This window comes from Papaver somniferum, chromosome 11 (genome assembly GCF_003573695.1).
Source record: "Papaver somniferum cultivar HN1 chromosome 11, ASM357369v1, whole genome shotgun sequence".
Taxonomy (NCBI): domain Eukaryota; kingdom Viridiplantae; phylum Streptophyta; class Magnoliopsida; order Ranunculales; family Papaveraceae; genus Papaver; species Papaver somniferum.
This window is the reverse complement of record NC_039368.1, coordinates 76,068,007-76,140,095: the sequence shown is the minus strand read 5'-3', so window position 1 is coordinate 76,140,095 and position 72,089 is coordinate 76,068,007. Positions and strand designations below refer to the sequence as shown.

Below are 72,089 nucleotides of genomic sequence, written 5' to 3'. Positions count from 1 at the left end.
ATCCATCTTTTGATCTAGATTTTTCTGACTTTGCATCAAACTCTGGAACATTTCCTCTAGGGTGGATAATCTCTTGTCGGTATTGTGTTGAGGATATGATTGTTGTTGAGAGTTTGATTGTTGTTGAGGGTTTCTCGGGTGTTGATAACCTTGATTGTTCTGATATCCCTGATTGTTTTGATAGCTCTGATTGGGTTGAGATGGTCCTCCTTGAGTGGGTCCTTTTGACCATGAAAAGTTAGGGTGGTTTCTCCATCCTGGATTGTAGGTCTGTGAATAAGGGTTATGCTCTGGTTTTTGAAACATGGCATGTGCCTGTTCAAGCCTAGACTCCTGGACTGCAAGCAAATCTGGACAATTTTGGAATTGATGGTTGGGGTCGTTACAAGCAGCACAAACAGACGAAGCGACATGTTCTCGGAGAGTAGTGGTGGAAGGTTTTGAATTTTTATGTAGTTCTAACTCTTCTAATCTCCTAACTTGATGCCATGTTTGCTTCCCTCAAAATCCGCTTCAATCCTAAAAGCCTTTGCTTCGGATGTAGTCTTTCTGGTTTCACGGATGGATTCCACTTGCGTCTTTTCAGCTACTTTCATCAAGAAGTCCCAGACGCGTCAGCAGTTCTACGAATAGACCATTACACATCGACTCAACCGTTGTTCGGGTGGACACATCTAGACCTTCATACAAAATTTGCACAAGTCTCCATTTTTCAAAACCAGATGGGGACATTGGAGCAATAATTCATTGAATCTCTCCAGGTATCTAGCTAAGGTCTCACCTTCTAATTGCACAAAGCTATTCAGACTTTGACGAATTGTCGCAGTCTTGTGGTTCGGGAAAAACTTTTTGAAAAACTCCTTTATGAGGTCATCCCATGTCATGATGGATTGAGGCTGTAAAGCATAGAGCCAGGCCTTTGCCTTATCTTTCAGGGAGAAAGGAAAAAGCCTTAACTTCAGGGTTTCGTCGGTCATTTGAGTGAAACGCAGAGTTCCACAAATTTCCTCGAATTCTCTCACGTGGTGGTACGGGTTTTCATTCTCAACACCTCTAAAAATAGGAAGCATCTGTATTGTGCTTGATTTCAGCTCATAATGGCCATTAGCCTCGGCAGCAAAATACAAGAAGGTTGACTGGCTCTAGTTGGGTACATATAATCCTTGAGGGTACGGGGTTCTCCCATTGTTTCTGGTTGATCTGGACTGTCTCCCTCAGAACTTAGAATTTCGATAGGTTCGTCTGGGTTAATTCTAACAAGTCTGTTTGTCTGGTCTCTGTAGGTCACAATCATGTCCTAGTAGGTACCTTAACATGTTAACAGAGCAATCGGAAACAATTTGGCCCACAAGGGTTATGAAGATTTGGTTTTGAATGGGTTTTGGTTTAAAGGGATTTTGTTTTTGGTTTAAAAAATTTGGGCTTTGGAAAAAAAATTTTGAACTAAACCTAGCATAAATTAGCACAACTCATAAAAGAAAATAAAACAATAATAATAATTAAACAAGCCCATAAAAGAAAAAAAAGAAAAATAAAAGAAAAAAAAAAAAAAAAAAAAAAATAATTACAGTCCCAAATAAAAAAAAAAGAAAAAGAAAAAGAAAATAAATAAAAATTATTACAATCCCAAATAAATAATTAAATTAATTATTACAAGCCCGAATTTGAATTTAAATGAGGCCCAAGTGGGTTAACTCATGGGTTAGGCTTACTTGTTTTTTTGGAGGGAAGCCCAAAAATAGGCTTTTAGTCCCCTTTTAGTTGCAAAGCCCAGTTGGGCTTTATGATCGTCCTAAGCAGCTCATGTTCAAGCCCAGCAGCAACAGGTGGAGCAGAGCCCAGCAGCAGCAGCAACGAAGCCCAGCTCACAGAAGACCACGAGCCCAGCAACAAAAGGAGGCAGAGCCCAGCAACACTTGGTGAAGCCCAATTCAGAAAAGTACAAGCCCACTAGAAGAGGGCAGAGCCCAGCAGCTTCACTTCAGTTGGCATCCCAGCAGCTTCACTTGGCAGCAGCAGTTGCTTTGGTTCACCAGCAGCAGCAACAGCAACAGCAGCAGCAACAGCAGCAGCAGGCTTTGCAGCAAGCTTGGCAGCAACAACAAATAATGCACAGCTCCAGCAGCAGTTAGCAAGTGAACAAGATAGCAATGAACACACACAACTATGCAAGCACAACAAGGCCACAACAGCTATGAAAACTTCAAAAATATGGCAGCCAGCTCCCCGGCAGCGGCGCCAAAAACTTGGTGTGACAAGCAAAGACACACAAAAGCTTGCAAGTATACAAGGTCAAGATTTATAATATAGTGATGAGTGGGGGTTTGTCCACAGGGAGAGGAGCATACAAGAAGTCTTCCTAGCTAAGTTCACAGTGAGCTAATGGAAGTGACTATAGTGACAGTGACAAGTTTCTAGAGTAGAAGTGAAACAAAGGCAGCAGCCTAAGGCAAGGGTATTGAGTAATAGTGACTGACAAAGAGAAAAATGCAGAATTGTGTGAAGTAACTAAGGCAATTGAATCCACCTTGTGCCCTAATCAAGCAATGCAATCTAGGTTTAGTTGGAGTTCCTATGCATACATCTAGAATGAGATGAAAATCAGCTTGCTCACTGATATGCCCCTAGAATTGATTGTCTTTTGACAGCACAATCAATCACAGGCATGCCAGAGCACTGAGTACTTCTCATTGCTCAAGCAAACAGGCAATAAGAATACTATCCTAACCATGCATCATCCAACAGTGCACTAGGCTTCATCAGAGCCCTAGTTGCAGTGAATTAGCTCATGCTAGACATGAGTATAACCAAAGCATTCATCCAACAGACTAAATTCAAATGCAACATACATACAAGAAACCCACATTCAACTGTTGCTAAACATAAATTGGGAAATTGAGAATTGATTCAATAAATTGTTCACTGGCTAGCCCAGAGATAGTTTATAACACAACCCAACAGTACATATTTATACCCACAGATTAAAATTAGGGTTCTTCCCCCTTTTCCCAAAAATCAGAAATTAGGGTTACCTAATTTGTTGAAAATTGAGCCTTGAAATCGAGCACCCATGCTTTGAATCGTCCTTATGCTCCCTCCTGAATCTTCTGCTACCATTAATTTCCCTAAATCGAGATGTTTTATCAACCTCACCTAGGACAGTTGGTGAGAGAGGATAAAACAGCTAGGTTTAGGGGGATTGTTTGGGGGTTTGTTCTGTCGGGTGATGGTGGAGGTTATGGTGATGGTTGAATGATTTGGGGAAAGGATGGTGGAGTGATTTGGGGGAGAAGATGGTGGAGTGATTTGGGGGAAGGGTCACTGTTGCAGGAGAGGGGAAGAAGAAGAAAGAAAGAGGAGAAGAATGGGTCGATAGTTTAGGGTATAGGTATAGGTTGCTAGGGTGTTGAGCAGGTGTAGAGGATTTTGATGTTTCGCGAAGCTGGACCGATGGATGGGAAGATGGCAGAACAATCTGACGGCGAGATGGAGTGAAGCTTGTAGCGACCGCTGGATTATATAATACAACAAAATCAACGACGCCAGATGGAGTTAGGTGTTGTAGTGTTAGGCGGAGATATCAAACTTCGATGTACACCAAGGGAGCGACCGTCGGATGCTTCTGAGAACTGATCTGACGGCTGAAGACGCAAGCGGGTATGGATTTGGGTTTTAGGATTTTGGGTATAGAATATGGGTTTGGGAAATGAGTTTGGGCTTGGAAAACCTTGAGCCTACTTCTTCTTTAAGAACAACTTTCTTCTTCTTGAGCCCATTTCCAGCTTTTTGGACGTGCGCTCCATTCTTTGCAGCCTCCTTGCGTAATTTCTCCCGGCTTTTCACCACTTTTCTGCTCTTTTTGCTCCGCAACTCATCCAATCTTTATTTATTACCTAAAAATGCAAAAATTAAGTAAGAAAAATATTTATTCTTGAAAACAATGAAAATACAGAATATGGGATAAAATGTAGAATTAATGCATAAAAGATGAGTTAAAATGCCAACAAAAAGGGATAAATATATACATTATTTGGCACTCATCAACATTCTTTATAAAAAGCCTGCAGCTGTGGATCTCGACAGTGATGAGGACAAGGACAAAGCAGAAGATGAACAAGAGAAAAGGTGGATAGATGATTGAAGACTTAAGTCTAGTATGAATCCTTATGGAAATTTACGTGAATATAAATTGAAAGCTGATATACCTAACTTTCATGGCGGTTTACAAATTGAAGATTTGTTGGATTGGTTCTATGAAGTAGAATCGTTTTTCAACTTCATGGAAGTACCAGATTCTTCTAAAGCGAAACTGGTAGCGTATAAACTAAAAGGTGTAGCTGCAGCTTGGTGGGAAAAATTCTGTGAAGATCGATTTAAGTATCAAAAACCTCATATACGTACTTGAAAAAGAATGCGAGACTTATTAAGAGATAAGTTTTTACCTAGAGATTATAGACAAGAACTATTTATTAAACTTCAAAATTGTAGACAAGGAGCTAGATTTGTTGAAGAATTATATGTAGCTGAATTTTACAGTTTAGGAGCACGAAACCAGTCGAATGAAACTGAAGAACAGTTAGTTGCACATTGTATAGAAAGGTTAAACAGACTTATTCAGCAAGGAATGACTCAAACAATATATACGATGGTTGAGGTTATTCAACAAGATATCAAGATACAGAGGCGTGTACTTAACAGTTTCAGTCAAGCATCACCACGACAAAATCATTACAAAAGTTATAACAGGGCAGCAAAACCATATAACTTTTCTTATGGTAATCAAGATGGTAATAATTATCCCCAAGAAAGGAGTTATAGCCGACCCATTCAACAACCACAGGAAACCAAGTTTACTTCCAACCAAACACCTCTTCCTGCAGATAATTATCACTAATGAATATTCCATCTGCTAAACCACCTCGAGTTTCACAACAAAGAGATGTTTCTCCAAATGCTAGAGATAATAAATATCAGCAACAATTTCCTCCATTACCTAAACCTCCTAATCCTTATTCCAAGTTTAGCGGAGAAAAGTGTAATAAATGCAACCAAACTGGCCATATTTCTAGTAATTTCCGAAAGTTTCATGTTTATATTAATGAAACTCAAGAAGAAACACGAGAACAGGATACACTGGAAGATGATGAACTTAATTATCTACATGATCATGAGTCTTATGATGTAGATTTTCTTGGTGTAATTCGACCAATATTAATCACTGAACCATGTCTTACACAAAGACTTAATATTTTCAAGTATCATTGTGTTATTGAAGAGAAGTTTTGTAGCATGATCATTGACAGTGGGTGTACGAAAAATTATGTATCTGCAAGGTTAGTTGATAAACTTGGTTTACTTGTTAATCTTCATCCAAATCCACACTCAATTGGTTGGATAAACATTTCTTCAACTCAGCAAATCACTCATCAATGTTTAGTGAAATTTTCTTTCCCTGGATATGAAGATTATGCTCCATGTGATGTTATTAACATGAATGCTGCAAGCTTATATTTGGGAAGACCATGGAAATGTGACGTTCGTGATGTTCATAACTGCTATGAGAATACTTATACTTTTGTTCATGAAGGTTTTACTAAAGTTTTGTGGCCTCTACAATCTTCTACTTCAGTCAAAGAGACAACAGATAAGAAGACAACTACCTTAGTTGCCACCATTGTTCATTCTTTAAAACAAATTCTTTCTCTGATTTCTCATGAACTTGCTAAGCCTATGGTGAAGATTCCATACAAGATACAACCTTTATTATCTTCTTTTAGTGAATTATTTCCTGATGAGTTACCCAATACCTTACCTCCACTGAGAGATTTACAACATCAGATAGACTTTATACCTGGAACATCTATTTCTAATTGAAAAAGCGGGGGTCTAACAACCACACCCAATATTTCGCTTAACAATCTGTATGGACTAAATACCGGTATGCGTACAAGGTTCCCGTACTTTCACCAAACCAACCAGTACGCATACGAGTATGCATACCATGGTTCCCGGACTTGGACTACATATATGAAAGTACACATACTATGCTTATATCCAATTGTTCTAAACTCCCATTTCAACCATTGAAACATTCTTGGAAGACGACAATAGATGTCTCACACAAACTATTAACTTCAAAGCAATTTTCAAGTGATCGAATGATCAATACGAAACATTCCGAGTCTACATCAAATGACTGTCTCACACAAATCAGATGTTACAAGGCGATTTTCACATGATCATATTTTGACTTTCGTCAAGAATATAAGATGAACTTGGTTAAAGCGAAATATTACCAACATATATTTCAAGAAATATGTAAGCGAGTTAAACTCAACTCAAACAAATGTGCATAATTGAAGTCTATATAGCTATACGACTTTTGTCTCAAATAGGAGATGGAGTAGATAGAATTTTGAGTGATATATGAGTTCAAGTCTCCACATACCTTTTGTTGATGAAGTTCCACAAGCTTCCCTTAGTAGTTCTTGGTCTTCAATCGATGAACGTCATGAAGTCTAGTGCTCAACTACACTTTCTATCCCAATTCAAGACTTAGCTATAAGTAGACTAGAAATCAAGACTTATAGTTTTGGCAACTAAACTTGACAAACAAGCTTGAGATAGAAACGCTTGCGAGTTTGACCGAGCATTGCTCTAACAATCTCCCCCTTTGTCAATTTTAATGACAAAACTATCAATACATATGGATTACGAAATAAATAAACTTTGTAGCTCCTCATCCAAATGATTGATTTCCTTGGTTCTTCAACATTACTCGAAATCTTCGTCACTTCCAAGTACTCAAGTGATTCTGAACGTGTTCAACTCAGCATCATAGTTGTTGAAGATCCATGCTATAACAATGAGAAAACAGTTGCTCCCAACCATTGTTATACAGTGTCATAGTATTATTACACAACATCAAAGTCTAATTGTATCACACCTTTGACAACAATACTATGGTGATATGTATCACTCCCCCTATTAAATACTTCATATCTCATGAAAACCACTCCCCCTTACATAATGATCCGTAAACCATATGTATTTATAGTGTGAACTACACATTAGTTCTCCCCCTGATACGAAAACTAGTGGGATCCTAATGAAATTTCCATAGAGATACTTCATGACCAAAAGAGAACATATCAACTTTGTTTAGATGATTTCACATAGCTGAAACTAGTGTATTCATCAAGGAGTTTATAAAGATACAAGAAAACTCCCACAATATTCCACAGCCGCACTCCCCACAAAGATTGGCAATTAAGCACAAGTTCAAATAACAACTCTCCCCCATAAAATGTCATTCCCGAAAGAACAACAAGAGCGACTTTACTTTCACAAGAAAATAATGATTTCTTTGGACATTAATAAATCACATGAAACATGAATTTGTATCCAAAATACTCAACTAAATTAACCACAAGAGAGCCCATGATTAATTTAATCGGAAATGCTCACATAATAAAACTTATGGAGCCGCACAGTACTTACACAAGGATGTGGATCAGGGAAAGACCAATGCTGTGGAATATTCAAAAATTCATTCTATTTTTCATCAATATTTGCATAGAGACATGTAATAGACTTAATATTTGTATACAAAAGTTCATCCTATCTTCCATCAATATCTGCATAATGATATAATAGTCTTAACTTTTGTTATCAAAAGTTCATTCTATCTTTTATCAAAAAGACATACGATATACTTAACTTTTGTTGTCAAAAGTTCATTATATCCTTTACCAAAAAGACATATGATAGACTTAACTTTTGAGCAATTATGGGAAACTCATAGTTCACGGACGCAAACACTCATATCCCATAAGAAGTTGCAATATATAAAACCATAAAGATTAATACTTCAAAATCATCTTCTAAATAAACTTTAGAATTTAAATAAATAAATCTAAAAACATTGCAAGATGAAAATCGTTGGAAATATCTATGTATAATCACAATAATTGCTATTCCAAACCCTAGTTATCCTTCTTAAAACACAAGAATAAATTCTCGTAAAAAGATTACTCGAAAAAATAAAGACAATCAAGCAAAAATCAAAAAACTCCTAAACCAGCAAAACCGATCACGAACGGAATTCAAGGATCACATCTGGAACCTCCACGAGTCTTGAGACCTTCGAGCTTGTGATTGACAGGACATTGCTTCTTCAGAGAAGATGTCCTCATTGAGAAGATCTTTAACATGTGTCTTCATGAGAACAAGGTCTGAATTAACCTTTTTCAACTTAGTTCTTAACACATCAAGACCCTTCATAGTATCAACGAGTTGCAGTTTTGCTTCCTCAAAGTATTTAAGAAAATCATGAAATACTTCAGCAGAGACCATATCCTCATTCTCAACATCCTGATGTGTATAGACATAGTAGCATGAGGCATCAGGATTTTGATCATCATCTTCTACTAGGGTTCTTTTCTTCCTCCCTTTAGACTCGAAACCGATACCTTTATCAAGAAAACCTCTTGCAAAACCACCAGTGTTAGAAGGTGAACACATTCTTGACAAAAAATAACCTAGAGTATGCGTACGTAACCCAATAGGTTTGGTGATTAAATGGTTTCTTAGGGATGGTAACTTTTAGGGTTTTCATAGTTGGTTCGTGACAAGGAACACGGGTACTTGTACGCAGACAAGCTTAACCCATAGGCTTGCAAATAAAAACAACAGGGACTGCAAATCAAGAAAAAACTGTTTGCACGATAAAATTTTGTTGAGTGAATATTTTCACGAGTCTTAGCTCAATAAATTTTATATGGAAGAAAAATCTAGAGCATAAGAGTAACATTATTTTGTCTCAAAAACAAAAAAAACAAAAACTGACACGACTAACACAGATACTTATGCAAGAATGTTTGTGAATGATAACCCAGCTAAGAATGTGTTGATGGTGGATTTTAGCTTAGGGTTAAAATTGTAAAACTTTACATCTGATGTGACATCACTCTGTAAGGAAACGGAGCCATGAGTGTTAACCTCTCCACTGGCATATTTATTGAGCCATTCAATATATTTACATGAAACTTATCCAGACTGGCGCATGTAACAACCATCCCAGGTGTTCTGTAAATTTCGGCGCCTTGCCTATATTCGCTTAATATAAGTTTCTTTGAATGTTTTCTATGCTATATTCCCCGGCTGAACCCTTAATATTCATATGGCATGACAATTTGTGTTCACTCGCAGCAGAGTAGCACGAATTTCCAAATATCAAGGATAAGATATTTGCATAAGGTATTCAATCAGAAAGCATGCTTCTCTCTAGCAATGAACTTAAAGAACTCTGTGTCAACACATAGAATTCAATCAATTACTTTTGCGCCTTGCGCAGTATACCAGACCTTGCTTGTCTAAAGTAAGCCTAGGCAAACTGGGAAATTAATCCGTCATGGATTAGTAGGTGCAAAACCTTGCCCAAAATCAGAAAACAGGGAGCCGCAGCAGCAAAGGGAGGCGTGGCCATGCCTTAGGACAGCTGGCGCCACTTTCCATTGGCTACCCCCATCCTAAACCGGCCCTATTTCCCTCGACCAATCAGGTCGCCTCAAACTATCCACGCACACATAAGTTGTGGATGGACCCTTACTTGCCGGCCCCACTTCCCATCGACCAATCAGGTTGCTCTAAAGCCGCCACACTCACACCAGAAGTGTGGTCACGCCCATGCTTGGCCGGCCACTCTCCTTCCTACCGACCAATCAGGTCACTTTAAATGCGCCACGAGCACTAAAGGTGTATCCGCGCCTTATGTTTGGCCGACCCCTTTTCTTGACCAATCAAGTCGCTCTAAACTCGCCACTATAAATTAAAGGACAAACGCACCCTGCCGCGCCACCATACTAACTGGCAACCCAAACGCGCTCTGCCACAATAACATTGGCATGCCAACATGCCACCCTGCCGCAGTAACATGACAACATGCCACTCTGCCGCAGTAACATTCCAATATGCCACAAATGACGCCACTTCGTGCTAATCTACTTTCTGTTCGTGGCCAATGCCATAACGGACTCCAATTAGGATTTCATGATCAAAACAGGACTTTTGCTTTAGTAGCATTAGCCGAAACCCTAATTTTGGTCATAGTCCACAACATACCACGAGCCAATTTAGCCTTGGACACGCTTCCAAGCCCTAACTTTGGCCACGACGCCAAATCCTATCCTTCGCCACGCCGCCAAGCCCTAACTTTGGCCACGACGCCAAATCCTAGCCTTGGCCACGCCTCCAAGCCCTAACTTTGGCCACGATGCCAAATCCTAGCCTTGGCCACGCTGCCAAGCCCTAACTTTGGCCATGACGCCAAATCCTAGCCTTGGCCACGCCGCCAAGCCCTAACTTTGTCCACGGCGCCAAATCGTAGCCTTGGCCACGCCGCCAAGCCCTAAATTTGGCCACGATGCCAAATCCTAGCCTTTGCCACGCCGCCAAGCCCTAACTTTGGCCACGGTGTCAAATCCTAGCCTTGGCCACGCCGCCAAGCCCTAACTTTGGCCACGGCGCCAAATCGTAGCCTTGGCCACGCCGCCAAGCCCTAACTTTGGCCACGCCGCCAAGCCCTAACTTTGGCCACGGCGCCAAATCGTAGCCTTGGCCACTCCGCCAAGCCCTAACTTTGGCCACGACGCCAAATCCCAGCCTTTGCCACGCCGCCAAGCCCTAACTTTGGCCACGGTGTCAAATCCTAGCCTTGGCCACGCCGCCAAGCCCCAACTTTGGCCACGACGCCAAATCCTAGCCTTGGACACGCCGCCAAGCCCTAACTTTGGCCACGACGCCAAATCCTAGCCTTGGCCACGCTGCCAAGACCTAACTTTGGCCACTGCGCTATGCCGCAGTCATGTCGCACGTGCTAAATAGAGTTGCGATGCGCCAAACCTTAATTTAGCTAAAAGTTGCCATGCCAACTGAGTCCAGTGACTCTCCTAAGGCCTCAAGATTAACTTAGAAATAGGGACAATGTTTCCGGAGCCATATTAGGGTCTAACACCAATATGCCAAAACAGCTGCCACGGCTACGCCACTGGCATGCCGCTATACCATGTCTCCGCCAGGCACCACTTCGCTATCAATGGCCATACCTTGACTTTGACTTGCCACACGTAGCAAAGTGCTACATGTTTTCCATGAAAACACCCAAGACATCAAACATGTCACAACCTGGGGGATGCTCATCAGGGTATTGGTCTGGCGGTTTACAACATGCGGCGTGCAATGCGCCCGTTACAATAAAGTGTCATGAAGCGGGAAAATTAGTGGTGGTCAAAAGTAACGGTGTAAACGAATTCACTTCTTTCATCATGGAAGCATAATGTCTGACGGTTACACGTTACTCTATTTTTCCACCACTCAATCGTTTCCACTTCCTATGAGACCAGGATACGTTTCAATATGACTTGTATAAATAGGCTTCACCTATTTCCACCAAAGAACAAGTTTTGGTCGGCAACAACACAGTTTCTAGAAATCACCTGGTAGATTTCCATTCTGCTAGCCAGTTCTACTTTCAGACACAAGTCATAAACAACCACACCTTCAGAATCAACGATTTTGGTCTCAACACTCTCTTCGCTTCCCTCCCTAAGACCAACCATTCTCCTTCACTTTTTGACCGAAGAAAGCCTGGAACGGCCATTTCTTGGTTTAGGCCAGGATTGTATAGATTGATCTTTCGAATCAAAAGTACTCCCGTGCAGTACATTGTTTAGGGTCTAGACTCGTTTCTCATCCACACACACGAATTTACCAAAACCGGCAGAAGCAGTTTTCACCCACAAACAATTGGCGACCACAGTGGGAGATTAATTTCTCGGTTTCAATATCAATTTCCAATTTCAATTTATTTTCAACCTCGATCTTAAGATGGTAGAACTCAGGTCTGGATCAGCAACAAAACCTGAGAACACTAGCACTGAAATCATCCCCGGTACTAACGTTCCTTCCAGTGGCATTAATATGCCACCAGCCAACACCAGCGACACAGAAAATGTTCCTTCAGGTGTTACACCGCCAATCAACAGAGCCATAGCCGTTGCCGCCACTCCCAACGTTTCTTCAAGTGTGACATATCCAACCGTCACCAGAGCCGCTGCTACTCCACCATCAGGACGAGAGACTGGAGGATCCATAAGAAGCAGATCTCCTCTTACCACTGTTGATTTGATGGAAAGATAAAAGGTTTTCGTAAGGCTCAGACAGACATGGGTACAACTCAGAAAGAGATACTTATTTTCCTCAAGACACTAACGGAGCGGCTACTACAAGAGTCACATCAACCCCAGATGGAGCTGACAAGGAATACTTTTAACATCCGGCGCAGGCACTTCAGCAGAACGCGCGTTTATAGATGAAGAGGCTCGTGTTACTCTTGAATTCCCAGTAGAAAGGAATCATCAATCCAATTTCATCACACGTGAAGATCAGGAACGACTTCTCCAAAATCGAGGCAGAGAAAATCAGCAACCCTCCTGAGTTCACAGAGACACTCTTCCCGTCAGGAGCTGCATGATTTCTGGGGACTTCACCCACAAAATCGTGCAGTCTATGATGAAACATTTATGTGAGTTTCTGTATTTCTCCAATGCGCATCGTCAAGACATATTTGTAGCCCTCAATCGCACTGCATCAGGAAAGCAGTTGTTTCCAGCCAAGGAAGCCGTTCCCAAACCCCAACCTCTCCTGGAAAGCACGATTAATAGATGGAACTGGAGACTCCTAACCACTGTTCAATTGAACGATGTCGAGTTTGACAGCATGCTGATTGATGCGGCTTCCGAATTCAACATTGTAACCGTCAAGGCTCTGAGAGTTGCAAGGGAAAATCAAACAGAAGAAGCATATTCTTTCCCATGAGGATAAAAACACGACTTGCCGACCAGCACTATTTGTGACGTCTTCCCATATGCCATATTGTATCAAGTCTTTTTTCGAAGTCAAGGGTTAATAGAACCCTCACTGGAGTTTTCTCCAGGAGCCGCTTCGATGTTTCTCTCCAGGAGCCGCTTCAATGTTCTCTCTAGAAGTCGCTCCGCTTCAACGTTCTCCAGCAGCGGCTCCGCTTCAATGTTCGCTCCAGCATCCGCTCCGCTTCAGCATTCTATCCATAAGCTGCTCTAGGATCGGAAGCCGAAGCTTCAGCGTTTTTCTCCATAAGCTTCAACGTCCTCTCCAAGAGCTGAAGCCGTTTCAACGCCTCCTTCCTGCCAAGGATCATGTCGTATTCGCCACTTCTTCCTGCCAAAGATCGTGATGTATCCGTCACACTCCTTCCTTCCAAGGTTCGTTCTTATATCCACCACACTCCTCCCTGTCAAGTATCATAATTACAACAAGCCAAGGATCGTGTTTGTGGCCATTTTTGATCCATATATCCAAACCTCGTGGTCGTGGAAAGTTTACTCGCTTATGCATCCAGCCGATCCCTTTGCTTCCATAGACGCCCATGAAATTCCATCTATCCTATTTTGGTTCCTACTACGATGTAGTCTATTCTGATCACATCTTCTTCCAAGAACTGTTGCTTCTCGTTTGTCGATACCATCCATAGCTTTACTATATCAACAACCACTACAAAGTTTCACGTGGAAGAAGTAATAGAGTCACCAGTGCGGATGCAAGATGATGTCTTTATCGTGGTCAACTCACCGACCATACAAGTTAGAAACATGTAAACCACACTTGGAGACTGCGGCTCTACACGGGATCCCTTCACTGTCAAAGCTCAGAAGACACGGTCCACCAAAATGTCATAGACACGAAAAGGTCATCCACCCTTCAAAGGTGTAGCGTAAGAATATCATCACCTCTTTGTCTAGAAGGCAACTGAAGCACTTTACGAGGCCGCGGCGGATCCCAAGCCTACTCAGAGAAAATAACTTCAGTAACCAAAGAGAAGTGTCACTGGGGACTGCTCATCACAGTCCATCCCCGACAATAATCAAGCATTCATGAGATAACTCCAGAGACGCGGCTGAAACATTTTTCTTGAAGAGACAGAGGGAGCCATGATTAACGACATAACTCTCTCACTTCTACCACTTCGTTATCCAGAATGTTTCATCCATGTGATATTCCAAGCATTCAAGCATCACATCCAGGAGAGTATGATAAGATTGTATCAAATCCCATAGGCGTGGATTCAAGGCGGTGCAATTAAAGTAGGCTACACCTGGGGACTGAACCCTCCTTCATGTTTAAAAGCTTAAACGCAGTCACCACCTTACCAGTGAATGCAGCAGAAGCACATCCTCCACGAGAAAATAGGCCCAGGATAAATACACATGGGGACTACCAGAATGGGATGCCTTCACTGCCCTTAACCAGGTTATTCCCGATTTCAACATCATCAGTATCAAAGATTTACGAGCCGCGAGAATTTCTCAACATGAAGCCGTACGCGTGCATCAAAGACTCTGAAAGCACGCCACAGAGATACATTCACATATCCGACCACACCATCGGATCTAACAGAAGTATAACTGGGGACTGCTCACCGCATCCCATTCCATGCAATAGCCCAAGATTCAAAATATGGTTCAAAGGATGTCATTTGGAACGAAGTCCTTGAAGACTTGATAGAAGCACATCGGCAACGGAACGTCTCTCAACTCATCTATTTCACCCAATGGATCTGGAAGATTTCGACCACACAAGCATCCACAACATATCGTCATCGCAATCAGAAAGTCTAGGTACCAAATAGCCTAAAGTCAAGGATGAACCAACAACGCAACCACATTCTCCAAGATTAGCCATGACATTATTTCATCCATCCATCCCAAGAGTGCAATGGAGTTTGGTAAATTTTTAAATCCACTGGAGAGGTCAGATACTCATTCTTCTGGACCTTATTACACATTCTGGAGAAGATCGGTGGTACTGTTGGGTGGATACATGCGAGAGCACCTACTTTGAGTTCTCTTGGCTCGCTTTGCTGCTGATTATAACTATTGGAGGTTCCTTTGTTTCCATTAATGCTCGTTCTACCACCGCTAACAAATGCCGAAGAGGAACCAGATACTGCTGATGAAAGCACAGAGCCGGATGAACAACAAAAAACAGAAGAGGGTCGATACCCCTTTTCATACGAACGCAGTTTCTAGAGTTTGAAGAGAATAAGGATTCCTTATTTCTCCACGAACGGGAATAGATGACTGGGCGCACCACACTCATGCTCCATAGCCGAACAAGTAGTGTGCCAATACCCCCGCTCCATGAACGAACCAGCAGCGCGCCATAACGAGGAACACCAGTCACTCAACCTGCAACGCTCCATGGCTCCAGAACTCCATGGTCAAGCCAACTCTCCATGGCTCCAGCACTCCGTGGTCAAGCCAACTCTTCATGGCTCTAGCACTCTGTGGTTAAGTTAGCACCAACGCTTCAGCATTCTGTGATCCAGCCAGCAAGCCTTCCAAGTGCCATTTTCACCATTCCGCGGACTGAAGCCATTTTTCACCATTCCGTGGACTGAAGCCAGTTTCCACCAGTCCGTGGACCGAAGCCAGTTTCCACCATTCCACGGACTGAAGCCGAGCGGCATATCTGCATGTTCCGTGACCTAACCAGCCAACGCCCATTCCGCGGACCAATGTGCAACGCCATCTTCTCCGCTCCACAGCCATCCAAAGCAGTGCCATCCACCCTTCCAGTGCTATTCACCTTTCCACGGACCAAGTTGCAATGCCACCTTTGCCGATCATAGCCAAAGTTGCAGCGCTGATACCAACACCCCATGCCAAGCCGAATTTATGCAAAACCGCCAATACAAGGATCAAGGATTCCTCATGCCTTCCGCCAAAGGTTAGTCGAATTTCCCTAGCGATCTCTTCACATCTTTCCCTTTCGATTTTACTCTTGTCTGTTACCATCTCATGCTTACCCCGCAACAATGCCACTGTTACGTGCTAAACAGGGGACTTAATATTGATGGTGGTTTTTAGCTTAGGGTTAAAGTTGTAAAACCTTGCATATGATGTGACGTCACTCTGTAAAGAAACAGAGCTATGAGTGTTAACCTCTCCAGTGGCATATTTATTGATCCATTCAATATATTTACATGAAATTTATCCAAACTGGCGCATGTAGCAACCATCCCAGATGTTCTGTAAATTTCGGCGCCTTGACTATATTTGCTTAATATAAGTTTCTTTGAATGCTTTCTATGCTATGTTCCCCGGCTGAACCCTTAATGTTGATATGGCATGAAAATTTGTGTTCACTCGCAGCAGAGTAACAAGAATTTCCAAATATCAAGGATAAGGTCTTTGCATAAGGTATTCAATCAGAAATCATGCTGCTCTCTGGCAATGAACTTAAAGAATTCTGTGTCAACACATAGAATTCAATCAATTACTTTTGCACCTTCCGCAGTATACCAGACCTTGATTGTCTAAAGTAAGCCTATCCAAACTAGGAAATTAATCCGCCATAGATTAGTAGGTGCAAAACCTTCCCCAGAATCAGAAAACAGGGAGCCATAGCAGCAAAGGGAGGCGTGGCCATGCCTTAGGCCAGCTGGCGCCACTTGCTATTGGCCACACCCCATCCTAAACCGGCCCTATTTCCCTTGACCAATCAGGTCGCCTCAAACTAGCCACGCGCACAAAATTTGTGGCTGGTTCCTTACTTGCCGGCCCCACTTCCCATTGACCAATCAAGTTGCTCTAAAGTCGTCATACTCACACCAAAAATGTGGTCACGCCCATGCTTGTCCGGACCCTCACCTTCCTACCGACCAATCAGGTCACTTTAAAATGCGCTACGAGCACTAGAGGTGTAGCCACGCCTTATGTTTGGTCGGCCCCTTTTCTTGACCAATCAAGTCGCTCTAAACTCGCCACTATACATTTAGGGCCAAAGGCACCCTGCCGCGCCACCATACTAACTGGCAACCCAAACGCGCTCTGCCACAACAACATTGGCATGCCAACATGCCACCCTGCCGCAGTAACATGACAACATGCCACTCTGCCGCGGTAACATGCCAATGTGCCACAAATGACGCCACTACGTGCTAATCCACTTTCTGTTCGTGGCCAATGCCATAACGGACTCCAATTAGGATTTCATGATCAAAACAAGACTTTTGCTTCAGTGGCATTAGCCGAAACCTTAATTTTGGTCATAATCCACAACATGCCACGAGCCAATTTAGCCTTGGCCACACTGCCAAGCCCTAACTTTGGCCACGACGCCAAATCCTATCCTTCGCCACGCCGCCAAGCCCTAACTTTGACCACGTCGCCAAATCCTAGCCTTGGCCACGCCGCCAAGCCTTAACTTTGGCCACGATGCCAAATCCTAGCCTTGGCCACGCCGCCAAGCCCTAACTTTGGCCACGGCGGCAAGCGCTAAATTTGGCCATGGCGCCAAATTCTATCCTTGGCCACGCTTCCATGACCTAACTTTGACCACGACACTATTCCGCAGTCATTCCGCACGTGCTAAATAGAGTTGCGATGTGCCAAACCCTAATTTAGCTAAAAGTTTCCATGCCAACTGAGTCTATTGACTCTCATAAGGCCTCAAGATTAACTTAGAAACATGGCCAATGTTTCCGGAGCCATATTCGGGTCTAACACCAGTATGCCAAAACATCTGCCACGGCTACGCCACTGGCATGCCGCTATACCATGGCTCCGCCAGGCGCCACTATGCCAATGCCGCCACTTCTCTATGCAAACAAGATGCGGCCATAATCAATAGCCATCCTTCCTCATGAGATGCAATCTCGGCCATCCAAGTTCGCCATCGAACTGACAGACTTGTGGCAAGTTTCAGGCGACCAACTTCCTAAATCTAGTGGCCATGGATACTCCAGGCGCCACTTGCACCACCGTGCCACTGGCATGCACGATCCATGCCAGCCATTCCACATTTCCACTAGCGTACACCAAAACGACACCGCGCCATTATCAGGCGCCAACACAAGGTAGCCATAATCAATGGCTACCCTCCTTCATGAGATGCGATCTCAGCCATCGAAGTTCGCCACCGAACTAACAAACCTGTGGAAAGTTTAGGCGACCAGCCAAAACGATCCTAATAGCATTACATGCTATTTTCCTGCGGTAAGTCCCTTGACTTTGACTTTCCACACGTTGCAAAGTGCTACATGTTTTCCACGAAAACACTCGAGACATCAAACATGTCACAAACTGGGGGATGCTCATCAGGGTATTGGTCTGGCGGTTTACATCGTGCGGCGTGCAATGTGCTCGTTACCATAAAGTGTCATGAAGCGAGACAATTAGTGGTGGTGAAAAGTAACGGTGTAAACGAATTCACTTCCTTCATCATGGAAGCATAATGTCTGACGGTTACACGTTACTCTATTTTTCAATCGTTTCCGCTTCCTACGAGACCAGGGTACGTTTCAATATGACTTGTATAAATAGGCTTCACCTATTTCCACCAAAGAACCAGTTTTGGTCGGCAACAACACAGTATCTAGAAATCACCTGGTAGCTTTCCATTCTGCTAGCCATTTCTACTTTCAGATACAAGTCATAAACAACCACACCTTCAGAATCAACGATTTTGGTCTCAACACTCTTCGTTTCCCTCCCTAAGACCAACCCTTCTCCTTCACTTTGTGACCGAAACAAGCCTGGAACAGCCATTTCTTGGTTTAGGCCAGGATTGGATAGATTGATCTCTCGAATCAAAAGTACTCCCGTGCAGTACATTGTTTAGGGTCTAGACTCGTTTCTCATCCACACACGAATTTACCAAAACCGGCAGAAGAAGTTTTCACCCACAAACAGAATGATAAAAAAAATAGCTAGATAATCATAGAACATTTTGCCATCAAGTATACCTGAACATATCTCACTCAACCAGTATTTTTGTGAGTGCAATTTCAACCTTGTGATTAATTAGTACAAGTATGAGAATTGATCTCATTAAATGAATGTTGTTTTCGGTTAACCCTTTTTTTTCTTATTCTTCGGAGGAAAACCGTTTTGATTCGAAAAGTTATCATCAAAATATAACGCATAGTATGGATTCTTACCTGAATGATTTTGATAAGGGTAATTCGACATCCTGTTGATGAGTTCTTTGTAACCTTCAATTATCATATTTAGGTTGTCTGTCATATCTCCATTTTTCATTCCTTCTCATGAAACCTTATGCGCATCAAGAACAGCAGCGTCTCCCTTTTTAGCTGAAGACAATCCTTGAACTCTTCTTGGACGAATTGTGTTTAGATTATTGTTCCATGCATGAACATTCGAGGAACAAATCGAAGACTTTCCTGATAGGATTCACAGGGTGAGTACTAAAACCAATTGGTTTATACGTATGAATGTCAGTTACACCTTTGAGAATCAAATCTAAGGTGTGTTGAAGTTGTACAATAGAATTGTCATCCAACCTTGACTTTTCTCATTTTTTCAACATGTCCTTTTGAATCACAAAAGAGACACACTTTTATGATCACCCGAGTAATTAGAGTGAAAAGACTTAACACAATCGCTAGGAGACATCTTCCTTCTGTGTGATATGGAGATTCCTTTATTAGAGGAAGAAACAGGCACATCTTCTCCAATCGGAAGGGACTGCGATTTAGCTTCTGGAAATGAATTTTCAGTTGGGATAGAAGTAACTGGCATAGTGGACTCTTCAAAGCATCCTTCAATAGAGAGTTTACTCAAAAGATGTTCAATTTCCAAGGAATCCTTCTTGAGTTTCACCTCGAGAGAGGAGCAAACTTTGCAGTTATCCTCGCTAAGAGCCTTTAAATTAGAGTCACGATCTTTTATTATACCGATAAGGGCATTGACGTTGTGTTTCAACCGATTGATTATATCAGCATGGATTCTAACAAGATTTAGAATCGATTCACTCTCTTTGGATTCTTCCCCTTCATCAACAGAGTCAGGCTCGTTAGAAAGGTAGTTGGGAAGACACTTGTCAATACACGTCTGTTTCGTTTGATCACTAGGTTCATCTATATTTGAGATTGATAAGTCTTTCTCTTTAATAGATTTCATGGAAACATAACCTTTATTTCTGATGATGCGTTTATATGAGATAGTACCATTGTTCATAGAGTCAGATCTCTACAAACACAGACTTATAAGGTCTTAAACGTGTTTGTCTGCGCTGATACCAATTGAAAAAGGAGGAGGGGGGGGGGGGGGGGGGGGGTCTAACAACCACACCCAATATTTCACTTAGCAATCTGTATGGACTAACTCCAATATATTTTCAAGAGAATCAACTAGATAGTCATACTCGATCTTAAGAAAAGTATATCAAAGAGTTATATCTAAATTTCTCAATTCAATCTGCAATCAAACAAATAGGAATTTGCGATCCCGATTGAATATAAGAAATAACTTGGACGATATCAAAAACCAATATCCAAGTGTCAATCAATTTAATCAACAACCAAAGGTTGGATTCACAATTGATTGAACTTACGCACAACATATGATATTTCAATTATATAAACAAATATAATGCGGAAAAAAAATAACACAGACACCAGAAGTATTGTTAACGAGGAAACCATAAATGCATAAAAACCCCGGGACCTAGTCCAGATTCGAACACCACACTGTATTAAGACGCTACAAACACTAGCCTACTCCAAGTTAACTTCGGACTGGAATGTATTTGAGCCCTATTTTATCTCACACTAATCAAGGTACAGTTGCGCTCCTTACATCTCTGAACCCCAACAGGATTATACGCACTTGATTCCCTTAGATGATCTCACCCACAACTAAGAGTTGCTACGACCTAAAGTTGAAGACTTGATAAACAAATATGTCTCACATAGAAAAGTCTATTGAATAGATAAATTTGTCTCCCACGGGAATACCTACGAGTTTTGTTCCGTCTTTTGATAGATCAAGGTGAACATGAATCAATTGATATACCGGACTTATATTCCCAAAGAACAGCCTAGTAATATCAATCACCTCACAATAATCTTAATCGTATGGAAGCGAAACAAGATATTGTGGAATCACAAACGATGAGACGAAGATGTTTGTGACTACTTTTTATCTTACCTATCGGAGATTAAATCTCGAGCAAATCTTAGAGAAGATAGTACTCAACACGATAGAATAAAGTAAGATCAGAACACACAAGTACGGAGAAAATAGTTGGGTATGGCTTCAGAATCCCAATGAAGTCTTTAAGTCGTTAACCTATAATGGTTTTAGGCAAAACCTAGGTTAAAGGAGAATCGACTCTAGTCCCAACTCGTATCACACAGGAGGTGTGGGGATTAGGTTTCCCAGTTGCTAGAGTTCTCCGTTATATAGTCTTCAAATCAGGGTTTGCAATCAATGTTACCTTGGTAACAAAGCATTCAATATTCACCGTTAGATGAAGACCTGATTAGAGTCAAGCTAATATCTTTCAACCGTTAGATCGAACTTAGATTGTTAAACACAAACGAAATGTGACTTCATTTAGGTATGAGTAACCGTACCCAAACGTGTGCACATAGTTGGCTCAACATTAGTTAACTGAAGATATCCATATGAACACTTTCATATCAACCTTGTTCATCTTAATCACAACTAGTTCAAATGACTCAAATGAAACTAGCTATGAAGTTGTTCAATTGTTTTTGATTCAAAATCGATTTTGATTCACTCCAATCAAGTCATGAACATTATATCCACGGTTTGCAAAAGATTGCATTCCTTGTTATATAAAGGGGTACGCATACCTTAGTGGCTAGACTAAGTGTGGATTCGCCAGTATGCGAACAGGTACGTATACCACAAAACTCAGCAGAAATTCTCGGACCTGAACCTCACGCCAGTATGCGTAAAAGGTTTTTCACTAAACCAACCAGTACGCGTACGGGTATGCATACCATGGTTCCCGTAATTGAACTACATATATGCAAGTACGCATACTATTCTTATACCAAATTGTTCTAAACTCTCATTTAAACCATTGAAACATTCTTGGAAGATGACAATAGCTGTCTCATACAAGCTATTAGCTTCAAAGCAATTTTCAAGTGATCAAATGATCAATACGAAATATTCCGAGTTTACATCAAATGGTTTCTCACACAAATCATGTAATATGTTACAAGGCGATTTTCACATGATCATCTTTTGACTTTCATCAAGAATATAAGATGAACTTGGTTAAAGCAAAAGATTACCAACACATATTTCGAGGAATATGTAAGCGATTTAAACTCAACTCGAAACATCAAATGTGCATAATTTAAGTCTATAAAGCTATATGACTTTTGTCTCAAATAGGGGATAGAGTAGATAGACTTTTGAGTGATAGATGAGTTCAAGTTTCCACATACGTTTTTTGATGAAGTTCCACAAGCTCCCCTTAGTAGCTCTTGGTCTTCAATCAATGAACGTCGTGAAGTCTAATACTCAACTACACTTTCTATCCTAATTCGAGACTTAGCTATAAGTAGACTAGAGATCAAGACTTATAGTTTTGGAAACTAAACTTGACAAACAAGATTGAGATAGAAACACTTGCGAGTTCGACCGAGAAGTGCTCTAACACTAATCAACCTCACTATAGGTTAAGTCCTAAAGAGCACGGGATATTACAAGGCCAGGTTGATGATTTGTTACAAAAGGGTTTGATTAGGTTAAGCAAAAGTCCTTGTGCTAGTCCAGCATTTTTAGTAGACAAAAAGGATGGTGGTCATTGTATGTGTATAGACTATATAGCTTTAAATAGAGTTACCGTACCATATAGATTTCCTATACCTAGAATTGATGGCATGATAGATATGCTTTCTGGTGCTCAAGTGTTTATAAAGTTTGATTTACATAGTGGATATCATCAAATACGTATTTGAGAAGGTGATGAATGGAAAAAAACTTTCAAGACAAAAGAAGGGTTATATGAGTGGTTAGTAATGCCTTTTGGTTTATCTAACTCTCCTAGCACTTTTATGCGTCTCATGAACCATGTTCTGCAACTCTTTGTTGGAAAATTTATCATCGTATATTTTGATGACATCTTAATTTTTAGTCATATGAAGAAGAACATCTTACACATTTGTCTCAGGTTTTTAAGGCACTCCAAGACAATATTTGTATGTGAACTTAAAGAAGTGCACATTCTTTACAAACAGAGTCACTTTCTTAGGCTATGTTGTGTGTGATATTGGTATTTCAGTGGATGATTCTAATATTAAAACAATTGTTGATTGGCCTACTCCAACATCCATACGTGAAGTACACAGTTTTCATGGATTAACTTCTTTCTATAGGAGATTTGTGAGGAATGTTAGTACCATTGCAGTTGGTTTAACAGATTGTTTGAAGCGTGATACTTTTGAGTGTACTGAAGAAGCAGATAAAAGATTTAATATTCTCAAAGAAAAGTTATATAGTGATCATGTTCTTTCCATGCCAAATTTCGATAAACCTTTTGAGATCCATTGTGATGATTCTATTGTTGGTGTAGGAGCTGTGTTATCTCAAGAAGGTCATCCAGTTGCTTACTATAGTGAAAAGAATGCATATACAAGAAAGAAGTGGTATACTTATGATTTAGAATTGATTGCATTTTTTCAAGCTCTTAGAACTGGCACCCTTATCTCGTTCACAGTGAGTTTGTAGTTAATACTTATAATCAGGCTCTTAAGTTTTTGAAAACTTCAGCTAATGTCAATCGAATGCATGATAGGTTGTTATCTACTATCAATCAGTATACTTCCTATATTAAACGTCAGAGTGGAAAACTGAATCAAGTAGCTGATGCTTTGAGTAGACGAGCTCATCTTCTTATCACTCTTAAAAAGGAGAGTTGGCGTTTGACTCCTTAAAAAACCTTTGTAGTGAAGACAAAGATTTTCAAATTCTTTGGGAAAATCGTGGTTCTACAACATGCAGTGTTGATGATTATCTCATTCAGGATGGTTTTCTTTTTAAAGGAAGCCGTTTATGTATACCACAATGTTCTCTACATCTTCATTTGATCCAAGAATTGCATGGCAGTAGTCTTGGTGGACATTTTGAACGTGATAAAACCATTGTTTTGGTTGAGGAACGCTATTTCTGGCCTTCACTTAAACGAGATGTCCATAAGTACGTACAAAAATGCATCATGTGTCAGCAATCTAAGGGGACTATTCAAAACACAGACTTGTATACTCCATTTCCAATTCCAGATGCTCTATGGGTGGATATTAGCATGGATTTTGTGCTTGGATTACCATGTACTTCCAAGGGGAATGATTCTATTATGGTGGTTATAGGTCGTTATTCAAAGATGGCTCACTTCATAACCTGCAAGAAAACAACAGATGCTTCCAATATTGATTACTTATTTTTCAAATAAGTGGTTCGTTTGCATAGAATTCCCAAGAAAATTACGTCTAATAGAGACACTAAGTTTTTGAGTTATTTCTGGAATTCTTTATGGATACGCTTGGGAACTAAACTTAAGTATAGTACAATTGCTCATCCTCAGATAGATGGATAAATTTAAGTGGTCAGTCGTTCTTTAGGTAACCTCATTCGAGCTAAAAATTTTGGAGGCAAAGAAAAACAATGGGACACTCTCCTTCCTCATATGGAGTTTGCTTTTAACACTTCAGTTAATATATAGGTCTACAGGTAAGAAACTTTTTGAGATTGTTTATTCTAAAATTCCTAACCATATTTTGGATTTGGTAGTACTTCCAAAGCTGCGACAATCAAATGTTAAAGCAGATAACTTTCTTGAGAAAGCTTCACTAATTCATCAAGAAGTGAAAGCAAAGCTTACAGATTCCAACAACAAGTACAAGGAAGATGAAAATCAACATAGAAGACTTAAGACTTTTAGTGGAGGAGAATTAGTTTTGATTCACCTCAGAAAAGAACGATTTCCTACCGGAACTTATACAACAAGACAAAGATGAAGAAATATGGACCATTCAAGATACTAAAGAAAATCAGTGATAATGCTTATGTTATTGATCTTCCATCAGATTGGAACATCTCTAATATCTTCAATGTGCAAGAAATTTTTACGTTTCATGGAGAGAATGAAGTACTTTCTACTTGATAAATCGATGGAGAGTTTCTTTCAAGAAGGGGGGACTGATGTAGTACATCCATTACTTCAAGACAGTGTCAACTACGACAAGTTGATCCCATTACTGAAAAACAGGGGTATAACAACCACACCCAATAATTCGTTTGGAAATCTGTATGAACTAACTCTAATATAATTTCGATAGCACCAGCTTATAAAGCGAGCTCAACCAAGAAATATTTCAAAGAGTTATATCTCAATTTTTCAATACAATCCGCAATCGAACATATATAAATCTGTGAGCCCGATTGATATGAGAAATAACTTGGAGAGTACCAAAGACCAATGCCCAAGTGACAATAAATTACTATCCAACAATCAAGATCGTACTTACCAATTGATTGAACTACTCACAACCTTTGATATTTCAATTATATAAAAAAATATAATACGTAAAAGAAATAACACAGGCACCAGAAGTTTTGTTAACGAGGAAATCGCAAATGCAGAAAAACCCCGGGACCTAGTCCAGATTTGAACATCACACTGTATTAAGCCGCTACCGACACTAGCCTATTACAAGTTAACTTCGGACTGGAATTAGTTGATCCATAACCAAGTCTCACATAGATTAAGGTATAGTCGCGTTCCTTACGCCTCTTGAACCACGCTGGATACTGCACACTTGATTCCCTTAGCTGATCTCACCCACAACTAAGAGTTGCTACGACCCAAAGTCGAAAACTTATAAACAAATTTGTCTCCCACAGATAAGTATATTCTGATAGATAAAATTTTCTCCCACAGAAGTACCTATGAAGTTTCGTTGCGTATTTTGATAAATCAAGGTGAACATGAACCAATTGATAATCCAGTCTTATAATCCCGAAAAGCAGCATAGAAATATCAATCACCTCACAATAACTTAACTATATGGTAGTAAAACAAGTTATTGTGGAATCACAAAGAATGAGACGAAGAGCTTTGTGATTACTTTTTATATCTTAGCTATCAGAGATAAATCTCGAGCAAATCTTACTATCTTAGAGAAGATAAAACTTGTTAGAGCATTACTCGGTCGAACTCGCATGTGTTTCTATCTCAATCATGTTTGTCAATGTTAGTGATCAAAACTATAAGTCTTGATTTCTAGTCTACTATAGCTAAGGTCTCGGATTAGGATAGAAAGTGTAGTTGAGCTCAAGAACTCCATGACAATCATCATACAAGACGAAGGACTACTCAAGGAATTGGTGGATCTTCATCGACTAAAAGGTATGTGGAGACTTGAACTTATCTATCACTCAAAGTCTATTTATCTCCTATCTTGAGACAAAAGCCGTTTTGCTATATAGACTTAGATTATACACATTTGGTATTTCGAGCTGAGTTTACCTCGCCTATCTATTTATCGAAATATGTGTTGGTAAGATTTTGCTTTAGACAAGTTCATCTTTACCTAGTGACGAAAGTCATGTTATGTTTCAATCACTTTGAAAATTGCTCTGACGAAAAATGGTTTGTGAATAACAACTATATAACGTCCTCTGAGAATGTTTCAATGATTGAAATGAGAGTTTAGACTATATAACCATTTGGAGGATATAAGCATTGTTGTGGAAACACATATATGTATAAGTCCTTATTGCTTGAATCGAAGTTTGCGAACTTTGTTGATCAAGTGAACCGGAGTAGTGTGTGAGCTAAGTACGCGAAGCCAGTCCGCGAACTGGCGAAGTTCTCAAACCCGAAAATTTCTGCAGGAGTTTGTAAACTCCATCCGGGAACTTAAGTCCGTGAACCCAGTCCGCGAACTTGAGTAGGTTATGTCTAAAAACGATGTTTAGCGAACTTATCTTTATAAACTAAGGAATGCAATTGAAAACCGTGTCCATAGAGTTCATAAACCGATTCAAGTGAATCAAATCGTTTTTGATTCAATTGTGTCTTGTGTAGTACATAAGATTTCCTTTCAATTGAACAACTCTCTAACTAGTTCATTTGAGTCATTTGAACTAGTTGTGGTGAAGAAGAATATGGTTGATATGAAAGTGATCATATAGCTAACCATTTGGTTAACCATTGTTGAACCAACTAATGTACAAGTTTGGGTACGGTTACACAAGCCCAGGAACGTGCATTTCATTTGTGTATAACAAGCTATGTTTTCGATCTAACGGTTGATAAATATTAGATTGAATCTAATCGGGTTTTCATCTAACGGTGAATATTGAATGCTTTGTTACTAAGCTAATAATGATTCCAAACCCTGATTTGAAAGACTATATAAGGGAGAACTCTAGCAAATGGCAAAACTAATCCTCACACATTCTGTGTGATACTAGTTGTGATAAGATAGATTTGATTCTCCTTTAACCTTTGGTTTCTTCTTCTAAACCAGGTTAACGACTTAAAGACTTCATTGGGATTGTGAAGCCAGGCCGATACTACTTTTCTTATAGTTGCGTGATGTGATCTTGATGTTTCTATCGCACGAGTACAATTGTAATAATTGGCTTGAGATTTCTATCTCCGATAGGCAAGATAAAAAGTAATCACAAACATCTTCGTCTCATCGTTTGTGATTCCACAATATCTTTTTTCGTTGCGTCGATTAAGACTATTGTGAGGTGATTGATAATACTAGGCTGTTCTTCGGGAATATAAGTCCGGATTATCAATAGGTTCCTGTTCACCTTGATTTATCAAAAGACAGAACAAAAATCGTTGGTATATTCGTGGGAGACGGATTTATCTATTATCGTAGACTTTTCTGTGTGATACATATTTGTTTATTAAAGTCTTCGACTTTAGGTCGTAGCAACTCTTAGTTGTGGGTGAGAACAGCTAAGGGAATCAAGTGCGTAGTATCCTGCTGGGATAAGAGACGTAAGAGCAAAACTGTACCTTGGATCAGTGTGAGAATTGTTGGGGTTCAACTACAGTCCAGACCGAAGTTAGTTTGGATTAGACTAGTATTTGTAGCGGCTTAATACAGTGTGTGTCCAATCTGGTCCAGATCCCGGGGTTTTTCTGCATTTGCAGTTTCCTCGTTAACAAAATTCTGGTGTCTGTGTTATTTATTTTCCGCATTATATGTTGTTATATAACTGAAATATCACAGGTTGTGCATTATTCAATCAATCAGAATATCCGACCTTTTGGTTGTTGATTTAAATTGATTGACACTTGGATATTGGTCTTTAGTACCATTCAAGTTATCTCTCTAGTATTTTCTAAAGACTCGCATATTTCTATTTGCTTGAGTATATATCAAATCGATAGATTGAGATATTAACTCTTTGATATACTTTTTATTTAGATTGAACCTGACTGTCTAGTTGATTCTCTAAAAAGTATATTGGAGTTTGTCCATACAGATTGCTAAGCGAAATATTGGGTGCGGGTTTTTTACCCCGCGCCTTTTCAAAACTCAATACGATAGAACAAGTAAGATCAGAACACGCAACTACGGAGAAAATAGTTGGGTCTAGCTTCACGAATTCCAAATGAAGTCTTCAAGTCGTTAACCTATAATGGTTTTGGAAAAACCTAGGTTAAAGGAGAATCGACTCTAGTCGCAACTAGGACATAGAAAAATGCAGGGATAGGTTTTCCAGTTGCTAGAGTTCTCCCTTATATAGTCTTTGAAATCATGGTTTACTTTCAATCAAATCTAAGATAGCTTAGTAACAAAGCATTCAATTTTCATTGTTAGATGAAAACTTGATTTAAGATTCAAGCTAAGTCTGCTTAAAACCAAAGAAATATCTCTCCCCCCGTTAGATGGTCTTAGCTAGTTACACACAAATGAAATATACCTTCATTTAGATATGGGTAGCCGTACCTAAACGTGTATATTGAGTTGTCTCAACAATAATTAACCAAAGTTATCCATATGAACACTTTTGTCTTAACCACATTCATCTAACACTTCTAGATCAAGTATGATGATCAATCAATCATGAAAGATAATCCAAAATGAATCTAATTGTGTCTCAAATAGAGTTGTTCAAATTTTCACTATTTCACATAAATATGTGTGAACCAATTGAATCAAAATTGGATTGATTCATGAGAATCAATTCATGAACATTAAGCCACGGTTTGCAAAGAATGCATTCCTTAATTCATAAATGTATTCGTTCATGAGTATGAAAAACATACTTAACCGATTTTAGAACTTAAACCACTAAGTTTGCAAATAGGTACGCAAACTATAGCTTCCGGACTTTGGTCTTGTCCAGCAGTTTGCAAATGGGTACGCATACTCCCGGACCTTAACTCAAGTAGAACCGTTCGCATACTGGTATGCAAACTTGGTTCCCGGACTTTAACTGTTAAAACCGATCGCATACTAGGTATTCAAGCAAGGTGGGACCTGAATCATACCAAAACAGTTTGCATACTAGGAACGCATACTGTGCTGTATCCAGCCAAAGGTTTTTTGTTCTAAACTTCCATTTCAATCATTGAAACATCCTTAGAAGACGGTAAAGCTGTCTCATACAAACTATTAGCTTATAAGTAATTTTCAAGTGATCGAATAATCAATACGAAACTTTCCGAGTCGACATCAAATGATTATCTCATACAAATAATGTAAGATGTTTCAAGGCAATTTTCACATGATCATCTTTTGATTTATTATTTAGTTTCCAACAAATAAGTTGTTTCCAACTAAACTCGTCAAGAATATGATGAACGAAGCTAAAGCAAAAATCTTCCAACACATATTTCGAGAAATAGATAACCGAGTTAAACTTAGCTCGAAATATAAAATGTGTAAACTTTAAAAGTCTATATAGATATACGACTTAGTCTCATTAGGAGATAGAATAGAATAAACTTCTAAGTGATAGATAAGTTTTAGTCTCTACATACTTTTGTTGATGAAGTTCCTCCAAGCTCTCCTCAACAGATCTTCGTCTTCAATCGATGAACGTCGTGAAGTCTAAATCTCAAGTACACATTTTATCCTAATCCAAGACATATCTATAAGTATACTAGAAATCAAAACTTATAGTTTTGATCAAATAAACTTGAAAAACAAGCTTAAGATAGCAACGCTTGCGAGTTCGACTGAGAAATGCTGTAACAATTATGACTGAAGCAACTTTGACAAGTTGATCCCATTTCGACTGAAGCAACTTTGACAAGTTGATTCCATTTTTGTAATCAACTTTGTGTAGTTTACTTGTTATTCAAGTCTTTATTCAAGTCACGAATATTAGAGATGATACATCTCTTATTATCAACCTTATTATCAATTACAACTTATCTTGATTGTTTTCAATCAGATTTATCTAAGTTTCTGACGAAACTTAAACTCTCTTCGCATCCCCAACAACTAGTTTGGTTTCACCTTATCTTTGCTACATTAAGAACCTAAAGACCCGTCGGTATGAACGAACACATCAACCTACAGTTTGAGGTTAGTAACACATACTTGACTTGTTCCATTTCTATCTACGTTTCTTTCAAGTCATTTGGATTGAAAACATAACATATAAAGTATATTTATAAATCTCTAGTATTCGTGACTTTATCATTTCATTATGACCAAAGTTTCGAGGAATCCTATACTAGTTGTTTTATACAACTTTGGTACATTTAGTTACGAAGTATAGTTTAGACATTTGGACTTCGTAGATTCAACATAATAATAATAGATAACTTGTTTTTAATTGGTATGTTGAACTTTCAGATTGATTCTGCACTTAGAAAACTATGTTTAAATACATAAGTTTAAGGAAGTAGACTTGTGAAACTAGTTTAGTAGTTGAAAACAATCACGAATATATTCTTAGACCAATCCCTTAAATAAGGATATCTACTAGGACCAATCCTAAAGGTCTACAGTAAGACTGATCCCTTACCAAGTATTTATACTAGGACCGGTCCCAAGGATCTCTTCCGGGACCAATTCTTAATGTTAACCAATTAAAACATTTTTCGATCCGCCTATTGATTTCGGGTTTGGATAGCTACAGTTTGCTTAATATGAAAAGTTCACAAGATGTCAACATAGTATTTGTTAGAGCACTGCTCGGCCGAACTCGCAAGCATTGCTATCTCAAGCTTGTTGTCAAGTTTAGTTGCCAAAACTATAAGTCTTGATTTCTAGTCTACTTATAGATATGTCTCGGATTAGGATAAAATGTGTAGTTGAGCTTTAGACTTCACGGAGTTCATCGATTAAAGACGATGAACGACTAAGGGGATCTTGTGGAACTTCATCAACAAAAGGTATATGGAGACTTGAACTCATCTATCACTCAGAAGTCTATTTCTATTATATCTCCTATTGAGACAAAAGTCGTATAAATATGTAGACTTTATATTATACACATTTGATATTTCGAGCTGAGTTTAACTCACTTACATATTTTTCGAAATATGTGTTGGTAAGCTTTCGCTTTAACCAAGTTCATCTTATATTCTTGACGAAAGTCAAAATATGATCATGTGAAAATCACCTCGTAATATCTTACATGATTTGTGTGAAACAGTCATTTGATGTAGACTCAGAACGTTTCGTATTGATCTATTGATCACTTGAAAATTACCTTGAAGCTAATAGTTTGTGTGAGACAGCTATTCCCGTCTTCCAAGAATGTTTCAATGATTAAGATGGAGTTTAGAACGATTAACCATTAATTGAATATAGCATAGTATGCGTACTTGTATGCTAACTATTGCAAGTTATTAAAAGTCCGAGAATCATAGTATGCATACCCGTATGCGTACTGGTTGGTGTTTGTGGGTAAAAACTGTTTCTGCTAGTTTTGGTAAATGTGGGTGTGTGGATGAGAAACAAATCTAAACCTTAAACAAATGCACTACACCGGATTACTTTGGATTAGAGAGATCAATCTGTACAATCCTGGCCTAAACCAAGAAATGGTCGTTCCAGTCTTTCTTCGGTCACAAAGTGAAGGAGAATGATTGGTCTTAGGGAGGGAAGCAAAGAAGGTGTTGAGATCAGAATGGTTAACTCTAAAGGTGTGGCTATTTTATGACTTTTATCAAAATTTTGGAACTGGATTTTGGAATGTAAGCTATCAGTTCTTTGGTGTTTTTTCTGGATACTGTGTTGTTAACCAAAACTCTCTCCATTTGGTTGAAATATGTAGAACCTATTTATACAAGTCATATTGAACGCACCCTGATCTTGTAGAAAATGGGAATGATTGAGTGATGGAGAAGTGGGGTCGTGTGTAAATGCCAGAAAACCACGTTCCCACTATGAAGGAGACGGGTTAGTTTACACCCACTACTTCTTGCCTCCACTAACTGCCTTGCTTTCTGACACTTTCTTATAATGGGCGTGTTGCACACCGCTGTAAACCACCAGACTAATACCCTGATGAGTATCCCCCAGTTTGTGACATGTTTGATATCTCGAGTGTTTTCGTGGAAAACGTGTAGCAGATTGCTGTGTGGCAAGTCAAAGTCAAGAGACTTGCCGCATGAGAATAACATGTGGCGTTATTAGGCTTGTCTTGGTTGGTCACCTAAACTTGCCACAAGCCTGTCAATTCTGTGGCGAATTTAGACGGCTGAGATTGTAACTTATGAGAAATGGTGGCCATTAATTATGGACAAGGGGTAGACCGCACAACCGCGCGGGAGGTATCGTCCTTTTTAAGTCCTATTTCGTAGGTAAAAAATCACATTCTGTTGGCGCCCAATAATAACACAATGGCGTCATTGACACATGCCAATGACATAGTGACATATTTAGCGAATGCCAGTGGCACAATGTCATGGTTGGCATAATTAGCGCATGCCAGTGGCACCGTGGTGCAAGCAGCGCCTGGCGTAGCCATGACCACTAGATTTTGGCATATTAGTGTTAGACCCAAATATGGCTTGGCAACATTAGTTCTAGTTGCCACATCAATCCAAATGCTCTGGGTAGCATGATTTGGCTTGGTTGGCATAGCAACTTCGCCTAAATTAGGGTTTGGCATGCCAAAACCCTAATTAGTGCGTGTGGCATGCGGCCGCAGCAAGGTGACACTTTTTGTGCAAACGACGCCATAGTCATGCCAAAGGAACTATAGTAGGGTCATAATGTGGAAACGGCCATAGGAGCAAGAGTTTTTATGAGTGTCTATGATATGGCGCCATTCCTAGGGTTTCCTGGATCCCACACGGCTCGTGGCATGTTGTGGGGCCCAAAGTGGCGTGATTTGTGCCACAACTGGAAATTAGGGTTTGGGTTAATGCGCCTAAAGCAGAGTCGTGTTTCTGACTAGAAAATCCTAATTTAAGCACATCATAGCGTTGGCCATGAACATGAAGTAGGTTAGCACGTAGGCCGCTATTTACGGCACGTTGGCATGTTTTGGCATGGTTCCACAAAATGGCATGTTTGGCGTTGCGGAGTGGCATGTTGGCATGACGCTCAACTTATTAGCGCAACATGGCACGTTTGGCATGTTGGTGCGGTTTTTGGAAAGCCAATTGGCTTTCTGACCATCTGGCGCAGTTTTCCCTTTTTCAACACTTTAGCAAGTTTAGAGCAACCTGATTGGTTAACATAAGAGGGGCCAGCCAAGCATGGGAATGGCCACACTTCTAGTGTGCGTGTGACGAGTTTAAGGTGACCTGATTGGTCGACGGGGAAATAAGGCCGGCTAGGCAACATGGGGTGTGGCCAATTACAAATGGCGCCGGCTGGCCTAAGGCATGGCCACACCTCCCTTTGGTGCTTCTCCTATTCCGCGACTCTTTTTTATTTATTGTTTTCTGATTTTGGGTAGGATTTTGCACCTACTAATCCATGGAAGATTAATTTCTTAGTTAGCCTAAGCTTAATTTTGATCAACGGTGTCTAATATATTGTGCAAGGCGCAAAACCCTAATTTCTGCAAATTAATCAGGGTAATATTTGAATCTTGTGAATTATCACAAAATTGATTGAATTTTATGTGTTGACATAGAGTTCTTTAAGTTTATTTCTAGAGAGCAATATGCTTTCTGATTGAGTACTTTTATGCAAGGACCTTAACCTCGATACTTGGAAATCAGTGTGTTTGAGGGAAAAAACTGATTCTGCTGTTTTTGGTAAATTTGGGGTGTGTTGATGAGAAACGAATTCAAACCCTAAAGAAATTCACTGCACAGGAGTACTTTTGAGTTCGAGAGATCAATCTGTAAGACTCTGGCCTAAACCAAGAAATGACCGTTCCAGATTTAATTCGGTCACAAGGTGAAGGAGAAGGGTTGATCTTAGTAAGGGAAGCGAAGAAGGTGTTTGAGATCAGAATGTTGAATTATGAAGGTGTGGCTGTTTATGACTTGTATCAGAATGTGGAACTGGCTTGCAGAATGTAAGCTATCAGTTCTTGGTGTTTTCTGGATACTGTGTTGATAACACTTGTGTTGTGTTGAAAAAGGTTGAAATCCTATTTATACAAGTCATTGAGTGCACGCCCTGATCTTGTAGGAAGTGGAGGTGATCAAGCAGTGAAGAAGTAGGGTTGTGTAAAGAGTGTTGATCACCATGTTACCATTATGAGGGAGAACTGATCACACTTTCACCCACTAATCCCATTGATGTTAACTGTCCGTCTTTCCTGTCACTTTCTCGTAATGGGCGCGTTGCATGCCGCACGCTGTAAACCGCCAGACCAATACCCCAGTGAGTATCCCCCAGTTTGTGACATGTTTGATGTCTCTAGTAAATGGGTCAAGTCGTAGGACTTGCCGCTGAAAGAAGCACGTAGCGCTTTAGGTTAAATAACTAAGTGATTTGTGAAGCTGATATTCATGAAATATCGTATATATTCGATGCACGTAAAGCATCGCTTTTAAATAAGCAGCTCCAAATAATCGATGTGCATGGAGCATCGTTGTTTTAGAGATCGATCGAATCAGTCACGGATTGAGCGTCTCAAAAGAAGCACGACCGCCCTTTTTCAGAGAGTTGGTGGGTGCTACACACGCATCCCAAGGAGTGGCCAATCATTTCCTATAGGATAGTGGTGTCTGGTAGCCATTCTAAAATCCTACCGGTCGATCCAAGTTAGATCTGGACTGCTTAAATCGGCTAGCCAAGCTGAGTAGCTGAGGTGATTTGCGGCAGTTAATGACTGTTGTTGAATTTCATGCAAGCAGCACAACTAGTTACCTTTGGGCGATCATTTGGGATTCCTATGAGCTAGTTGTTGCTTGGACGATTGTCCCTCATGAAAGAAGAGTGGATGGTGATCACAACGACATCTTGTTGGTCACCTGAAATGAAATCTAGGACGGTAAACTCGTCTGGCGAAGTTGGACGACGGAGATGATTTACGGCAGTTGCATACTGCTGTTAATGTAATTTTAGGGTTTAGGGGCCCTGCGGCCAACCCTATTTTGGCTGATCGATTGAAAATGCTGGGCGTTGATTTGAGCAGGCCGATGAGCCCTATGCAAAGACGGGACGTCAATGAACGCGCTGACATCTTTTGTGTCGCCTGGAATTGAATCTAAGCCACTTACTTTAGCTGGAAAAGATGGACGATCGTGATCGTTTTGCAATAGTTGTATGATATCGCAACCCAAATTAGGCTTTTAAAGTCGTGTGGCCATCCTACTTTAGCCCAACGATTTTGGGCGTCATCACCCTGTTAGAGAATATTCGATCGTTTGACACAATAGCCGATCCGCTAGTGAACGTATCCGCATCCTACACGTTGAGCGAGATCGAATCTAGGTCGTCCGACTAGGCTGGCGAAGATGGGCGGCCATGATCAATTTGCGACAATAACATATTGCCGCAAAAACAAATTAGGGTTTTGAAACGGCCACGTCTATCCTAGTTAGATCGAACGACTTGATGCATTATGGTCTTGTCGCGGGTAGGTCGATCGACCAAGGGAGGAGTTGCCAATGAACATGTCGTCACTTCCTTAACCGTTTGTAGGAAAATCTAAGTCGTCCAACTAGGCTGGAAAAGTTGGACGATTAGGATGTTTCTGAGACCGTTTTGGTCGGTCTAGCTCTTTTGAGCTCTCCTCTTCAACAACGCGATCACTCATGTTTGGGGTTGGAGTTCAATGACGTTGAAGCATGATAGATGAAGTCCGACTGGTCGGGGTATTAGTGGGCCAGCCGACGGTCGTCGCGATTATCGCCTATTTCTTCCAGGGCTTGGCTAGGCTTGTTGAATTGCGCAGCCGAATTGTGTGGTCGTGATCATTTTGAAACTGATATGGACAGTCTAGAGTTACCTTAAGGAATTTAAACATGTTCGACCGATCTATCTTTAATTAAAAGTGCGTCGATACGAAAATCTGAGAGAGTGATGTAGCCTGTGTGGGTATTTTCATGCAGATCTCAATACTGGCACTTCAGGAGATTCATGCTACTCTGCTGAGAGTGATCACTTAATCGTCATGTCATGTCAATAATGAGAGTTCGGCTGGAAACATAGCATATGCAAATACTAGGCAAGTCATGCATTAATTGGTAATGCTGGCAAAAATAGAATTCACAGAATATTTGGGATTGCTAATACGCGCACCATTCTGAGTGAATTTCATATACATATATTGAATTGCTCAATGATCAAGGAGGGTTTTTTGCACTCGTCACTCTTTAAATGGCTTTACCCCTTACAGGATGACAGCGCATTTAATACTGGTTTTACAATTATAGCCTTGAACTAAAAACCACCATCAACATTAAGTCCCATGCTTAGCACGTAATGGTTACACTATTGCGGGGTAAGCACTAGATGGTGACAAATAAAGGTAAAAATTATTAGAAAAAGTTAGATGTTACCAGGAGAGATAGGTCGGCATGTCCTTGGAACATGTCACGTTCAAGAAGCGTCCAGGTAAGCGTTCCCCTAGCATGATGTCGGTTGTGTTAGAGCATTGCTCGGTCGAACTCGCATGTGTTGCTATCTCAAGCATGTTTGTCAATGTTAGTGATAAAAACTATAAGTCTTGATTTTTAGTCTATTATAGCTAAGTCTCGGACTAGGATAGAAAGTGTAGTTGAGTTCAAGCACTTCATGGCGATTCATCATACAAGTAGAAGAACTATTCAAGGAACCGGTGGAACTTCTAGACAAAAAGGTATGTGAAGACTTGAACTTATCTATCACTCAAAAGTCTATCTACTCTATCTTCTACTCTTTGAGACAAGAAGTTGTATGCTATATATATAGACTTTGATTATACACATTTGGTATTTAGAGCCGAGTATACCTCGCTTATCTATATCTCGAAATATGTGTTGGTAAGCTTTTCGCTTCGATCAAGTTTATCTTTACCATGTGACGAAAGTCATGATATGTTTCAATCATCTTGAAAATTGCTTTGACGAGAAATGGTGTAACAACTATATAACGTCCTCTAAGAATGTTTCAATGATTGAAATGATAATTTGGATTACATAACCAATGGTGGACATAAGCATTGTTGTGGAAACACATTTATGTATAAGTCCTATTCCTTGAACCAAAGTTTGCGAACTTTGTTGATCAAGGGAACCGGAAGAATGGCGTTAGCCAAGTCCGCGAACTCAGTCCGCTAACTGCCGAAGTTCTCAAACCCGAGAATTTCTGCTGGAGTTGTCAAACTACTTGCAAGAAGATAAGTCCGTGAACTCAGTCCGCGAACCGGCAAAGTTCTCATACCCGAGAATTTCTGCTGGAGTTTGTAAACTCTGCCCGGTAACTTAAGTCCGCGAACCTAGTCTGCGAACTTGAGAAGGTTATATATATGAAGATGATTTATGAACTTAAACTTAAAAAGACAAGGAATGCAGTTTGCAAACCGTGGATATAAAAGTTCATGAACCGATTCAAGTGAATCAAATCATCTTTGCTTCAATTGTGTCTTGTGTAGTACATAAGATTTCTTTGCAATTGAACAACTCTCTAATTAGTTCATTTGAAGTCATTTTAACTAGTTGTGGTGAAGAAGAACATGGTTGATATAAAATGCTCATATGGCTAACCTTTTGGTTAACTATTGTTGAACCAACAAGTGCATATGTTTGGGTATGGTTAACAAACCTAGAAGCGTGCATTGTCAAGTGTGTGTAACAAGCTAATTTTTCGATCTAACGGTTGAGAAATATCAGATTGAATCTAAATCAGGTTTTCATCTAACGACGAATATTGAATGTTTTGTTACTAAGCTAACATTGATTGCAAACCTGATTTGAAGACTATATAAAGGAGACATTTCGTATTGTGCATAACTAATCCACACACCTTACGTATGATACTAGTTTGCGTGCTAGAGTCGATTCTCCTTTAACCTATGGTTTTCTTCTTCTAAAACCAGGTTAACGACTTAAAGACTTCATTGGGATTGTGAATCCAGACAGATACTACTTTTATCGTAGTTGTGTGATCTGATCTTGCATCTTCTATCGAACGAGTACAATCAGATTGATTGGCTTGAGATTGATATCTCCGATAGGCAAGATATAAAAAGTAATCACAAACATCTTCGTCTCATTATTTGTGATTCCGCAACATGTTATTTCACTACCATACGATTAAGATTGTTGTGAGGTGATTGATTACTCTAGGCTGTTCTTCGGGAATATAAGACCGGATTATCAATTGGTTCATGTTCACCTTGATTATTATCAAAAGACGGAACAAAACCTTTAAGGTTTATCTATGGGAGACAGATTGATCCTTTGATAGACTTGTCTGTGTGATACATATATGTTTATTGTCAAAGCCTGCGATTTTGGGTCGTAGCAACTCTTAGTTGTGGGTGAGATCATCTAAGAGAATCAAGTGCGTAGTATCCTGCTGAGATCAGAGGCGTAGGAGCATAACTGTACCTTGGATCAGTGGGAGATTGATCGGGGTTCAACTATAGTCCATTCTGAAGTTAGCTTGAAGTAGGATAGTGTCTGTAGCGTCTTAATACAGTTTGTGTTCATTCTGGACTAGGTCCCGGGGTTTTTCTGCATTTTCAGTTTACTCGTTAACAAAATTTCTGGTGACTGTGTTATTTCAATTTCCGCATTATATTGTTTTATCTTTATAATTGAAATAATACAGGTTGTGCGTTAGATCATCAATTAGAGTAATCCAACCTTTGGTTGTTGATTGTCATTGATTGTTCCTTGGATATTGGTCTTTGGTACCATCCAAGTTATTCATTGTGTTTGATTAAAGACTCGCTGATTTCTATTAGCTTGAGTAAATCAAAACAAGAGAGAGACATTAACTCCTTGAGATACTTTTACCTAGATTGAGTCTGACTATCTAGTTGATTCTCTAGAAAGTATTTCGGAGTTATTATATACAGATTGCTAAGTGAAATATTGAGTGGTTTTGTTAGACCCCCGTTTTTTCAATTGGTATCAGAGCAGGGAAACACGTTTAAGACCTTACAAGTTTGTGTTTGTAGAGATCTGACTTTATGAAAAGAGGTGTTATATCTATTAACGTACCACCAGTCTTCGATGGCTCTAATTAATTATGGTGGAAAATTGCTATGCGATATTTTCTTCAAGCGCGTGATTTTCAATCATGGGTATATGTTGTTAATGGATACGATGCTCCCGTTATGGCAGTTGGATATGTAAACGCTCCCAAGAATATTGGTGAATATAATCCTGCCGAGATACTTGCTGCAAAGCAAAATTCCAACGGTTTGAACGCCATCATACATGCCATTACCCCAAATCTTCAGCACCATGTGTCAAATTTCACTAGGTCTAAAGATGCTTGGGATATCTTAGAAACTGTATTTGAAGGTAACTCTAGTGAAAAGGAAGCTAGGCTTCAAAACCTTAATTCCGATTGGGAGAACCTTCGTATGGAAGATGAAGATATATTTGATGAGTTTGATCACAAAGTGTCTGAAATTGTTAATGCATCTTTTTCATTGGGTAAGACTACTCCTGAAAAGGACATTGTGATGAAAATTCTCAGATTTCTGCCATCTAGATACGAGTCTAAGAAGCATGCCATCGTTGAGGGAAATAACCTTGATAATCTTTCCAGAAATACATTGGTTGGAAAGCTAAAGGTCTTTGATCATGAGCATACATCCAAAATCGGAAAAGATGTTTCCTTTAAAGCACGGAAGAACACTAAGTTACTTGATAAAAGTAAAAGTGTTTATGTCTCTGAGGATGATCAGTATGAGGGTGATTTTTTGGATGAAGATCTTGACAAATCAGTCTCCTTGATCACAAGACAGTTTAGGGATCTTCTATTGAAGAGAAGTAAACGGTTTTCAAGAGATAAACCTAGGTCGTCAGACAAACCTCACAATTGCGTCCCTCCTAAAAACAGGGATGTTGAGGAGGCTGATAACGAGGACATTCTACAATGCTTTAAGTGTAAAGGTTTTGGTCATTATGCAAACGAGTGCCCAAATCGTAGAAAATACATTGGGAACAAAGGTCTTGCTGTAACACTTGATGAGATGTCTGAGATCTATGATTTTGATGAAGATAGGAAATCAAGTGTTGGTCTTCCATGTGAAAACATTGATTTTGATAATTGTAGAAATACATATATCAACCTTGATGGTTTCGGTGAAGAAGAGAATCCAATCAAGCTGGAAGAATCAATTGACCCATCCTTTGGAAACTCTGTTTGTAATGTTTCAGGATCTACTATGTGTCTGGCTGCTTTCACACCACAGATGCCTGAATACTATCCAAGTTTGACGTGCTCGTTTTTCTCTCAGAAGGGTCATGAACTATCAAGATGTTACAAGTACAAACACCAAGTGAAGCACGCCAACAAACTTCAACGAAGAGAAAATCGATTGGCAAGGAAGCTTAAACTTGCTCAAAAGACTGATGAGGTATGTAGGATTTTATCTTAGTCTAAGAAGTTGGTTTCCAAAGACAAAATAAGACCATTAGAGAAGAAGGTATGGTCAAATCTCTTTAATAGACAGAAGTATGAGGATTCCTCTCTAGAAGAAAATGGTGGACAGATTGTTGTTCACCACAACACAAATTGATTATGTTGTTTGGTAAATCTTGTCTCATGTGCCTGATCAAAAGAGACAAGGTTGTGTACCAATCAGGCTTTAGGAAAATTTTTTCTTCTTCTTTTCTTAGTTGTTTGTCTATCAAAATAAAAGAAAGGGTTATTATCGACAATTCTACTCTTATAGGGTTTAGAGTTGGGCGTCCACAAACCTGTTTAAAGGTTGCGAACCCTATATTCATTTTTCCTCTCTGATATCCTTTATATCTTAAGACTGCTTGATGAGATTGTGAATTCCACTCACAAAAACCAGTTGTTTATAATTGTTCTCTAAGCATCATGTCTTTGGATGGAAAAGATGTCAATATGATTGTTAAGCCATCAATCAAGGAAAAAAATAAATCTCCAGTAACTCCTTCCTTGAAAAGAAAGAGGAGGAATATAAGAAAGCCAATTTGTCCCTTCTAACTCTCAGAAGTTTTTCGATGTTCTTGATGAGTTGAAGGAAGTAAGAAAGGAGATTAGTGAAATAAAGGCTTGCGTTTTAAGATCTTTGGAAATTCAGAAGGCCCTGGTTCGACATCATCAGCCAAGACGGTTCGTTGGTATTGACTCCTTCCTCCACGAACCTTATATTCCAATGGCTGTTGATGACAAGGAGTTCGGGAATGATAAGGAATTTATCGAAGACATTGTTTCCTAGTATGTCTTCTTTTTGGTTTAGTTGGAAGAATAACTAGTGCTTGAATAGCAATGATTGTGACTACACATAGCTTTTATGTTTCATCATCTTGTTATTTTTTTTTAGGTTTATTGGTTTAAATTATAAGGATGATGTTTTGCAGTATTAATCTTTATGATTTGATATATTGCAATTTTTATGGGATATTGGTGTTTACGTTCGTGAACTATGTTTGTCCCATACTTGGTCAAAAGTAAAGTCGTTCGTGTTCGGTATTCACGTACTGGTAAAAGAATGAACGGACTTTTGACAAATACAAAAGTTAAGCCTATATTGTCAAACATTTGATGGAAGATAGGTTAAAATCTTTTGTTTTCAAGGATTATGTCTATTAATATCGTTATGCAAATAGTGATGGGAATATAGAATGAATCCTTGTGTATTTCGCAGTATTGATCATCCATGATCCATATTTTATGTATTACTGTGAGGCTCCGTAATGTATCTTATGTTGAGCACTATACAACCAAGTTGAACTTTTAGCTCAGTTGGTGTTCCGTGAGATATGTTATGTCGAGCATATTGAACTAAATTAATCATCTTGTTTGGTTATTTAGTTATTGCTCCGTAAGTTTTCTTATGTAGAGCAAAACAAATGACAATTAAATTGATTACTTTTGTGATTAGTTTGGTTGTGTATTCCAATTAGATTAATTATGGGTTCTCTTGTAATTAATCTAGTTGAGTATTTTCGTGTCTCCATAAGTTCTCTTATGTTGAGCATAATCAATTGGATTGATCACCTCTTGGGCTTAATTTGATTGAGTATTTCGATTAAATTAATCATGGGTTTACTTGTGATTAATTTGATTGAGTTCTTTGGATATAGAAAATCGTCTCATGGTTTTTGGTGTCAAAATCCTTCTTTTCTTTTGAAATTAAGGTCGCTCTTATTGTTCTTTCGGGAATGACATCTAATGGGGGAGAGTTTTTTTGAACTTGTGCTTAATGGTCATATCTTGAGGGGTATGCAGCTGTGGAATTTTAGAGGGGTTATCTTGTATCTTTAAACTCCTAGATGAATTCATTTAGCTTCAGCTTTATGATTGCATCTAAATTAGTTGGTATGTATTTTTTTCTTTTGTCATGAAATGTCTCTCTCGAAAATTTCATTATGATCCCGTTCTTGTACCTTTGCCAATTTTATTGAAAAAAAGAGGGAGAATTAATATGTAGTTCATACTAAAAATACCTATGGTTTTCGGATCATTATGTAAGGGGGGGTGGTTTCTAGGTGAAATGGAGTATTGACCAAAGGGGAGTGATACATATCACCATAGTACTATTGTTGAAGTTTTGATACAATTGAACTTTGAAGTTGTGTAATAATACTATGACACTGTATAACAATGATCGAGACCGATGATTTCTCATTTTTATAGCTACGAATATTCAACAGCAGTGATGCTAAACTTACAACCTTTGGGATCATTGGAGTACTTGGAAGTGACGAAGATTTCGAGGAATGTTGAAGATTAGACATGTGGAATAGGATCTATTAAAGTTTCTTTATCTTTTTTGTATTCCATATGTATTGATAGTTTTGTCACTAAAATTGATAAAGGGGGAGATTGTTAGAGCATTGCTCGGTCGAACTCGCATACGTTGCTATCTCAAGCATGTTTGTCAATGTTAGTGATCAAAACTATAAGTCTTGATTTCTAGTATATTATAGATAAGTCTTGGACTAGGATAGAAAGTGTAGTTGAGCTCAAGGACTTCATGGCGATTCATCATACAAGTAGAAGAACTACTCAAGGAACCGGTGAAACTTTGCGACAAAAAGGTATGTGAAGACTTGAACTTATCTATCACTCAAAAGTCTATCTACTCTATCTCCTACTCTTTGAGACAATAAGTCGTATGCTATATATATAGACTTTTATTATACACATTTTCGAGCCGAGTATACCTCGCCTATCTATATCTCGAAATATGTGTTGGCAAGCTTTTAGCTTCGATCAAGTTTATTTTTACCATGTGACGAAAGTCATGATATGTTTCAATCATCTTGAAAATTGCTTAAACGAGAAATGGTGTAACAACTGTACAACGTCCTCTAAGAATGTTTCAATGATTGAAATGAGAGTTTGGATTACATAACCAATAGTGGACATAAGCATTGTTGTGCAAACACATTTATGTATAAGTCATATTCCTTGAACCAAAGTTTGCGAACTTTGTTGATCAAGAGAACAGGAAGAATGGCGTGATCCAAGTCCGCGACCTACCGAAGTTCTCAAACCCGAGAATTTCTGCTGGAGTTGAAAAACTACTTGCATGAAGCTAAGTACGCGAACTCAATCCGCGAATCTAGTCCTCGAACCGGCGAAGTTCTCATACCCGTGATTCAAGTGAATCAAATCATCTTTGCTTCAATTGTGTCTTGTATAGTACATAAGATTTCCTTGCAATTGAACAACTCTCTAACTAGTTCATTTGAAGTCATTTGAACTAGTTATGGTTAAGAAGAACATGGTTGATATGAAATTCTCATATGGCTAACCTTTTGGTTAACTATTGTTGAACCAACAAGTGCATACGTTTGGGTACGGTTAACAAACCTAGAAGCGTGTATTGTCAAGTGTGTGTAACAAGCTAAGTTTTCGATCTAACATTTGATAAATATTATCTTGTATCTAAATCAGGTTTTCATCTGAATATTGAATGCTATGTTACTAAGCTAACATTGATTGCAAACCCTGATTTGAAAGACTATATAAAGGAGACATCTAGGATTGTGCAAAACTAATCCCCACACCTTAAGTGTGATACTAGTTTGCGTGCTAGAGTCGATTCTCCTTTAACCTTTGGTTTTCTTCTTCTAAAACCAGGTTAATGACTTAAAGAATTCATTGGGATTGTGAATCCAGACCGATACTACTTTTATCGTAGCTGTGTGATCTGATCTTGCATATTCTATCGTATGAGTACAATCAGATTGATTGGATTGAGATTGATATCTCCGATAGGCAAGATATAAAAAGTAATCACAAATATCTTCGTCTCATTGTTTGTGATTCCGCAACATCTTGTTTCTCTACCATACGATTAAGATTGTTGTAAGGTGATTGATAACTCTAGGCTGTTCTTCGAGAATATAAGACCGGATTATCAATTGGTTCATGTTCACCTTGATTATTACCAAAAGACGGAACAAAACCTATAGGTTTTATCTGTGGGAGACAGATTGATCCTTTGGTAGACTTGTCTATGTGATATGGATTTGTTTATTGTCAAAGCCTGCGATTTTGGGTCGTAGCAATACTTAGTTGTGGGTGAGATCAGCTAAGGAAATCAAGTACGTAGTATCCTGCTGAGATCAGAGGCGTAGGAGCATAACTGTACCTTGGATCAGTGAGAGATTGATTGGGGTTCAACTACAGTCCAGTCCGAGGTTAGCTTGGAGTAGGCTAGTGTATGTAGCGGCTTAATACAGTGTGTTCAATCTGGACTAGGTCCCGAGGTTTTTCTGCATTTGCGGTTTCCTCGTTAACAAAATTTCTGGTGTCTGTGTTATTTCAATTTCCGCATTATATTGTTTTATCTTTATAATTGAAATAATAAAAGTTGTGTGTTAGATCATCAATTAGAGTAATCCAACCTTTGGTTGTTGATTGTCATTGATTGATCCTTGGATATTGGTCTTCGGTACCATCCAAGTTATTCCTTGTGTTTGATTAAAAACTCGTTGATTTCTATTAGCTTGAGTAAATCAAAACAAGAGAGAGATATTAACTCCTTGAGATACTTTTACCTAAATTGAGTCTGACTGTCTAGTTGATTCTCTAGAAAGTATTTCGGAGTTAGTCTATACAGATATCTAAGCGAAATATTGGGTGGTGTTGTTAGACCCCTGTTTTTTCAGGTTGGCCTCAGATAGATTAGGAATACTGTTGGTTGGGATCTCAAACTGCATTCCAAGTCCCTTGTACATATTAGTATCGTTCGAGAGCGTGTGCAAGCTTTCCTTATTCATGACGATGGCACACTCCTCGACTCTGACGTGGACAAGCCCTGTCATGAGGAATATCCTTAAAAGGATGCTGAAGCAATTGAAGCAGATCCCAAAAAGAACGTTGATGCAGCTTCCGAGAATGGTGTTGAAGCGGATCGAGAGGATGTTGAAGCATCTTCTGGAGAGGAATCTAGTGAAGGCGCCATTGGCTCTGGCGTTGACAACACTTCTTTGATGTTTAGTAGTCTGCGGTTAGAGCCAGGGCTTGATCGAATGATAATCCTTCATTCATGCTGCTTTTATGATTTTATGTTTCCAGTTGGATGAATGAATGAAATCTCCGACTAAAAAATCCAAATTCTTAGAAAGATCTCGCAATGTCTTGAAACTTTAGACGTAGCTCTCCCCGGTAAGGTTAGAGTAGAGCCTGTGTACATGATTCTGCAATCTGAGCTCTCCCATTATTTTCTTTGATATTCCCCTTGTAGACTACACTCTTCTTGAAGATTTATGGCGTGCCAGCTAGGTTTGTAGAAGAATGGACGTTGTGCCGCGAATCTTTAAGGACTTCCTTCAAGCGACATATTTTGAACCGTCTTCTGAATCTTGGATGGTTGTATGGAATGGGATGCGATAAGCAGTCCCCAGTTACACTTCAGATTCGATGGCGTGGCTGGATATGTGAAAATATCTCTGGTTTGTACTTTTGGATCCTTTGATGCACATTTACGTCTTCATGTTGAGAAATTCCCGCGGCTCGTAAAGCTTCAACAATGATGATGTTGATATCAGACATAAACCGGTTGAGGGACATGAAGGCATCCTGTGCTGGCAGTCCCCAGGTGTAATTATCCCGAGCTTATTTTCTCTTGAAAGACGTACTTCCACTGTATTTGCCGGTAAGGTGGTTGACGAATTGATGAAGGCAAAAATCTTTTGGATTCATCATTTGTTGATCAATGGGAGAGTCGCTCTTTATAGATCTGAATTGTATCCAAACTTTTGGCAGCTCATTCACCCCTTCCATAGGAAATTGGAAATCTAGAAACATCGATTTTGTCGGCGATGTAGCAGACGTGATGCAGTTGGTCTGTGTGTCTTGCTGATGCATTGAAGCGGTTTCGGCCTCTGAAGGGAGCGCTGAAGCATCTTCGGGAGAGAGCACTGAAGAGGCTTCTTCTGGAGAGAGAGTCGAAGCGGATCCTTCTGGAGAGAGCGTTGAAGCGGCTTCTCCTTCAGTTTGATTTTCCCTTGCAAATTACATGCTTCTTGATTGACCGTCTCTATTGTGTTGACGAAGTCCTTGACTGATGGTGAAGGAATTTCATGTTGAGTCTCAGTCCCCAAGCGTGAGTTACATGAGTCTATCTTGTATGGTCGGTGGGTTCACCATAACAAAGATGTCACTATATCGCCTCCGTACTGGTGGCTCTATTACTTCTTCATGGGAAAGCAAAATATGCAGAATTTCGGATTACCTCTGTCCGTAGTGGTTGTTGCTATGGTGAAGCTCTGGCGAGAAACAACGATTCTTGGCAGCAGTTATGATCAAAAGAGACTGGCAGGGAAAGGCATGGTAGCTACTTGCACGAACTTGGAAGTCTTTATATAATGGTAGAGATGGTCTCATTATTATAGGGAGAAGGAACTGATAGCTTCCTTGATGTTTCCTCATGGAATGGAGAAGAGGGAGACAGTCCCCTGCCCACGAGTATCTATTGAACTTTCAACTTGATAAATGCTGTCACGCTGGGTCTCTGAAGAAATAATTTGGGAGAGAGTTGGAGTTGAACCCAATGTTGATGAGGATCATACGAGTTGCTGGTCATGAGGCCGTCTTTGCGTCTACGCTGCGTTTTATAGACGTCCAGGCATATCGCTGGTTTTTGACAATACGTCTGCTCTCTTGAGTATGTCCTCATATTTGGACATCCTGGAATCATAATGATAGCTTGCTTACGTCTCTCTAAATTCAGCATCTTTGAGATGGATAGTGCTGAGCAGTCCCCAACTACACTCCTTTGTATTTATCATCTTTGGATTGTGACTTTGAGGAGTAGGGAAGTTACCTCATGCGAATGACTTAACTAACATGTTGTGAAAATATGATGAAGATCTTGACATGGAGAGTCTGTATGTACCTCTTAAGTCTCAGGTGCGACCTCCTTCAGTAATGCAACTACTCCTTCTACGGGAGACGAAATTTCGAAAGCGTCTCTCACTGATGTTGTTGCCGACAATCCAGATATGGTATGTCTTGGACGTTGTTTTATAATTGTGATAGTCGTGCATGTGGTATTGGAATTGGAGTTGGAGGCTTTGGACGCGCAGGATGTTGTATCTCGGTGGTTTTCCTCTTGCTGCTTCAATGAAACTGCTTATAGAAGGCTGAAGGTTGTATTGCCTGTTGGTGGGATGTATGCTTCCACAAATATCATGAAGCTCTTCATTCCTGGCAGGCCTGGTTCTTTCTATCAAAGCAGGTGTCGTTGTAACCGAGCGCTTAACATCTTCACGAAGTTCAGAGGATCTCTGAAATTGCAGATTCTTCAACATAGCACGATAGATGGGTACCATCCTATTAATGCATAATTCCACCAATCGTCGTTCAATCATATTTGGATCGTGACAATCCAGTGCCTGGATTTTGAACCTATTGACATGATAGATGGGTCACCTGAAATCAAATCTAGGCCGGTCAACTCGTCTGGCGAAGTTGGACGACGGAGATGATTTGCGGCAGTTGCATACTTCCGTTGATGTAATTTTAGGGTTTAGGGGCCCTGCAGCCAACCCTATTTTGGCTGATCGATTGAAAACGCTGGGCGCTGATTTGAGAAGGCCGATTGATCGAATTTTATATAGTGGTAAGAAGGTTGTCGTTCTCTCGGACTTGTGAAGATTGTTTTAAGATTTAAGATTATGGAAAGAACTGAGACTATGGATTCCACCATTGAACAATTTTTAAGTGATTCAGTTAACAACAATATTTATGCAATTCATACGTTCAATTTGATTCTAAGATATTTCCAATATTAGATTTCCTAAATATTAATTGTTAATCGCAGATATGGAACATCAAGAGCTCTAAGCTAAGCATGCACCATCAAGAGAGAACACAACTAATTAATCAAAATATTATAATCAATTATAGTTCAGTGCAAATAATCATAAAGAAATTGCAATAATAAATTCATAAGAAAATATCACTTTATTATTGGAACAACGCTTCCTCCATAATCCCAGCATATGATTCTTGTTCCTCATTATTATAAAGAAAACTAAATAGAAGAAATAAAAGAAAATTGTGAAACTAGCTACCGGCTCACCGGCTCTCCAATAACTCCCTAAATCACTCGAGAATCATTCTCATTGAATATTTCTTATGTACGGGAATAGTTTTCTTTCTCTGCATGCGCTAAAGTGCTGCTAGCATACTCCAAACATGCTGACACATTTAAGAATAATTCACGAATGCTGAGAACAGACGCAAACCTTCCCAATACAGCTCAACAAATCCCGTGATATCTCCAGCCTCTGTTTTGCATAAATTCCATGTAACTTCTTTTTCTCTCGAATCTGAAGAACTTACCATCCCTGTTTCAGTATAACAGGCTGGGATGAATTGATTGGAACGAGAAAATATCCCCAAATCCCCTCGAATTTAATGGAGAATATCTTCCATACACGTAATCCCATGTTTCCTTCTCTCCAATGGTAAAGCCCAAGTGAATCGATTTTAATGGACTTACCAGCCCTGTTAAAGTGTAACAGGACTAATCCAATCAATTGCAGCGATCTAATCCCCCTATAAATCTTCCATCTTCAAAACAACATATCTCGGTTTTTCAAAAATTGCTTCCCGCCAAATACATTCAAACCGTGGGGAACAAAGGGTTGCCCCCTATCCAGAGTAGGGGTGCGAATAGTAGGTGCCTTGAGGGGTGTAAATAGAAACTGAGGTGCCCCTTAGTAATTTAGGTACCCCTTAACCAATATCGAGAGTCCGAATAACATGTGTCCTCCGGGTGCAAATAACAACTTTTCGAGCCGAATTTTCCAAAAATGTTTATTTCCCAAAAATACCTACAAACACATAAAATACCATAATAAGTACGAAATCGAGTACCAACATTACATAACATTGAGGACAAATTAGACACAAAATTGTGTCTATCACCGATCAGCCCTATGCAAAGGCGGGACGTCAGTGAACGCGCTGGTATCTTTTGTATCGCCTGGAATTGAATCTAAGCCACTTACTTTGGCTGGCAAAGATGGACGACCGTGATCGTTTTGCGATAGTTGTATGATATCGCAACCCATATAAAGTCGTGTGGCCATCCTACTTTGGGCCAATGATTTTGGGCGTCATCACCCTGTTAGAGAATATTCGATCGTCTTACACAATAGCCGAGCCGCTAGTGAACGTATCCGCATCCTACACGTTGAGCGAGATCGAATCTAGGTCGTCCGACTAGGCTGGCGAAGATGGGCGGCCATGATCAATTTGCGACAATAACATATTGCCGCAAACACAAATTAGGGTTTTGAAACGGCCACGTCCATCCTAGTTCGATCGAACGACTTGAAGCATTATGGTCTTGTCGCGGGTAGGTCGATCGACCAATGGAAGAGTTGGGACGCGAATGAACATGCCGGCACTTCTTTAACCGTTTGTAGGAAAATCTAAGCCTTTCAACTAGGCTGGAAAAGTTGGACGATTGGGATGTTTCTGAGACCGTTTTGGCCGGTCTAACTCGTACGAGCTCTCCTTTTCAACAACGCGATCACCCATGTTTGGGGTTGGCGTTCAATGACGTTAAAGCATGTTAGATGAAGTCCGACCGGTCGGGGTATTAGTGGGCCCTCCGACGGTCATCACGATGATCGCCTATTTCTGCCAGGGCTTGGTTAGGCTTGTTGAATTGCGGGACCGAATTGTATGGCTGTGTTAATTTTGAGACTGATGTGGACAGTCTAGAGTTCTCTTAAGGAATTTAAACATGTTCGATCGAGCTATCTTAAATTAAAAGTGCGTCGATATGAAAATTTGAGAGAGTGATGTAGCATGTGTGGGTATTTTCATGCAGATCTCAATACTGGCAGTTCGGGAGATTCATGCTACTCTGCTGAGAGTGAACACTTAATCGTCATGTCATGTCAATAATGAGAGTTCGGCTGGGAACATAGCATATGGAAATACTAGTCAAGTCATGCATTAGTTTGTAATGCTGGAAAAAATAGAATTCACAGAATATTTGGGATTGCTAATACGCGCACCATTCTGAGTGAATTATATATATATATATATTGAATTGCTCAATGAGCGAGGAGGGTTTTTACACTCGTCACTCTTCAAATGGCTTTACCCCTTGCAAGGTGACAACCAATAAATACTGGTTTTACAATTATAGCCTTGAACTAAAAACCACCATCAACACCGTGCTACTCTGCTGCGAGTGAACACAAATTGTCATGCCATATCAATATTAAGGGTTCAGCTGGGGAACATAGCACAGAAAGTATTCAAAAAAACTTATATTAGTTTAATAATATGGGCATGGTGCCGAAATTTAAAGAATATTTGGGATTGTTGCTACATGCACCATTCTGGGTAAATTTCATAAGAAAATATTGAGTTTCTCAATAAATGCGTCAGTGAAGAGGTTGAACACTCATCACTTTTACATGGCTCCGTTTCTTTACAGAGTGACGGCACATTAAATGCAGGGTTTTACAAATTTATCCCTGAACTAAAAACCACCATCAACATTAAGTCCAATGCTTATCACGTAACAGTGGCATTGTTGCAGGGTAAGATTAGATGGTGACAGTCAAGCGGAAAAATGGTCGAGCTAGAGTAAGCAAACATTACCAGGAAAGTGTTTGCTTCACATCTTTAGAATGTCTTGACGGCAGAGCTCCAAGCTAGAAAAACGCATCCTTCCTTTGACTACGTGGCCGTTTTCTCCCGGTATTTATTAGGGTTTCAAAGAAACATTGCTCGATTGAAGTTGAATCCTTGGCTATCGGATAAGCCCGTTGCGAATGCTCAGCATCCGTTTCTTCTTAGGGTTGCCACAATATATATGTAGGTGAAACTGTATTGTCCCTCTCAGTTTAGAATAAAGACTCTTCTTGTTGGATTCATATCTCTTCATCATGTCGAAAAAAAAGTGAATCATCTTCGATCTAGCCAAATTCCTCGGCCAAACGCAGGTGGCTTGCTTCCATAGTAGGACTCTAATTACCTCCTGATTTTGAAGTGATAATTCTTCTTTTTCTCATAGCGCTGCTGTTTTTTTTTAGAGTGGGGAAACTCCTGAGTCTTGTGACAACTCCCCCGTCCGGATCATCCGATTCAAGAAGATCATACCGGTATGCTTTTTACTGACGGCTGGATATTTGCTTGCCACCATCAATAGGTAACAAAGAGAGATTTTCTTTTGTGCATAGGTACCCAGTTGGAACATGCGTGACCGTGGTTGATGACGATGATCTGGGCACACCTCTTCCTTCAAAATCGAGTACGCCAACTGCTACAGACCTGGAAAATGCTGATTTGGGTATTTCCTGCTATGAATATCCCAATGCAGGTTTGCCGTTCTATATCCACATGAAGTGTTTATCTTCTAGCTACCGAAGTGTAGGTAGGTTCTTAGTAGGGAAGGAGTTCGTGGCTTTAAACACGAAGATATGGAGAAGATACGACCACATTGCAACCAGGAACGTGGTGCAACATTGCTCGTCTGCGTTAGTCACCACAGTGAACTGCCTTCTGCCCATGATTGTCGAAATGGAAGGCACATCCATTCGCGACGTCACTGAATCAACCGTTGAAAAGTTGGAGAATATGGTATCTACCTGCGAATCCATGGAGTTTAACATAAGATGGCTGCGGCACCGTCTTGACATTGTCAAAGTTGATCGAGCCGGCCTCCTTGCCAACGTTGTTCCTGCTACAAAGGCCATTTTGGAAAAGGAGAAGGCTCTGACTGCTGAATCTCAAAAGGTGGAACAGGCAATCCGGGATTTGAAGAGAAGGACTGAAATGTACCAAAACAGGCTGAAGATGATGCTTTCAAGAAACTACAACTTTTTGGATGGCCTTTTCTCAGTTGTTATTTTGAATATGCAGCCATGAGAACGTCTGATTTTTCTTTTGGGTTCTGAATTATTTTTTTTAATTGTACTGGTGTTTGGGACTAAATGCAATTTTCATTAGTACGTCTTGACTAAATGAAATTTTGATAACTCGGACATGAGGGAGGAAGGAAAAGAAATTCCTGGCCGGCCGTGTTATGAAACGACGAGAGGTGGAGCAATGGTCAGGCGTAGTATGCCTTGAACCATTTTTCATTGATGACCGCTTCCAACTTTCCTCCATCTTCTTTGACAATCTTGTAGTACCCACTGTTGTAGGATTTGGTGACCACATAAGGTCCCTCCCATTTTGGAAAGAATTTTGGTACATACATGTATTGCTGAATGTGCTTGGCAGTCTTCAACACCAGATCTCCTGCTTGAAAGATTCGAGGTTTTACGGCTTTATCATATGTCCTGTACGTCTGAGCATGTTCTTCCGCCTTAGTTCTCTTGGAGTCTAGATTATGTAACTCCGCTATTCTGGAATATGATGCCTCAGCCTCATTCCATTGGACTCCACTTGTTGCCGCAATACTAGCCGACGGAATTTTGATCTCTGCTGCGAGGATTGCATCTGTACCATAGACGAGCGAATAGGGAGAAACGCCAGTAGAGCTTCTAGGTGCCGCCCGATATGCGCATAGTGCCATGGGCAATTGCTCGTGCCATGTCCGAGGTTATCGTGTACTGTCCGACTGAGAATACGAATTAAAGTCTTGTTGGTGCTCTCGGCTTGCCCATTCCCTTGAGGATAGTAAGGAGTAGAGAAGACTTGTTTAATTTCGTATTCCTCGAGTAACTCTTATACTTGCTTGTTGGCGAAGGGAGTGCCGTTATCAGTAATGATGTGCTTAGGCACGCCAAACCGACAAATGATGTACTCCTTAATAAAGGATGAAAATGTCGCTCCAGTAGTCCCTCATAGAGGAATGGCTTCAATCCATTTAGTAAAGTACTCCGTTGCGGTTATGATATACTCATGTTGCTTCGACGATGGCGGGTTAATCTTCCCAATGATGTCAAGTCCCCAGCTGTAAAATGGCCACAGACTACTCACCGAGTGCAGGAGAGTGGAAGGTGCGTGGATTAGGCTCCCGTGAATTTGGCATTTGTGGCATCTTTGAACAAACGCTGCTGCATCATCTTCCATAGTCGGCAAGTAGTATTTCTCGAGTATTTGGAGGAATAGTTTCTTCTCCCCTTGGTGTTCACCTTCATGCGTCTCCTTCGGCATAATTGGGATTTACGCCTTTTCCAGGCATCGTATCATATCACCTCCAAAGCTATTACGGTACAGGGTTCCTTCATGAAATACAAATCTTTTGGCTCTTTGCTTCATCTTGGATGCATCCTTCTTATTGGCAGGGAGTATACCGTCGCGGAGGTAATTTACATATGGCTCTCGCCAGTCCCTAGCATGGTCAATGTTAAAGATTTCCAGTTGATGTGGCGGTGCTTGATAGTTGGAGCAAGACCCTTGGAGAAATCGAGATTGAGCCTCCATATCCGTCCAGTAGTAGCCAAGGCGTTGAAGACGATGGTAAAAATTTACCACCAACGTTTGTCCAAAAATTTCGCCATGAACGTGGTTAAGCTGTATCTGTGCTTCTTCATCACCGAGACATCTCGACAGGGAGCCATCTGGGTTTCGATGATATAACACTCCGTGAAGCATGGAATTTTTTTGTAGGGTTTTGAGACTAACCTTTCCTTGGGAAAGAGAACTGTTGAGCTCTTGGATAATCGGTGTCCTCCAATCGTTTGTTTCAGCATCTTTGGACTGTAAGAGCCATGTCGATGCTACAGTCTGTCTCCTCACTGTCAAGGTTTCTTCTAAACCTTCAAATTGCAGCTTCGAGGCCAATGTGGCTAGGCAATCAGCGTGTTTGTTGTTGCTTAGGACGACATGAGTTATGGTTGCATCAGGGAAGTAATTCAATAACTTTTGCACCTCATATCTATACGGAGCCAGTGTTATCTCTTTTAGTGCGTATGCTCCATTCATTTGGATAACTAGTAACTTAGAGTCGCCTCTTGCTTCCAGGTGCGTGGCGCCTGCTTGTTTTTCCAGCGATATCCCTATGAGAAAAGCTTCATATTCCGCTGAATTATTGGTACACTGAAGGTCCAGCTTGAAGGAATGCGAAAAGACTTCACTAGTGGGAGACACCATAACTATACCCGCTCCTCCAGTATTATTTCTAGGGGTGGCAGAGCCATCGAAATACAGTAGCCACGCTTCTTCTTTGACAAAAGAGATTTCCGGAAATTCTCCAGGAAGGTCTTCATGCAATGCGGTGGTTCCTTCTCCCGGGAAAGCTGCTAGTAAATCTGCGACTGCTTGTCCTTTGATGGCCCTTTGGGAAGCGCATGTTATATCTAGCTCTGACATTTGGAGGAGACATTTGGCCAGCCTTCTCATCAAGTCCGGTTTTGAAAGACAAAATTTGACGGGGTCAGCCTTAGATATCACCACCACTTTGTTTGACAACAAATACTATCTAAACTTCTGAATGGAGTGAATTAGGGCTAAACACACTTTTTCTGCCTTCAGATATCTGAGTTCAGCATCCATCAAAGTTCGACTAAAATGGTATATAGGATGTTCAATTCCTTCATCATCTTCTTGAGCGAGGAGAGATCCAACAGAAGTATCACTGAAAGAAGTGTAGAGACACAATGATCTTCCTTGTACATGAGACTTCATGACTGCTGGGGATGACAATATATTTGTTGGATCTCTGAAATGCCTCTTGTTGTAGCGCGGTCCAAACAAAACTTGCTCCTTTCTTCAGTAAGGGGGTCAACGAAGCGATAAGCTGGGCTAAACCAGGTATAAAACGCTGAATGTAATTTACCTTGCCCATGAAGCTCTGGAGTTCTTTCACCGTTCGAGGAGGCGGCATCGTGAGGATGGCTTGGGTCTTGGTTGGGTCAACCTTGATTCCCTCAGCAGTCACTTGGAATCCGAGAAATTTTCCTGAAGAGACGCCAAAAGCACACTTCAAAGGGTTCATTTGTAGTTTGTACTCGCGACATCTTTCAAACACTTTCCACAGAACCTCTGTGTGTGCCGCTCGAGTTTTTGATTTGACCACTATGTCATCCACGTAATCATCAACTTTCTTATGCATCATGTCATGGAAGATTGCAGTCATGGCGCGCTGGTAAGTAGCGCCAGCATTTTTCAAACCGAAAGGCATCACGGTATAATAAAAATTTCCGAGAGGGGTTCGAAAAGCTGTCTTACTCGCGTCATGCTCATACGTTTTTATCTGATTGTAGCCGTTGTATCCGTCCATGAAGGAGAACATGCCATGTCCATTGGTGGCGTCTACCAGCATATCAATGTTGGGAAGTGGAAAATCATCCTTGGGGCAGCATTTGTTCAGATCCCTAAAATCGACACATCACCTGATTTGACCGCTCTTCTTCTTTACAGGAACCACATTGGCCAACCATGTAGGATGGTGAATGGGTTTGATGAAACCGGCTGCTAGCAACTTCTGAATCTCAGTCTTGATTGGTTCCTCCACATCGTGCCTGAATTGTCTTGAAGATTGCTTGACTGGTTTGGATCCAGGTATTATATGTAGATGATGAGTGACCAGTTTTGCATCCAAGCCAGGAATTTCCTCGTATGTCCACGCGAATACATCTTGATATTCCTTAAGAAAGTTCACAAGTTTTGTGCGTTCATCTTTACATAGAGCCGAGCTGATGGAAACGGGCCGCGGGGATTCTTTACTTCCGATGTTGACAATCTCGAGTTCATCTGTGGTGGAATTCGCGTCGTCTTGTATCTGTCGCGGAGCGTCTGACACTTCTTCTTGTGGTTTGTCATTATAATTGCATTCCATTGAGCGGACATACTGGATGGTAGTCTCCCCTGCTAATTTCTAACAGCGGCGCTGACATACGGTTTTCCCTTTTTCATCACGACTTGCAACAAATGCCCGCTCCCTTTTTGTATGAGGATGAGCCAAACTTCCGTTTGATGAAGGAAAATTGGCGTGCCTTGTAGGTGGAGGTGTGCCGTGAGACTGGGTCCCTTTGTTTAGGGACGCAAGTCTGTCCTCCTCCTCAATTGACGGCCATGTAGGGAGTAGAGTGCAGTAAACCTTGCCGGAAGAGTTTCGTGAATTTTCCTTTGGCTCGAACAGCTCCATGCCACAAATTGGTGCATAAGGAGACAATGACGCGGGAATGCGGACAACTTCTTTATTCAGCATGGTTTTCAGGCATTGGTGATACGTTGAAGGGATGATCCTGTTGTCATGGAGCCACGATCTTCCTAGTATCATGTGGTAGTCCGGCTCTTTCTCTATTACTTCGAATTTTACCTTCGACTGGACTGGTCCTACTGACAGATTTAGACTGGTATGTCCATACATGCTTTTTTTGGTTTCCTTCGAAATCTGTCATTGTGGTAGGTTGTCGTACGATTTCATTTGGCCGCACCTTGGCTGTCCTGAGTGTTCTAAGAGTAATAACATTCGAGGATGCTCCTGTGTTGATGAGAGATCTTTTGAATTCCGAATCCTTAATGCATTCAGTGACATGTAGGTCTCTATTATGATCTTCTTCCGCCATCATGTCATCTTCGGTAAATGTAACATTGTTGACGGACATCTCTGACATTCTTTAGGTCTCTGGACGTGAAGGATCCAAACACGCATCCAAGGCTATTTGATTGATTGCAGCAAATATCTCTGCTCGCTGATCCCTTGAAAGGTGTAAGATCTCACATAAACTCTCTACCAAAGAGGCTGCTTCCTGGTCCACTGGCATCTGGTTGGTGGTGAAACTGTTGATCTGAGGGCGATCCACCGGGGCGTCAGTCCCCAGCACTGGAATTTCCTGGACAAGTGAACCGCTCCAATATGATGTCAATTTGACAAGAAAATCGAGTATGTTGTTTATCGCCTCCTTTATCAGGTACATGTTTCTTGTGTGGATCTCCTGAACTCGTGCTAACTCGATCAGTCTTGGGATTTCTTCATTGGTTGTACCATAGGGTATAGCGTCGGGAGGAGAAGTGTCGCCATTCGCCAGATTATGAGCGTAATTCGGATTTGTGCAATCAGTTCTAAGACCGACCATTCTTTTGGAAATTGGAGTTGCAACCGAGAGATTAAACTCCCACTGTGGTCGCCAGTTGTTTTTGGGTAAAAACTATTTCTGCTAGTTTTGGTAAATGTGGGTGTGTGGATGAGAAACAAATCTAAACCTTAAACAAATGCACTACACGGGAGTACTTTAGATTCGAGAGATCAATTTGTACAATCCTGGACTAAACCAAGAAATGGTCGTTCCAGTCTTGCTTCAGTCACAAAGTGAAGCAGAAGGGTTGGTCTTAGGGAGGGAAGCAAAGAAGGTGTTGAGATTAGAATGGTTAACTCTGAAGGTGTGGATATTTTATGACTTGTATCCGAATTTTGGAACTGGCTTGCGGAATGTAAGCTATCAGTTCTTTGGTGTTTTTTCTGGATATTGTGTTGTTAACCAAAACTCTTGTCGTTTGGTTGAAATAGGTAGAACTTATTTATACAAGTCATATTGAACGCACCCTGATCTCGTATAAAGTGGGAATGATTGAGTGATAGAGAAGTGGGGTCGTGTGTAAATGCCAGAAAACCACGTTCCCACTATGAAGGAGACGGGTTAGTTTACACCCACTACTTCTTGCCGCCACTAACTACCCTGCTTTCTGATATTTTCTTATAATGGATGTGTAGCACCCCGCACGCTGTAAACCTCTAGACCAATACCCTGATGAGTATCCCCCCAGTTTGTGACATGTTTGTCGAGTGTTTTCGTGGAAAACGTGTAGCAGAGTTCTATGTGTGGCAAGTCAAAGTCAAGATACTTTCCGCAGGAGAATTGCATGTGGCGCTATTATGCTTGTCTTGGCTGGTCACCTAAGACTTGCCATAGGCCTGTCAATTCTGTGGAGAATTTGGACGGCTGAGATTGTAACTCAAGAGAATGGGTGGCTATTGATTATGGCCACATTCTGTTGGCGCCCAATAATAGCACAGTGGCGACATTGGCACATGCCAATGGTGTAGTGACATATTTAGCGCATGCCAGTGGCACAATGGAATGGTTGGCATAATTAGCGCGTGCCAGTGGCACGGTGGTGCAAGCAGCGCCTGGCGTATCCATGGCCGCTAGATTTTGGCATATTGGTGTTAGACCCAAATATGGCTTGGCAATATTAGTTCTAGTTGCCACATCAATCCCAATGCTCTGGGTAGCATGATTTGGCTTGGTTGGCGTAGCAACTTCGCCTAAATTAGGGTTTGGCATGCCGAAACCCTAATTAGTGCATGTGGCATGTGGCCGCGGCATGTTGACGCTTTTTGTGCAACGGCGCCATAGTCATGCCAAAGGAACTATAGTAAGGTCATAATGTGGAAACGGCCACAGGAGCAAGAGTGGCTATGAGTGGCTATGATATGGCACCATTCCTAGGGTTTCCTGGATCCCACGCGGCTCGTGGCATGTTGTGGGCCCCAAGTGGCGTGATTTGAGCCACAACTGGAAATTAGGGTTTTTGTTAATGCGCCTAAAGCAGAGTCGTGCTTCTGACTAGAAAACCTTAATTTAAGCACATCATGGCGTTGGCCACGAACATGAGGTAGGTTAGCACGTAGGGTGCTATTTACGGCACGTTGGCATGTTTTGGCATGCTGCCACAAAGTGGCACGTTTGGCGTGGCTGAGTGGCATGTTGGCATGCCGCTCAACTTATTGGCGCAACATGGCACGTTTGGCATGTTGGCGCGGTTTTTGGAAAGCCAATTGTCTTTGTGACCATCTGGCGTAGTTTCCCCTTTTTTCAACACTGTGGCATGTTTGGAGCAACCTGATTGGTTAATAGAAGAGGTCCGGCCAAGCATGGGCGTGGCCACACTTCTAGTGTGCGTGTGGCGAGTTAAGGCGACCTGATTGGTCGATGGGGAAATAAGGTCGGTCGGGCAACATGGGGCGTGTCCAATTGAAAATGGCGTCGGCTGGCCTAAGGAAGGGCCACACCTCCCTTTGGTGCTGCTCCTATTCCGCGACTCCTTTCCATTTCTTGTTTTCTGATTTTGAGTAGGATTTTGCACCTACTAATCCATGGCGGATTAATTGCTTAGTTCGCCTAAGCTTAATTTTGACCAACGGGGTCTAATGTATTGCGCAAGGCGCAAAATCCTAATTTCTGCAAATTAATCAAGGTAATATTTGAATCTTATGAATTATCACAAAATTGATTGAATTCTATGTGTTGACACAGAGTTCTTTAAGTTTATTGCCAGAGAGCGGTATGCTTTCTGATTGAGTACTTTTATGCAAGGACCTTAACCTCGATACTTGGAAATCCGTGCTACTCTGCTGCGAGTGAACACAAATTGTCATGTCATATCAATATTAAGGGTTCAGCCGGGAAACATATCACAGAAAGTATTCAAAGAAACTTATATTAGTTGAATAATATGGGCATGGTGCCGAAATTTATAAAATATCTGGGATTATTACTACATGCACCATCACCACACCATATTTGGCAATGACAACAATGAGTTGACGAACAATAGAAGTGACAACGATAGTCTATAAACAAAAATTAAATTGTAGTGGTGAAATTTTCAGCAAAGAGATGACTAATCCTAAATAAAGCATTGCTTTTAGCATGACAGGAAGAGGAAAGAAAAGGGGTTGTACCTTGTCCCATCACAGATCCGCTGGAATATGGTGAAGGTCCACCGGACAAATGCATTGGTGGATAAGGGATTCCGCCAGAAAGGTGGTTGCCATATTCATAATAATATGCTGAGCTCCCAGAATATCAAAGCTGGTCAAGTAGAGACCACGGGATCCCCTGATCAGTAAGAGCGAAAATTCCCAATTCATTGCATGCCTTTAAAAGTTCATGAGCAAAACATTAAAGCTAAACAAGCCTTCTTATCCCCATTGCTTAATAAAACTAAATTGCAAAAAGAACTCTACAATAAAGAAAATCAAAACCCAAATTCAAAACAAATAAGAAATTTAAACTAAAAATATGGAAATCACAAGTAGATTCAAATGTCCCAATGAAATCATACCTTCCATTTCCTTTTCATAGAAACCAATATACAAAACAGACGATGAAGTATCCAATGGTTTTTCAAACTTAGGTAATTTTTTAGCTGGTCCACCTTCTAATGGCTATCAAACAACAAAAACAAAGTTAGGGTACTTAACCATCTTCAAAATTTAAATAAAGAAATCTGATTTTATTAGTTTTCAGATCGATTGTTCCGATTATCTCAATGATTTAGAAGAAAGGGTCCTTCACCTTGTAAAAGAAATTGTCGATTTCTAACCAAGATGTTCAAACGAATCTCATCAAGAAGGAATAGAAGAAGAAGAAGAATTGGCTGCTCTGCTTGCTCGGTGAAAAAGGAAGAGAAAAGAAGATAATGCGGTTGGACTGGAGAGGGAGAGTCAGGTTACATAAAGATATACGTAGGGTAGAATTATCTTTTTTTTCGCATGTATAAGCTCACACATGTGACTTAACTGGATTTCTAATAAAATGGGGCATTTTTCCAACTTTTTAAATGTTGGGGCAGATTTCCAACATTGCACCCAGTTTTGGGGCATTTTTCCAATTCTCCCATACTAATATTTGGGAGGAAACATGAAGCCTTGTGTTACCCCGCACACGAACTCTTGGTACAGTATTTTACTAGCAGTTTCTAATAGTAACATGGGCTGGGCCGTTACTAAACGAGGCTTATTTCGTAACCGAACTTGAACAGTTACTAAATTTTCGTAACTGAAATTTCCAGTTACGAGTTAGTAACGGGAACATGATGGTTACCAATTTTAGTTCCTAATCACAGAATATGGTGTAGTGCATTATGGGTAAATTTCATAAGAAAATATTGAGTTGCTCAATAAGTGCGTCAGTGAAGAGGTTGAACACTCATCACTTTTACATGGCTCCGTTTATTTACAGAGTGACGGCACATTAAATGCAAGGTTTTACAAATTTATCCCTGAACTAAAAACCACCATCAACAGTTGGTTAGTTGAAAGTCCGGGAACTTAGTATGCATACCCGTATGCGTACCGACATAAAGTTCAAGTCCAGGAATTCAACTGAGTTTGGAGGTATGTGTACCTTGAAAAAGCGGGGGTCTAACAACCACACCCAATATTTAGCTTAGCAATCTGTATGGACAAACTCCAATATTCTTTCTAGAGAATCAACTAGACAGTCATACTCAAACTAGATAAAAGTACATCAAAGAGTTATATATCTCTTTCTTGATTCAATTCTTACTCAAGCAAATAGAAGTATGCGAGTCTAATTGAATACAAGATAAAACACTTGAACGGTACCAAATAAAGTATCAATCAATTTCAATCAACAACCAAAGGTCGGAGTTCCAATTGACTGATTCAAACGCACAACCTGTGATATTTCTATTATATAACAAAATATAATGCGGAAAGGAAATAACACAGACACCAGAATTTTGTTAACGAGGAAACCGCAAATGCAGAAAAACCCCGGGACCTAGTCCAGATTGAACACACACTGTATTAAGCCGCCACAGACACTAGCCTACTTCAAACTAACTTTGGTCTGGACTGTAGTTGAACCCCAATCAATCTCACACTGATCCAAGGTACAGTTATGCTCCTACGTCTCTGATCCCAGCAGGATACTACGTACTTGATTCCCTTAGCTGATCTCACCCACAACCAAGAGTTGCTACGACCCAAAGTCGAAGACTCTAATAAAAAAATATGTATCACACAGAAAAGTCTACAGTAATAGATAAATCCGTCTCCCACGAATATACCTACGAGTTTTGTTCCATCTTTTGATAAATCAAGGTGAACATGAACCAATTGATAATCAGGGCTTATATTCCCGAAGAACAGCCTAGTATTATCAATCACCTCACAATAGTCTTAATCGAAGCAGCGAAAAAAAATATTGTGGAATCACAAACAATGAGAGGAAGATGTTTGTGATTACTTTTTATCTTGCCTATCGGAGATAGAAATCTCAAGCCAATTATTACAATTGTACTCGTACGATAGAAACATCAAGATCAGATCACACAACTACAAGAAAATAGTATCGGTCTGGCTTCACAATCCCAATAAAGTCAGTAAGTCGTTAACCTGGTTTAGAAGAAGAAACCAAAGGTTAAAGGAGAATCAACTCTAGCTTAGCACAACTAGTATCACACAAAATATGTGGGGATTAGGTTTCCCAGTTGCTAGAGTTCTCCCTTATATAGTCTTTCAAATCAGGGTTTGCAATCAATGTTAGCTTGGTAACAAAGCATTCAATATTTACCGTTAGATGAAAACCTGATTAGATTCAATCTAATATTTATCAACCGTTAGATCGAAAACATAGCTTGTTATACACAAATGAAATGCACGTTTGTAGGCTTGTGTAACCGTACCCAAACTTGTATATTAGTTGGTTCAACAATAGTTAACCAAATGGTTAGACATATGATCACTTTCATATCAACCATATTCTTCTTCATCATAACTAGTTCAAATGACTCAAATGAACCAGTTAGAGAGTTGTTCAATTGCAAGGAAATCTTATGTACTACACAAGACACAATTGAAGCAAAAACGATGTGATTCACTTGAATCGGTTCATGAACTATATAGCCACGGTTTGCAATTGAATTCCTTAGTTAATATGAATAAGTTCACAAATATCGTTTTTAGATATAACCTACTCAAGTTCGCGGACTGGGTTCGCGTACTTAAGTTCCCGGATGGAGTTTACAAACTCCAGCAGAAATTCTCGGGTTTGAGAACTTCGCCAGTTCGCGGAATGAGTTCGCGGACTTACCTCCCACACTACTCCGGTTCACTTGATCAACAAAGTTCGCAAACTTCGGTTCAAGGAATAAGTACTTATACATATATGTTTTTCCACAACAATGCTTGTATCCTCCAATGGTTATATAATCTAAACTCTCATTTCAATCATTGAAACATTCTCAGAGGACGTTATATAGTTGTTATTCACAAACCATTTTCCGTCAAAGCAATTTTCAAAGTGATTGAAACATAACATGACTTTCGTCACTAGGTAAAGATGAACTTGGCTAAAGCGAAAGCTTACCAACACATATTTCGAGAAATAGATAGGCGAGATAAACTCGGCTCGAAATACCAAATGTATATAATCTAAGTCTATATAGTAAAATGACTTTTTGTCTCAAGATAGGAGATAAATAGACTTTTGAGTGATAGATAAGTTCAAGTCTCCACATACCTTTTAGTCGATGAAGATCCACCAGTTCCTTGAGTAATCCTTCGTCTTCTATGATGATTGCCATGGAGTTCTTGAGCTCAACTACACTTTCTATCCTAGTCCGAGACCTTAGCTATAGTAGACTAGAAATAAAGACTTATAGTTTTGATCACTAACATTGACAAACATGCTTGAGATAGCAACACATGCGAGTTCGACCGAGCAATGCTCCAACAATCTCCCCCTTTGTCAATTTTAGTGACAAAACTACCAATACATATGGAATACAAAAAATATATAAATAAACTTTTGTAGCTCCTATTCCACATGCCTAATCTTCAACATTACTCAAAATATTCGTCACTTCCAAGTACCCCAATGATCCCAAAGGTTGTAAGTTAGCATCATCGTTGTTGAAAATCCGTAGCTACAACAACGAGAAAACAAGAGTTCTCAATCATTGTTATACAATGTCATAATATCATTACACAGCATCAAAGTTCAATTGTATCACAACTTTAACAACAATACTATGGTGATATGTCACTCCCCCTTAGTCAATACTCCATCTCACATGGAAACCACTTCCCGTTACATATTGATTCGAAAACCATATGTATTTGTAGTGTGAACTACATATTAATTCTCCCCCTTTTTGTAAATAAAATTGGCAAAGGTACAAGAACGATATCCTAATGAAATTTTCGAAAGAGACATTTCATGACCAAAAGAAAGCATATATCATCTTATTTAGATGCAATCACAAAGCCGAAGCTAAAAACGCATTCATCATGGAGTCTATAAAGATACAAGATAGCCCCTATAATATTCCACAGCCGAACTCCCCACAAAAATTGTCAATTAATCACAAGTTCAATTAAGAACTCTCCCCCATTTGATGTCATTCCCGAAAGAACAACAAAAGCGACCTTAATTTCGAAAGAAAATAAGGATTTCTTTGGACATAACTAATTACATACAAGTATGAATTTGAATCCAAAAATACTCAATTAAATTAACCAAAAGAGAACCTATGATTTGTTTAATCGGAAGTGCTCAACATAAGTGAATCTTATGGAGACTAAAAAAATACTCAATTAGATTAATCACAAGAGATCCCATAATTAATATAATCGGAATACACAACCAAACTAATCACAAAAGTAATTAATTTAGTTGGTCATGCTCGACATAAGAAAACTTACGGAGCAACAACTAAGCTAATCATAAGAAAATAATCAACTCAGTCGATAGTGCTCAACATAAGAAAACTTACGGAGCCTCACAGTGAAGATTATGGATCAGGGAAGATCAATACTGCGGAATACACAAGGATTCATTCTATTTTTCATCACTATTTCACAATGACATACAATAGACATAATCCTTCTAAACAAAATATTTTAACCTATCTTCCATCAATAATTGATATAATAGGCCTAACTTTTGTTATTTGTCAAAAGTCCATTCATTCTTTTATCAATATGTGAATATCGACTTACGAAAGACTTTACTTTTGACAAGGTACGGGACAATCATAGTTCACGAACGCAAACACACATATCCCATAACACATTGCAATATGTAAAATCATAAATTAATACTGCAAAAATCATCTTCTAAACAACTTAGAATTTAAATAAATAAATCTAAAAATATTGAAGATGAAAACGTTTGGAAATAGCTATGTGTAACCACAATCATTGCTATTCCAAACTCTAGTAATCCTTCTCAAAAACAAGAATAAATTCTCATAAGAAGATTCCTAGGCATCAAGACAAACTCGTAATGCACATATAAGATAATTTGTCCTTAGAGGGTAGAATCAATCTTTTTCGCCCGGATTTACACCAAGAATATCTACCAAAGGTGTAGAAAAAGATTTTCTTAACAAAGAAGAACATACAAAGTCATTAACGACCATGCACCATAGTTCACATATGATTGTGAACATTCAATAATCCCATAGTAATGCGTGTTACTTCCCATTCTTGAACTTCCTTCTTTGTGATTCACCAACAACATTCTTTTAAAATCTACAAATGAGCTTAGAAGAGTAGCACTCCACGAATAACAAGTGCCCAATTCCAAGAGAAGTGGAACAAGTGCGACGAAACGGAGCAAAACACTCAATAACAAGAGAAGGGACAAAAACCAATATTAAATCGTCCAAATACAATAATTATCATATCCATGTTTAATAGAATTCAAAAATAAAGTGAATGCAAAAAGAATGAGGTCATTCCGAATTCGGACGAAGAAGTTACGGCCAAAACAAGTTTACCGAATATCGACGTCTACAGGCAAGTATGCATACGAGTTTGCAAACGAATTTTCGTGACCTGGAGCAGTATGCAAACATGTATATGTACTTAGTCCCTGGATTTTTATTTTAAATGATGGTATGCACACCAGGTATGTGTACCATTAAGTCCAAACATCCCGAACTATTATTTTCAAACCTAAACATTTAAGAACCTTAAACACAGATCAAGTTAGGTAGAAATGAACGATAAGAAAGGTACGTGGATCATTATAAAAACACAAAACTTGTTCAGATTTATAGACATACCTTTTTAGAAGAATCCAATCAAATTCTACAGCCTTACCGAACATAATCTGTGATCCCCAATTCTCGTGCTTCCCTCACTGTATACATAACAGGGCATTCCTTGGTGAGGATGCGCTTACAACACAATCAAGTTACGTTGGGGTGAACAATGTCTTGATTACCACTAGTGACCTTTGGATTATCATGAAAGATATCACTTTTAGAACCTTTCACATCCAATTCCATTTTTCCAAAAAGCTTGTTAAGTTCCAACATCATGGATACTGCCTTCTCCATAGTCATGGAATTTTCTGAAATATCATTCCTTTTCACACTCAAAGCATCATTGGATTTCTTTGGTACCGACTTCTGAGTGCGTTTAGGAATAACCGAAATCTTCTTCCCATTACTCTCTTCAAATTTCTCGGAAGAGAATTGGAGTGACTATTCTTTTTCAAGTTAGTCTTTCTCCAATTGGGAGCATCGGATCTTGTCTTAGTCTTTACGAAGTTATCCTTTTGATAACCATTACGATTGTGAAAAGGATTCGTAGACGTTTATAGGCAAATCTAGATTTATCACAACACTGATTCCTTTACCTAAAGGTTGGACAGTCACAACCTGTAGTGTTAAGGGGATTAGTCTTAACATATGATCTTGGTTTCACAACTTCTTGTGATGCCCAAACAAGAAAATCATGAAGTTTTTCATTCCTCATACGGAAACGACATCTCCTTTCCAGGTGACCTTTATTTCCACAATAGTGACAAACATAAGGAATGTTCTTACCTCAATCCGTGTGTGCTGACTTTGGAGGTTGATATACTTTGCTCTTTTGAACCTTAACTTCCGGTGAAGGTATTTCACTTTTGCCATCAGTGGAAAACTTTTGTTGAGAAGCATTACTATCCTTGACAAATTTTACCTCTTTGCTAGTACTTGGAGCATCTATTCCCTTATAGCCCAATCCTCGTGTATCACGATGATTTTTACTTGCTCCTAGCATACTGGTTAATTTTCTTGAACTAGTATTGAAATTTTTCAAGTCATCTTCCAACATCTTGATTTTATCAAGGGCGGCAGTTAAATCAGCCTTAATGCATTTTTCTCGAGCGAGATAAGCGCTTTCTCTGTCGTCAAAACTTGCTTGTTGGGACTTAATCCTTGCTTCAGATTCTGCAGGTTTCTCTTTCAAGAAACAAAACTTTTGATAAAGATTATCACATTCAGGTGACTTCATACATAGTTTTTCCTCAGAATCCTCGAGGATCGATTCATTAGAACGATTAGAAACATAAACACCTGCGTAACATCTTCTCAATTTCTTGTTTTCTCGACAGAGAGGAGTCAGAAGAGGAGTGACATGAGAAGTTGTCATCTTCTTCTTTTCTAACAAATTCAAAACCTTCACATACTCAGAAACTTCCTCATCAACATCTCTATAATATCTGAATCACTTTCATCAGAAAGTTCATCCAGCTATTCTTCTAGGCGTGTTTCCCAGACTTCAACAGGTTTTACATTAAGAGAATATTTAGATACTGACCTAGATGTGACAGTCCTCTCCGGTGAATCCAAGCTTTGAAAATCATGTGGTAATTTATGAACATGTACGTTATTATAGATAGACTCGTCCATAATAAGATCGCTACAAACACATACTGATAAGGTCTTTAAACGTATTTACCTGCCCTGATACCAATTGACAAAGCGAGGGTCTAACAACCACACCCAATATTTCTCTTAGCAATCTGTATGGACAAAATCCAATATACTTTCTAGAGAATCAACTAGACAGTTATACTCAATCTAGATAAAATTATATCAAAGAGTTATATCTCTCTTTCTTGATTCAATTCTTACTCAAGCAAATAGAAGTATGCGAGTCTAATTGAATACAAGAGAAAACACTTGAACGGTACCAAATCAAGTATCAATTTCAATCAACAATCAAAGGTCGTATTTCCAATTGACTGATTCAAACGCACAACCTGTGATATTTATATTATATAACAAAATATAATGCGGAAAGGAAATAACACAAACACCATAATTTTGTTAACGAGGAAACCGCAAATGCAGAAAAACCCCGGGACCTAGTCCAGATTGAACACACACTGTATTAAGCCGCTACAGACACTAGCCTACTTTAAACTAACTTCAGTCTGGACTGTAGTTGAACCCCAATAAATCTCATACTGATCCAAGGTACAGTTATGCTCCTACGTCTCTGATCCAAGCAGGATACTACTTATTTGATTCCCTTAGATGATCTCACCCACAACCAAGATTTGCTAAGACCCAAAGTCGAAGACTTTAATAAACAAATATGTAACACAGAAAAGTCTACAGTAATAGATAAATCCGTCTCCCACGAATATACCTACGAGTTTTGTTTCGTCTTTTGATAAATCAAGGTGAATATGAACCAATTGATAATCCTGACTTATATTCCCGAAGAAAAACCTAGCATTATCAATCACCTCACAATAGTCTTAATCGACGCAGCGAAAAAAGATATTGTGGAATCACAAACGATGAGACGAAGATGTTTGTGATTACTTTTTATCTTGCCTATCGGAGATAGAAATCTCAAGACAATTATTACAATTGTACTCGTACGATAGAAACAACAAGATCAGATCACACAACTACAAGAAAGTAGTATCGGACTGGCTTTACAATCCCAATGAAGTCTTTAAGTCGTTAACCTGGTTTAGAAGAAGAAACCAAAGGTTAAAGGAGAATCGACTATAACTTAGCACAACTAGTATCACACAGAATGTGTGGGGATTAGGTTTCCCAGTTGCTAGATTTCTCCCTTATATAGTTTTTCAAATCAGGGTTTGCAATCAATGTTAGCTTGGTAACAAAGCATTCAATATTCACCGTTAGATGAAAACCTGATTAGAGTCAAGCTAATATTTATCAACCGTTAGATAGAAAACATAGCTTGTTATACACAAATGAAATGCACGTTTTAAGGCTTGTGTAACCGTACCCAAACTTGTACATTAGTTGGTTCAACAATAGTTAACCAAATAGTTAGCCATATGATCATTTTAGTATCAACCATATTCTTCTTCACCATAACTAGTTCAAATGACTCAAATGAACTAGTTAGAGAGTTGTTCAATTGCAAGGAAATCTTATGTACTACACAAGACACAATTGAAGCAAAAACGATGTGATTCACTTGAATCGATTCATGAAATACATAGCCACGGTTTGCAATTGCATCCCTTAGTTAATATGAATAAGTTCACAAACAACGTTTTTAGATATAACCTACTCAAGTTCGCGGACTTAAGTTCCTGGATGGAGTTTACAAACTCCATCAGAAATTCTCGGGTTTGAGAACTTCGCCAGTTCGCGGACTGGGTTCACGGACTTAGCTCACGCATTACTGATCGAATTTTAGATAGTGGTAAAAGGTTGTCGTTCACTCGGACTTGATGAGATTGATTTTAAGAATTAATAAACTAAAATAAAAGAAAAATATATGTATAAAAAATTGTCACGGAATGAAGAGAGTTACCGGGACTAGGATTTCGTCGAATTCATAACATAAGGTTCAATTTATTTATTCTCAACAATGAAAGCTCAATAAATAAAATCAACATGGACTCTGATTTTTCCAAGGTAGATTCTCAAAAGATTAGTTGTAAATCCTAAGCATGATGTATCAAAACATTTAAGCTAAGCATACATCATCAAATTAAATGACAACCAATTAATTCAAATCATATTTCAATTAAAATTAACGCAAAAGTCTTAAAAGAATTAAATAATTTTACCCAAGTATGAAATCGTCTTCATCCGTCGTCCCAGTGTTGGGGTCTAGCTCCACATGGTGAAAACACACTCAAAAAGATAATTCATTGCTTAAAAAGGTGTTTTTATTGAAGAATTATAATCGAACATGGATTCGTAACGCTTTATGGTTGTTACAGAACCTACTGTTACAGAGAAGAGATGACAGTCTATTAAAAAGAGTGATCTATTCTTCGTCTTCTTCTTCAACCGAAAGTGCGGCAATGACGTCTACAACTTTCCTTTCTCCGGCCTAAACTCTCTGCCGTGTCCACCTAACACTCCATGCTCTTCTAAGACATCCCAACACCTTATTTATACTCGACAGCTCCAATCAAACCCCATAATAATTACAAAATATTTTCTTTTATTCCCATGTTGGTTACGGGAATATCTTCCCTGATTTAGGTACTCATGCGATATACTCCATCTTAAATCTCTCCAACTTACTTTTGCACATCCCTTGATCGAGTTAAACACAGGCCAGACATCGGAAACCCCACATAAAACTCGAGAAGGAGTTAACAGAACCCGTGTAAAGATCAACACCGGTTTCCTCTCCTCGTTCTTTCCTTTCATTCTTTACGGAATCTATGTCTCAAACATGAAATAGACTACATCAACTGATGAATAACACACGCCAGAACTACAAAACTAACTCGGAAAATCCCGAGAATATTTCATGTACGCATGTATACCCTGTTTCTCTTCTTCTTCCAAGTGACTCCGTTTCAATCGAATCCAAAGATATTACTAACCCTGTTTTGGTAAAACAAGCCATAGTCAATCCATCTGCGCAACAAAATCTCCAAGAATGTCGCCCAATATTAATCCAGGTAAATACGCTGTAAACCAATTTTGAAGAAATATTTTCCCGCCAAAAATGTTACTTCACGAGGATGAAGATGGACAACGCTTAACCGAATCCAATGTGTGAATAACAATGGGTGTCGAATAGTAAAAAAGGTGACCTATATCAAATAAGGTGCCCCTTAGTAATTGAGTTCCCTTTATCCAAAACTGGGGACTGTTTAGCAAATGTCCTCCGGAATGACTTTAACAGCTTTTCGAGCCGAATATTCCAAAAATGTTTATTTCCCAAAAACACCTACAAACACACAATACACCATAATAAGTATAAAATTGAGTACCAACAATACAGAAAATTAAGGACAATTTAGACACAAAAATGTGTTTATCAAATACCCCCAAACTTATTATTTCCTAGTCCTCGAGCAAATCTAATCTAGAAAATAAAATCCTAACTCACCAGGTGACCCTAGTGACCGAGTTATAAACTCGGGAGGGTTTACCAGAGATGTACCCACAAAACCTTTACTCCAGACCCTAGCTATCTATGCAGAACCTTGGAAGGCACTAAAGAATCTCCTTGGTTGGCATACTCTCATTGACTACAAGAGGAAGTACCCTGATGCGAAATTCCAATTATTGTACACGAGTTTGCAGTCAAGCATACTAAAATTCATATATAAGTGACAGAGCTCTACTCAGATAGTTTCTGGACATCATAACCGGAGTCAACCAATCACATGAAAGATTGAGAAGATGGATGTAGAGAAAAAAACGTAGATGGTTTTAAGGTGAACGGTGTTTCCCATATCTGTATGAAGGCCTTTGCCAAGATGAACCTATC

At 39.7% G+C, this 72,089-nt stretch overlaps 1 long non-coding RNA gene across 1 annotated transcript; it reads right to left on the bottom strand.

Annotated features, from left to right (window-relative positions):
* Positions 1–60,256: 60,256 nt before the first annotated feature.
* Positions 60,257–61,250, bottom strand: LOC113320331. Its single transcript, XR_003346038.1, has 3 exons — positions 61,120–61,250; positions 60,887–60,989; positions 60,257–60,660 (listed from the first exon to the last, which is right to left on the bottom strand). It is a non-coding gene; the product is annotated as an uncharacterized LOC113320331 (long non-coding RNA).
* Between the last annotated feature and the right edge of the window lie 10,839 nt (positions 61,251–72,089).